A 72,089-nucleotide genomic window follows, 5' to 3' on the forward strand; every position below is an offset into this window, starting at 1 on the left:
ATGTGACAAAATCGACCAGTAACACCTTACTTACACTTATTATATCCAAAAATGAGTTAAATCAATCCGATCTAAGGAAATCCAGAAAGATGGATGATAGGATGAAATTTTTGGTTTGGAAATAATAAAATTCCATCAAGGTTTTCAAAATAAATTATATACGTAAATATGGACCAAATATCACTTAGTTAGAAGTAGAGAGAAAAAGAAAAGGAAAATTGATCACGACGGTGGTGAAGTGGTAGCGTAGCGGTGGTGTGGTTAATTAAGTGTGGTGGAAGGTGGAATAGAAGTAGAGAAAAAGAGGTGCAATGGTGGCTCCAAGAAGAATAAAATGGAATAAAAATGAGGAGCAAGGGAGGAGAAATGGAAGAATCAGTCAAAAGAGGAGGAGGAAGCACCAACATGAGAGAAAATGATAATGGTAGCCTCTTTTGGTTGGATGGACAATTGAATCTTGGTAAAAGGGAGAAAATGGAAGTTTTGGGGAAAAAGGTATGAAAGGTAGATCGCGAGAAACATGTGGAGTGAAAATGGGGCTAAGGGTTGACTAGCTAAAGGAGGAAAGAATCTTTCTTTATATTGAAACTATGAGGTGGACAGCAATGGGGTGTTGACCATGGATTGTATGAGCCAAAAAATAATAAGAAACATGAGAATATGGGGAATTGAACATAAGATCTTTAGGAAACTAAGTAAGCTATTAACCATTAGACTAACTCACTTATTAATACTCCTACATCATTTATTTTAAAAAATATGGTGTGCCCTTTGCTAAGGGTTGAAGCAAATTTGCACCAAATAAAAATTAATGAGAGTGAAGGGATTCAAATTGAGATCATCAAGGACAGCTCCACCACTACTAAATCACTATATTTGATACTTATATATTGAAAAATGTGCCAAGGTCATCTAAAAAAATTCGGGTGTGACCCTCTCGATTCATTAACCCATTTCATCTAACCTGAATTTTGGGACGTGACAACTCTCCCCTCCTTAAAAAGAATTTTGTTATCGAAATTCATATTGTCAAGCGAATTCAGCTATCCAAAAAATTCATAACTCTTCTTTCTAAACCAACCACCACGCTTCCATTGTGCAACTCTGATTCCAATGTAGTTCTAATACTTCACCTTAAATCTCCAATAGATTCCTATTTATTTACACTGGTTATCTTAAGGGACTATCTATAGAAACATCACTAATGATTTCCTCATTCCCAAATTCTCAATTTTAGAGATACACTATTTACAACAAACATTTAGGTAAAATTTGTAGCACCCTATACCCAGCCCGATTGCCAAGCCCGCGTACCAGGATGCTACACCACTGTCACAACATCACACATCACATAGCATCTCATTAGCATGCAAATGTCTTCAAATTTGAATTAATTATAGAGGTTCCAAGTCAAGAATACCCTAGGCGACATTAAGTTATGCCAAACATGCATAAAAATAAACCCATAACAAATTAGAAGCATGCTTTAAGACTACTTAACAAAAATTACCAAAAAAATCACGTAGGTACTGATACTAATTCAATGGTATAGAAATTTCTGATATATGGTATCGATATCAATCAAAAAAATGGTACCAAGTCAGCATTGTATTTTTCTGCAAAAGTTAAAACCCGGCAATTATTGATACAAATTCAAACCTATCGGTATTTTTACCCCGAGTATCAATATTGAGAAATGGTATCGATACCAAAATGAGCTACTATTTTCCTACATACTCAAATCAGATCAGAAGTATCGATACTTATGCCCAATTATCAATACCTTAGATTATACCAAAAAAGGGAAATTAACACAATTAAGCACATGCCATATCATCAAGTTCATAAAACCTCAACATTCATCAATAAAATGTCCATATTTGCAGTTTAATGAATCATCAACAAACTAAACCATGTAAACCAACAAATCGATGGCATACATCCATAATTTCTATGAGTAACGAAATCATGCAAACATCCAAAAATATCATGGAAATAATCAATCGCAAGTCTACCACATTACCTTATTCCCCCAATCAAAATAATAGCAATAATATCACGTATTAGAAGTTTCTTAGGTCATGTGGGTTTTTATAGAAGTTTAGTTAAAGATTTTTTAAAGATATCTAAACCCTTATGCACTTTGTTGGAGCAAAATAGACCTTTCAATTTTGGTGAACAATGTTTGGTAGCTTTTGAAGAGTTAAAGAAAAAACTCATAGTAGCACCAATTGTAGTACCTCTGGAATGGACACTACCTTTTGAGCTCATGTGTGATGCTAGCGATTATGTTCTGTGGGCCATGCTGGGGTAAAGAAAAGACAAAATATTGTGGGCAATATACTATGACAGCAAAACTTTATCAGAAGCGCAGCTTAATTACACCACTAGGGAAAAAGAGTTATTGGATGTGGTGTTTGTGTTTGATAAATTTCGTTCTTACCTAGTTGGTATAAAGGTTATAGTCTACACAGATCACTTTGTTATTAAGTATCTAATGAGCAAAAAAGATACTGAATTGAGGTTAATTAGGTGAATATTGTTGCTTCAGGAGTTTGACTTAGAAATTAGAGATCAAAAAGGGACTGAGAATCAAGTGGCTGATCACTTATCGAGGATAGATTTTGGAAGTGAAGGTAGTCATGATACATTCATTAAAGAAGAATTTCTAGATGAACAGTTGTTAGTAGCCACGGCATTACCTTGGTATGCCGACATAGTGAACTATTTAGTGAGTAGAGTGTTGCTACCTGATCTCAACAGTCAGAAAAGACAAAAATTTCTTCATGATGCCAAGCACTATTATTGGGATGAACCATTCTTGTTTAAACATTGTGCTGATCCTATAATTAGGAAATGTGTTCCTGATGACGAAATACATAGCATTCTACAGCATTTTCGTTCAGCTCTGTACGGAGGACATTTGGGAAGGATGAGGACTGCTGCCAAAGTACTTTAGTCAGGATTTTATTGGCCAAGTCTGTTCAAGGATGCTCATCAATTCTATTAGTCATCTGACCGTTGTTAGAGAATAAGGAATCTATCTAGGAGACATGAAATGTCATTGCTAAGTATACTAGTGATTGAGTTGTTTGATGTATATGGAATAAACTTTATGGGTCCATTTCCATCAGCAGTGGGCTAGGTGTACATATTGTTAGCAGTGGACTATGTCTCTAAGTTGGTCGAGGTTGTTGCCCTTCCTACTGCTGATGCAAGGTCAGTAATGAAGTTTTACACAAGAACATTTTTACAAGATTTGTACACCTAGAGTGATTATTAGAGATGAGGGGTCTCATTTTGACTGTAAGTTGGTAGCTAATGCTTTGAAGCAATATAGGATGAAACATAAGATTACCATAGTATATTACCCCCAAACAAATGGACAAGTTGAAATTTCTAACAGGGAAATTAATTTTTTTTTAAGAAAAAGTGGTGAATCATACTCGTAATGACTGGTCTACCAGATTGGATGAAGCTTTGTGGGCATGCCGTACCGCATACAAAACTCCTTTGGGGATATCACCTTTTAAGCCTGTCTATGGCAAGCCATGTCACTTTCCTATTGAACTTGAGCACAAAACATTTTGGGCTATTAAGAAGCTGAAGATGGATTGGGTCACTGCTGGCCATAAAAGGTTGTTAGAATTGAATGAAATTGAGGAGTTCCAAGCACAAGCATATGAGAATGCTAAGCTATACAAGGAAAAGACAAGCATTGGTCAATTTGAACCTGGACAACAGGTGTTGTTATTTAACTTTAGGCTCAAATTGTTTTTCGGTAAATTAAAGTCTCACTAGTCATATCCTTTTGAAGTAGACCAAGTGTATCCTCATTGAGTTGTTAATATCAAAAATTTGAAAATAGGGGTCACATTTAAAGTTAATGGGCAACACTTAAAACACTACTTAAGGTGCCAATGTGAATCGAGACAAGCACTCCACTGATCTCCGAGATGTTTGAGCTAACAATTTATGTTGTCTTTCTTTACTTTAAATTTTAGTACTTACTTAATACTATTTCCATTTTTTGTTTGTATTTTTGAAGAGTTTTTTTATGATTTTCAAACATAGAATAAAGAATGTGAACTGAGTAGTTGCGATATTGGGTGGATTTTATCGTAGCATTCAAAAAATTGGGTACTAGATAACGTAAGGATGACCAGGCAGATGAGTCCAAAGGGAGAGTTTTTTTTTTCGTTGGGCTGATTATATTATTGAGCGAGCCAATAGAAGGGAAGTTAAACTTTTTGAAATTAGGGCACTTCACATTTTCCCCCAAAAAATCCTCTTAGTTTTCTTCTTTCCTCCTCCACGTCACGCAACATCCCTAGCACGTTTTAATCTTGTTAAATTTTCATCATTATCCCCTTATTTTCCCCTTCTCAACTACTCACGTCTCTTAAGTTCCTCTTAAAGTTTTCATTTTTATCACTTTTTATTTTCAAACTCTCTTACATTTTCTTCCACGACATACTCCAAGATTTCTTCTGGTTTTCTCCAATGGCTCACATCAAAACTGCTACCAAAACAGCTGAATCATCAAGGGCCGGTGCTGCTCAGGCAAAGACAGTATTTAACACTGCCACAGTCACGAGATACAACAGTAACATCGCGAAGCAGCCTTTCTGTTTTGAGAAAGGGTTCTTGTTTAAAGATGCACCATATATAGGATATGATGAATTTGTGTCCTCAATAGTAGAAAAACAAGGGTGGGACATTTTTTGTTTGCACCCCGAGGATGTTTAGGAAAAATTATTCGAGAGTTTTATGCCCATGTCAACTCTCTATATTCCCTTTTTATCTACATAAGAGGTACTTCTGTTCCTTTTGATGAAGACCATATTAATGCACAGTTTGGCCTTGTAGGTATACATCACGAACACACGCCGTTTGTTGAAGGTATTACTGCTTAAGGATTTAAACCAAGTATTATCATGAAATATCGATACTTTAACCTCGAGTATAGATACTCGAGCAAAGGTACAGATATCGATTCTCTTATTTTGATTTCCTACACGTTTCATAGCATAGAGGTATCATTTTTAAAACACAAGTATCGATACCCCTGCCTTTGAGCATAAAAAAATACAGCATACAAGGGTAATAACCATTCCAAAAGTGTTTCTAATCAACATGCACTAACTACTAAAACAAATAAACATTCAAACGGCTTATCCAATAGTTCACAATACCAAAAATGAGTCTAAGAAAGTAATGCCATGCCATCATCAATATTCAAAAACCTAAGCTAATATGTAAACTCATAATGCTCTTGTAAGAAAAACAAAACCGGTAAATAGTTCAAACACATCATGGCATCAACAAATCTACCACATTGCCTTATTCCCCAACATGAAAACAAATGAATGAACACCTACGAGAAATAACGATCCATCCTTGGATCACTCCCTAGGACAACCACACCGCCTACGCCAAATTGCTACTAATCTGCAAATGTTGAAAAAAGTGGGTGAGCTTTAACAAGCTCAATGAATGAGTGGAATAACCACAATGCAAACATACCATCATATGTCCACAAACAACCATATTCTCACAATTACGTTGTTCCTAAGTTTAATAACAAACAATACTATAACATTCATTATCTAACAGTTCATCACAAAGCATTTATAAGAATAGTTCGCATAGCAACCACATATTCCTTTAGGCATACATCACATAACCTACATGTATATATATACAAATATATGATAATTTGGCACTTAAGTTGTAAACTTATAGTAAGCTCTATCATCACACATCGGATACACGGATCTCCAACACACCACATAGACTCATAGAGTCAAATCATGTCTTATAAATGAAGTATAAGGCTAACACTCTCCTTATTTCCTCTCACATGTCCCATTGAATGGAGCTTAGCTCACATTCCCTTATCCCTCCATCATGTTCCAAGGCCTCAATGCCAAAAACAACTGTACATATAAGTGAGCACTCACAATCCTATTGCATGCCAACTATATCTAATGGTTTTAAGAATCATAACGCCAAAATATCCAATTTAACACACATATTACTTACCGGTTATCCATGCACTATCACTACATGTTAGAAACTTGCAAAACACTATCACTTTCACATAACATATATATATCATGTATACTTTTTCACTTTTCGCTTCATTTACCATATCCACATATCACATATTTGAGCTTCTCATCACTACACACCATGTCATAATCATATAAGCACATAAACCACAAAATAATGTAGATACAAGAAAACTTAACACTTGGAATTTAGAGTAGGGGTTTAGGCTACGACTAAATTACCACATAATACATGATTCGTGTATACAAGAAGTAATTCCAAACACTCACCACTATGCTTTCACCAATAAGTTGAAAGCTCAAAATAGATCTTCCTTTAACTTGTAGAAGGCTCCAATGAATCCGAGGCTTTACACACAATAACCATACAAAATTCACAATCAGATAGTAACCAAGGACTTACTTAAACCAACTAAAATATCAACTTATTCTAAGTTCTCATGTAACCCAAATTTTAACATAACAAACTTAAAATGGTCATAACTCGGTCTATGCTTAACCTTTTCACCTAAAATGAATTTCGTTCATCTAATTAACCATCTATGCCTAATTCTCAATCTTTAAACTACAGTAAAATGCTCAATGCATGGTATCAACATTTTTCAACATCTTTCCGGCAATTTTCACAAATTTCATTAAAACATGAGAAATCATTAACGAAACTTCAATGTAAGTTTAAAAACCTCTTAATCACATTCAAACTAATATAAAAACACTTTTTGCATGAAAGTAACATGCAAATTATCAAGTCAAATATGCTATTTCACATAATCATGTACTCAAAACAATCTCATTTATCTTATATCAACTAAAGTCTATTACTTTTTGCAAGTTAATAATCATACAATTCATATAAGATACGTTTCATCTCAAAATCCAATTTCATGTTTTTATGGAACATAACATATTAATGTTCCCAATTCAATCCAAAATCCACATTTCATTTTCCATTTTCATTTCCAATTTCATTTCTTATTCTTTTTACCATACCAAATTCATATAATCCATTTCGTTCTTTATGTCCCTACTAACACGACTCAGTCTTAGACAGATACACGAACCCAGCCAACACACCAGTTTGGCACCCAGTGCCTCATCGAATAAATCCGAAGCAAATAGTTACACCTAACGCTATCAAATAGATTAACACCCAATGTCTCATCGATTAAACCGAAGCAAATTGGCACCCAGTGCCTCATTGACTCATAGTCAAAGAAATCCCTAAACTCTTCCTATCCTATAGCGTGCCAACTATATCCGACTCTACCCGAATAGTTAATAAGGTTTTTATTTCATAATCCAATACCAACCAATGTCTCAATTTCACAATTATTTCAATTAAGTAAACATTTATTCAACATATATAGTAGTCATAATTATCACAATTCATACTCAATTTTCATAATTAATAAAAATACACACATTTATCAAACATATTCATTTTGATCCTCATATTCATTATTCAATTCAAGTCATCCCAAGTGAACAACAATTCTCACATCATATTCTTACCATGAATGAACAAATCAATATGCAGCAATTTATAATTAGTTCGGATTATAGAAACACAAATCGTAAACTCCAAGCTATTCGTCGACGACTTTACCTTTTCCTTTATTTTTCGAGTCTGGGTCGACATTAGCTACAAATTAAAACAAACATGATAAATTATCAAGACATTGCCAATTTCACATTCAATTTCTAATTTATGCAAAATTTTTATTTTATTCAATTTAGTCCTTAAAATTAGTACTAACATAACTTTCACATTTAACCTCAAATTTGTATACCAATTTCACTCTAAGCAAAATTTAACTCCCTGTTTCTCATTTCTATCCCAAAATTTCAAAATTTTTGAAATTTGGTCCCTATTGCACAAAATCAACAATTAACTTTACAATTTAGTCTTTTTTTTTTCACTTCTAACCTAAAAATCTATCAAATTTGTTCCTAAAACTTTAATTATTCAACGATGGTGACATCTTCAATCTTTAACAGTACTGAAAAATAGGACATGGGTCAGCTAGATTATAGTATCGGGATTCCAAAAACATAAAAATTACGAGAAAATGACTAAATTGCACTAAAAATTTTAAACTTGAAAAAGTAAGCCCTAAGGTTGTGCGTGCTTCTCTCATTTCTCCTTGGTTTCGAATTGATGAAGATGAAGAGAGAAAAATGGTTTCTCTTACCATCCACCAACATGTTATCAATTCTTTATTTTATTATGCTTTTTATTTTATAATATCATTAACCAGCCATGCATTAAAATTTTAGGAATATTTAATATTTTAACCCATGTATTTAAGTTATGATTATAAATCATTAGTATGTTGCACTTTTACCAATTATGCGATTTAGTTCAATACTCAAATTAAGCACTAATTCAATGAAATTACCTAACTGAAATTTAATTCACTTCAAATATAACTCCCTAAATATTTAATAAAAATATTTACGAGTCTGGTTTATGGAATTGGGGTTCCAAAACCATATTTTCTAACACCATTGACATTTGGGTCGTTACACTTTTTTCTCGAAAAATAAATATGTTTTGTGTTAGATGGATCCTAAACGTTTGTGGGTTTTAATCGAACAACCTTCTTCATTATTCTCATACTACAAATTGTTTTGAGTATCGGCTTGAAAAATCATGAACCAAAAACAGAACTAGAAATGATTTATTACTTTCAGTAGGAAAGTAATTCCATCTCTATAGGAATCGGTAGAATTGTGATTCCTAGAAAATAGTATTTATACTTAAAAAATAAATTCTCTCTACTTTCTGGAAGAATAACAATATCTTAAATTTATCTGAAACTTATGTAAAACTTATGTTAATAGCTCTACCAGTACCATCTATTTATAAGGAGAGATAAAAGAATCCTAATTGAATTAGTAAAACACAAATAATATTTATTTAATAGAAAATTTAGCCTTCTAGTCTATTTAGAAGAGGAAGTTGCATACCGTAATTAAATACACTAGGGTTGCCACATCTCATATTTAATATGAAGGGAATTGAGCCTCTCTTGTGTAAGGTTCAATTAATTAATTTAATTAGATAAATTAATTTTACAATTAAATAATTTTCTTAATACAATTCTAATTTTGTTAAAGTCATGACAACCTTACCTAAAAGAATCTATGAGGAAATATATTTAATTTCCACATTCAACGAATTCACAATGACCAATTAATTTAATTTTTTTTGAAATTTAATTATTTAATTAAATGATAATTTGAAAATATTAAATTAATTTTCAGGTCATTTCTATACTCAGTGAGAAAATACATTTATTTGTGAAATATTTCTCTAACTTCATCATTTCCATCCATTTCTGTTCATTTGTTCCTACATGTAATTCATTTATGGTTTCAACAAGTTAACGGAGGGAGCGATTGGACATATGTAATTAGGGCTAAATAATTTATAATTAAGTTTCAGCTTTTTACCTATTAATTATAAACTTATTAATCAAGAAGTCATTCCACTATAGTATTATAACTGAGCTCTCTCTTATTACATATCATTACGAAAGCTACTTAATTAGTGCTCATCCAATGACCTTGTCATAAGTATGTTACCCTCATAGGATATATTTAATCTTTTTAGGATAAATTCGTTCTTCCAATATGATTATATTTTATTTCATGGTAATCATTACATCTTCATTCATGAAAAAAGTCAGTTAGTATCAAATAGTAATTAAGTCATTTATAAAAAAGACGACCCATGATCGCTTTTACTTTTCATCTATCATATAATTATGATAAGAGGATGTCATTTGCCTATTAGTTGGGTTATGGAATCAACTATTGTGAATGATCCTACATACTGTAGAAATTGTATATCCAACGCCCTAACTCTCAGTTCCTTAACTATTTGAACTCAGGCTTTTACTTACATCAAAGAATATGAGTCACGTATACATAATCCAACACCCACTCAGGATTAAAGTATGCCACACTATGAACATCACAAACGAATAAATCCATAAATGGTCTAAGATCTATTTACTTAGGTCTTATTTGATGTACTATCAGTCTAGTCAGTCACATTTATATCTTTATTTTCTGGGAGTCATCCTCTCCGATACTTAAGATAAAATATCTCCCCAATTGGACTTGATTGATAGAATATTAGTTTTCGATCGATTTTCTCATTTCTTATTAGAATAATGACATGTTTAGATTCATCTACTAATATAAGATATCTTTACGTATTACAATCAAACCACATAACATTGCTTAGTATTAATTAAATGTTAGATAACCATTGATCCAATATTTGCTTCATATTTTCTTTGAGTGCAAAAACCATTTATAACAATATACAAAAGGTGGTATTAATGTAATTAATGGATATTATTCTTAAACTAATTTGTTCAAAAAAATACAAGTGTTAATAGATGAAAATACTACACTTAGGACTCCAGATCCAACACCCACCATCTCAAATTTAATTTTATGATTTTATAAAAAAAATTAAAGTTTCAAAATTTTAAATAAATCTTAGATTTTGATACGTACATGCTCTTGTGGCACTTTTCATTTGTACTCTACATTGAGATAAGTGAAAAGTGTTACAACTAACCTGTCATTTTCTTATCATTTTCCTAACATATCAATTAAATATATTAAATAAATTTAGTTTAAACTTCACAAATTTTGATACTTAATCCAATTCACTTGATACTTAATCCAGTCAAATGAAGTGGCGTCTTCTAATTGGTGCCAAATATAAATCATATAACTATAGAACCAAAACCTTCCTACACACACTATCACCTAAAGTTCAAGTACAGTCTCAAAGAATCCTCCATATTAAAAATTGCAATGGTATTGAGAAATAACTTGAATATAATTTTGACAATTTAAGTAGTAAAAAGAATTTCTTCAAACCTCTCTCAGAGAAAATTGATATAAAACTAGCGGACTAAAAGGAGAAATACTTAACCCTTGGTGGAAGACTAGCTTTGGTTAAGTCGACTCTAACCAATATTTCGAATTTCTACTTATCCTACTTTAATATCCCTAGTTACATTTCTAAAAAAGTGGATCAAGTTAAAAAGTTCTGGTGGAACCAATGGGACAGCAAGAAGAAAATTCATTTCATAAATGGGACCTTCTATGTAGAGGCCTAAAAATCAAGAACTAGGAATAAGAAATACGAAAAGTATGAATTAAACTATTGTTGCAAAAAGAGCTTGGCACATTATTCAAGACAACTGTTGGCTAATTATAGAAACTTTGGGATGTAAATATTGTGCTTAAGAAAGGCTTTTTGGAAGTAACCCCTAGTGTCACGGGGCTAGATCTTTCATCTCGCAATTTGTGCGGCCTTAGGCGATCCGTTCATCCAAACTCACCTAAGTCAGCCTTTACTCAAGTGTGGATTCCTTAAGAACTCCTCCAAGGTACCAATTTGTAGACCAGAAGAAATTTATGCCAAAAGAAGCTTACAAAGAATAACAAAAATAGCGCACACAATGTGTTTGAGCAAATGCTCTCAATATTCTCTTATTTACAAAGAATAATGAAACAATGAATTGAGTGAGTACAAATGAGGGAATGGCTCTCTATTTATAGTTAAGCTCCCTCAAACCAACGGTCAAGATACATTTACATCAACAGACGAGATTAACTATATTCCTTAAATCATGAGATTTACAAGATATGTCATATCAAATCTAATCTAATCTTTACAAGATATGATTCTACCAATCTTCTAATATTAGTTACCAAAATAGCCTAAGTTGTTATATCTTCATTATCGAGCCAACTAGGCTTCAATTTGACAGGCTTTTCCAACAGGTTACCAAATTAGGTCAATTCTTGCGGGCCAAATGATCCTCATCTACACAATACACCTCTATCGGATGCATTTGGTGTGATGGTCGTGGGCTTTGAACTACGGCCCGTGGCATTCTCCCCTACCCATTCTCGTAACGCTTTCGTTCGACTTCTGAATGGCACTGACTTGACTCGCCTCGATCTCATCTTGACGCCTTAGCTTTTCCCTTTCTTTGGGACTTTTGCCTCGGCTTACGTCGTTGTTTAACTCAAACTGTCCTACTCATTGCATTTACTCTGGTCAACTATCCTACTTGCATCACTTCTTTTTCCTTGAAGTTCGATGCATCACCCTCCTTTCCCATAGGTGGAAGCCTTGTCAATGACTCGGCCAACTCTGACGCTTCACTCAAACTGAGCATCATTGGTCCCAACTTCACTGTTTTCATGGCAACTTTTTCCCCTAAGTTCAATGACAAACTCACCTATTCCTTGGGTGGAAGCCCCTCCGACGACTCACCAAGCTCAGACGTTGTCTTTCCTTTGACTACAACTTGCTTTGGACAGTTCCACAACTCATGCAAACCACGGCACAAGAAGCATTTTACTCACTTCTTTTTGCTCCTCTTTGCCCTCTTGGCTTCGACTTTTCCCTTACTCGAACCAAGCTTCTTGGGCTCCTTGTCTGCTCCATCATCCCCTTTGATGACAAACTTCTTCAGACACTTCCACAACCTATGCGGACTATGACATAAGAAGCACTCCACTGGCTTCTTCTCACTTTCGGCATACTTGACTTCAACACCTCTTGCACTCGAACCAAGTCCCAAGGCCTTACCCGCCGGCTTCTCCTTAAGCGTGGATTTCTTCAGAAATTTCTTCAACATGTGTGGACCGTTGTAGAGAAAGCATTTTAACTTGTCCCTTTTCCTGTTGGGTCTTTTCTTCCCAACTCATAGTTTCCCATTACCACCATTTTTGCCGTTGCCGTTGCCATTGCCACCAACAACATCTTCCTTGTGGTACCCACCATTGCCCCTCCTGTTGGGCTTGGAAGATTCAAACTTGTCTCTTTTCGAAACAAGTTCCAAGGTGAATCAAGTCAGTGCCATTTGAAAGTCACAACGAAGGCATTGCGAGAATGGGTGTGGGATAATGTCACAAGCCAAAGTGCAAAACCCATGACCATCGCACCAAATGCATCTGATGGAGATCTATTATGTAGATGGGGATCATTTGGCCTACAAGAACTAGCCCAATTTAGTAACCTATTGGAGAAACCTCTCAAATTGAAGCCTAGTTGGCCCAATAATAAAGATATGGCAACTTAGGCTATTTTTAGTAAGTAGGGGAATCATATCTTGTAGATTTGATATGATATGATGTAATCTTGTAAATCCCCAAAATTAAGGGATAGGCTAATCTCGTCCGTCGATGTAATTTAATCTTGACCGTTGGTTTTGGGAGAGCTCAACTATAAATAGAGAGCCTCCCCCTCACTTGTAAATCATTCCATTGTATGTGAATTCTTAAGAGTAATAGAATTCTGAGAGTATTTACTCAAACACCTTGTGTGCGTTCTTTTCTGTGGCTTTCTATTGTTCTTTGTGGCTTCTTTTGGCATAAGTTTACTTCCACTATACAAATTGGTGCCTTGGAGGAGTTCTTAAGGAATCCTCACTTGAGTAAAGGCTGACTTAGGCGAGTTTGAACGAACGGATCGCCTAAGGCTGCACGGATGATCTAGCATCATGACACTAGGACTTGTGATTCTTGGATCTGGAAGGGTATACCAACAGGAAGAGACCTATGTTTAGAAGGCCTTGAATGGCAAATATGCGGAGAAAAACAAGCTACCATTATAAATGGTAGGATTCCTATTAGAATTAAACCTTTTAAAACCAAGGATGTCAACCATAATAACTTACATGAGATGGGAGTTTGGATGACTGCAAAGCATGATATTGAAACTGCTGAACTATATTTTATCAAGTCTACTGTTCTAAAGAGAACAAAGAGGCCAGATTTTAATAGCTCCACAATAGTTTTTGATAACAGGGATAGTGAGGTGACTATGACTAGATATCAAATTCATGTCAAATGGAAGAAAATCAATGAAGGAATGGAAGTGGGATTTTGTTGTATATTATCCTGGTGGAAGAATTATCTTCAGTTCGCAAAATACATCCATGTTAAAGATTTTGTTAAAAGGCAAATTATGGATGTTAAGGAAGTCCTTTTTAAGTTTCGATCAGCAGGGATTTACCTTCATGGGAAGAACAAATTCCTGAAGTTATTAGGAACATATCAGGTTAACGTCCATTTTATTCACCAAGCCATCTATTCTAACGTTAGGATTCTAAAGGATAATTTAGATCGGTTGAGGTAAAAGCATGTAATAAGATTGGGAGCGCAATCAGAAATAGTGTTAACAGAAAATCTCATGTTAAGAAGCTCATCCAAGAATTTTCAAAAGGAAGGATGAACCTGTAGGGAGGGTAAGTTTTCTGTCTTGTTTTAATGACTATTTGCAGCTTGGTGTTTTAAGGTTTTGAACCTGAACACTAATGGAAAAGAAAAAAGATATTATCAAATATTGGTATGGTTTTTTTTTTTAACGTAATATTGGTATGGTACCAAGTAAGCACGCACATTCTACGTTAATGCATCGATAGAACTTGAAACATAATGGTTCGATAAAAATAATGTTAAAAAAATATTAAATATATGTGGTACTGGTGCGTATCTATTAATATTTTATCATATATTCCAGCTAACTTAAATGCGCGCTGAAATACCATAAAAGGAGAATGGTTAAAACGTGTAACCATTTCAATAAAACACAACGAAAAGGAAACAATAGAAAAATAAGATCAATAGATCACTTTAAAATGGATATTTAAATAAATAAGTAAACAAATAAATAGATAAGATGCCATGAACTAAATTACCAAAGTTGCAAAGCTGTAATGCGACAAAACACTGCCCGATTCTGGGAAAATCATAGGCCCTCTTCAGTTTCATAACCCAGTGAAATCAGGATGTGTACTCAAAAGGCTGCGGGACCTGACGTTCATCATCAACCGCCATAGCTGATGAGGAACTCTGTTGCCCTACTGCTGGTCGACCAGTGGTTCGAGATGCTGCTGATGCAGGTGCATCTGTTAGAGAGAGCACCTCGGGTTCATTAGGGCGCAGGTCTTTAAGAAGAACAAACCCGGATGGTGCCGATTTCACAGGCACATATCGGCTGTCTTCTAGAAACTTGATGAACTTCTCTTGAGCAGGAACCACTCTGGCTGGATTGGTCAAAATCTCAAATGTCGGCTCCGGCTCTGGCTCCGGCTCTGCTTTCTTCTCCGGAAGGCTATCAACCTGCTTAACACAAAACATCAATGGCAGAAGATAGTAAATATATTTTGGTTGTTCATCACCTGAACATATCTCAAGCAATCAATGAAAACCTATGACGTTCCGACTTAATTTTTCTTGAAATACCTATGTCTAGCACCCATATCTAACACATATCCGAATATGGATAGGAGAATATGTTCCTCCAAAGACCCCCGCAAACTATAAGAAAACTCAAGGAAGAAAAAAAGTGAACAGAACTCTATCCGGTACTCACATCCAAACTTGAGTAACAAAAAACAAAACAACACATTTCAAGAGATATTTCGACGTTAAATTTTTAGAGTTGTATTGGAATTTTAGTCCCAACTCCAGCACAACTCAAAGTATGAGTTATAATTAATTCTAATATTCTGACATATTTAAATTGCCAGTTAATTGATTAGCTCACTGGTCAGTGCACTAAGCCCCCATCAGTCTTAAATTCAAAAACCTAAACCTATTCTTCGACCCTTCATTTTTCTTTAAGTATGTGTTTGATACATATTTAGATATAAACACAACAATATGATTTCCAAAAAGAACCTCCAAATACATTAAAAAAACTTAGAAAATATTGAAAACACCTGTGTTGGACACATACATGTACCTGACACACCTGAATCCATGTAACACAGATCTAGACAATAAAAGACAAGATTTAAACATCGTTCAAACGGATAACTCGATGAATCTTACCTGCATAGCTTCCCCATCCTTCTCACTAGATGGTTTCCCTTTTCCAGTATTCAGAGAAGAGGATGAGGACTCCAGCCCAGATGATTTTTCAGCATTAGCCTTTTGTTCTGCCTCTTTCTTAGCCCTAGCTTTAGCCTTTGCTGAAGTTGACAGGACAGCAGTTGGAAGTTTAACAGCTGATGTAGTGGTAGAAGCAGTAGTTGGTTTAGGATACTCAAAAAGAAAAGGTTTTGCATGGGATAAGAACTCAAATCTTGGAACCTTCAGGTCATAGTTCAGTCCAATAAAAGCTGTGGGTGAGAACGACAAGCTCACAAAATGGATGAGAGGATACCAATACCAAAATTGGCTGAAAACCGCAAGACCAACAATGGCAGTGACTTTGTTGTGCTTTGTCTTGGAAAGCAATCTTATGGTCACATTCCTCCCACCAGCATCAAGGATCCCAGAGGCCAAGATTGCTCCCATCTTGCTCATTGTATCTTCATGCTTATCACGTATTATCTTTTCCAGTTGTCGCCTGGATTAAGGAGATAAAAAAGGGTAAGCTAAATAAATCAATAATATGTAAAACTGTTACTTGAAAACGAAGAAATAACACCTGAATGTTCCAACACGTGAATCACTTGCTTCATTGATCTGGACCATGACCATGGCCATTGCATTGAGGGCACCTTGACGAACAAAATCAACAGCATCCAAAGTTAAGGGTTCTAGCAATGATATGGCTTCACTCAGTCCTGTGCCAGCACATGATATGCCCACTGCAAGTGCCGCACCATATCGAACATGTGGGTTGTAAGACTCAGATAGTAAAGACACAATTCGAGGAGTCTGCAGTGTTGACCAGACAAAAGTGTTGACCAGACAAAAGGTGAGCTTCAGAAATTTATAGCCCAATGACAGATCCAAAGATATAATACAGTTAGAAAATTATGGACAAAAAGGTGCATAAAACATTGATCACATCCCACACATAGATGAGGGAATACGCAACCTACCAGCGCTGGCTCAGAATATAGGACAAACCCCAGCGCTAAAACAGCAGTTCTCCTTACATCATCACTCACATCCGATACAGCAAAGTGCAGCAGCTGACGAATAGCCTTGTTGTTTGCGGTTCCCCTATAGGCCAATGCTAATGCATACATGCCACCATAACGTAGTATAGGATCTTGATCCTGAGTCATCTGCTCAATTAATGCATCTGCTTCTTCTTCCCTTCCATAAACTGTAAGAGCTATCCCTAAAGCTAAACCCCTGAAACCAAATGGAAGACACAAGTAAAGACCACTAGCAGGATAAAGACCAGTTCAATACCAAGATATCGGACTTTACCTAATAATTTTCTCATGTTGTGTCTCGTGTGCATAAGCTAGCATCTCACTTGCTTTCTCACTAGCAGTTCCAACCATAAGCAAACCCATACTGATGCCAGCAGCTTCACCGGCAACAGCACTGTCGGTATAGAGCACAGTTTTGACTTCATCATAGATATATTCATCAGCAGTTCCCAGAGCTGCCAAACCAAGACCTAAGCATGCACCATGTTGGATAACCTGGACCAAAAAAAAAAACCAGTAATTTAGTCCACAAAAACATAATGCTACTTTGTCCAACAATAGAAGACAAATCTGAATCCTCACAAATGGAATAGAGATAAGAAATAACAAACTGATGACCATGTTTTCTTGTGAGTAGATGGAACTTTGGCTCTTCAGCATGTCTCTTTATTTTCAGGCCTATTTGTTGGTTGGGGGGGGGGATGAGGCTAATGTCGGCCAAGAAAGTTAGTATACCTCAACATTAGTGTTTTGAAGGCTATCACGAAGGAATTGCTTAATGCCTTCACCATGGTTGGCATGAATGAGACCCAAAGCATACAGTGCACCACCTTCAGAGTATGGACTCCCACCACCACCAGCCCCACCTTGGGGTAGGTATGGAGCCATCAGAGACCGCCCCTGCTGCAGATGTCCTCTGTGAATAACACCAAGCCCAGCTGTTGCACTGAATTTGGCCCAATTTGTAGCCCTACTCAGCCAGTCCTAATGATCAGAATACGAATAGTAAGTATAAAGTCTAAAAGAGCAAAAAGAAACAGCAAGATGAATGTTTTACCAGATTGTCCCTCAGGAATGTATCCACAGTTGTTCCAGCATGCATTATAGCATTTGCATAGATTGTAGCACTGTGACAAACGCTATTCCTCATTTCAACAGATTGTTTTATGGTCTTCAAAATTAATAGATCCGATCTAAGATGAAGAGTAACCAGTTAATATCTTGTATGCATCACAAAGAAACATGATATGAATTTATTTCCACCAAAAGATGGTACAAAAGAAATCAATGCCTCACTTGTTATGACTGTACAAGAACTGTAAAGTCAACTGTATTGAGGTCTCTCCAGACAAAATTCCTTTGATTTTTGTCAGCCTCTCAGCGTACATAACTTCTTTAGGATCAGCCTCACGCACATCAGTCATAGAAGCAGAAGAACCATCTGTCATCTGAACATCCTCTGCAGCAGTAGAATTTTCATTTTGAATAGGACCAGGGTCACTGGATTCTGGCTGTAATGATTCTGAAGGCAGAGATTTGGGAGCTGGAAGTCGATCTCTTACATTTAAGAGAAAAGCCTGGTGCTCATTCTCCACAAGATCGAATGCAACTTGGAAAGCCAAAAGAGCATCCTCCTTATTTTCAGAGCGGAGAAGTTTCTCCAATATATTGGCAACACCTTCAGGTTCATCCAAGAACATGAGACACTGAGAAGTACTCAAATAATCAGGATAAGGCAATTTTTGGTACAATTTAACAAGAAGCTGAAGCACCTGCATGAACCAAAGAATAACCGTCTGGCATTATGGATCTTGCAGAATTTGCAAGGGTGTAATAGAGAAATACAGTTTGTACTAATAAAAGAATATCAAAGAACTAGTAGCAATGGCATTAATACAAAGTACAGATCTTTTATGAATTACTGAAATATCAAACTTACCTCTCGGCGGTATTCTCGGCGATATATAAATGAATGAGAGACATGAGTGGAATATGCTAAAGTGGCATGAACATTATCACTCCTTATTATTGCTTCCTCAAGTTTATCCAGTCTCCGGCACTCAATTGCAATTCCCATCCCTTGTTGGAATTTTCCATCAATAATACACCTAGATTAAAGAACAGTAAGATAGCCAGACTAACTCCAAATATTTACATCAACTATGAAAGAAAGCTCTATTACTTGTCAAGCATTCTCTCTACAATTGCCTCCAACCTACAGTCAATCTCTGCTGCTCCATCACTAGACTCAGCTGCCTTTGACCGAAGGCTAGCGTACTCATCTATTGCCTTGGCTGAAATTAAGAGCATAATGAGTCAACTGCATGGAACATCGAATTTAAAACATGAAATACAACAACAACAAAGTGAATGATTAGGGTCAGTTAAAATCCTTATTAGCAGCAAAATACAACCAGAGCCAACATACTAATGGATTTGAATTATTGAAACAGTTATTAATGATCACAAAATATAGCAAATGACTCAAAGTTGTTACCAAGGAGAGTGTGAACATAATCAGAATCCTCAGAAATATCGAAAAGGGGGCCAGCTCCAAGAGCACAAGACAACGAATCATTGAGTTCCCCCAAGTAATAAAAGACCTGAGGGTAAAAACATTGTGGCCCAGATAAGCATAAGCCAACAAAGTCAAAATTAAATAAAAGAGCAAGTAGAGAGAGGCCATCTACTTCTGTTACTTCTCAGTTACAAATTGTAAATGCAATCAAACTAAAGTTAAACATATCAAACAGCAGCAGCATTTTTACATGAAAAATGAATCCAACAAAAATTATAACATTAACATAAGTTTATATATATTTACACACACACACATGTTGCTTGTAATAGAAAGGCAAAAGTCACATAGATGAAGATCATGGAGTTTAGATTTTTCTTCTTCCATTTTTTGAAAAGAACCCATCTTTTCAATTTCAAAAAATATGCTAGTTATACACATTTGATCATTAAGAGGCACATTGATACACATGCAAACAGTAAGGGGAAAGAGAGGAGAACCTTTGAGACAAGCAGAGCAGCAAGTTGTCTCTGATGCTGGCCAAATTCTTCATCTTCAGATAAGCTTTCTCTAAAAAATACAAGCATAACATTGTTATTCACATAACTCATTTAGTACTTCTTTTGAACTAAAATTACTACCATTTTAGGCAGATAACTTATACAAACTCTCTAAATAGTGCCAGATAAATTTAAAATAAGCTGAAAGCAGATGAATTAAAGTCATGTTCCCCGTCTTCCCCCAGCCCAAAACAGTTACATGAAATTTTCCAATTAAAGTGAAAATGGAACTTAGTTTAGCAGATGTCAGATTTTCATAAAATAACCATCACCATAGTTTTTATTCACTAAAAACTTATAACTTGGTAAGCGAAAAACCATTACCTACATTGCACAATAGTTTCTTCTTCTTTTTTTTTTTTTTTTGTCTGTGTGTGACTAACAAAATAATTGCTTCTAATTCTTCCTAATCTAAAACTTATAAAATAAGTGCAAAACTGCAAAGCATATAGCTCGTCTAAAGCAATCGTTAGTCACATACAAAAGTACAATTTAGTTAAATCACAAAAAATTTCACCATTTGCCTACTATAACCTAAGAAACCAAAAATTAAAACCTTTCCAAATCTCCAAAATTCCAAAATTTACGCTCTTAATGAATTCAAACTACATTCTCAGTCTTTCCTACAGTAGCTAAGCCAAAACACACACACACACAAGGGGAAAAAAAAAAAAAGCTTTCTTCACTTTGTTTCCTTCAATTTCCCACACTTCAATCAGTTCAAAACAACCAAAACCTAAACCTTAACTAAACAGAAGGAAAGAAAATATCACAAAAACGACCACCATAATAAAGAACAAGGCTTACATAATAGGAATGCTGGTGGAGATCTCTGGCCAAAATTGATCAACGGAACTGATTAGATTATTGACAGCATGGAACTTCAATTGTGGATGGCTCTCATTAAGCATTGCTAATAACCCTCCAGCGGAGCTGACCATCGTCGCCGCTGCCGTTGCCATTCCCCAAAATAAAAATAAAATAAAAAAACACCAACGTTCTATGATTTTGGGAGATTCGTCACTAGAAAGAAAATGGAGGGAAATTGGGTATTTTCGTCGGAGAAAAAAGAACCTTCGACGATACTTAGACGAACCCAAACGATAAAGGGACGACGGAGAAAGAAAAATATTTCCGATGCAATATACTGGGAAAAAATTTGTGGAAATATTAATTTAAGTGCTTGAAATTTTTATTACTAACTTTTTTTAATTACTTAATTTATATTATAAAATTGTTTTGTAAATTCGTAAATATAAATTAAAATATATATAATTATTTTATTTAATAGAAGTATATAATTAATTTTTTTAAAATTATTTTTTTATTTTTAAATTTATTAATATAATATTTTATATTATTTTAAATAATTTAATTAAAAATAAATATGATATTTTAAATTTCTCATTTAAAAATATTAATAATTTATTTTAACTTTTAATAAAATAACTTAATATTTTCTATAATAGCAACTTACATTAAGATTGAAACACATCCTAATATCGAAATATATTCAACGAATTTAGTACAACTTTTATTTAAAAATTCAAATTTGATTACCATTTTTTTTTCTCATTTATTTTGTTATATAGACCAACTAAAATTTTGAAAACAGCAATAAAAGAATTAAATTTAAATGTAAAAAAATACAATATATTTAAACTTAAATATAAAATATTCAAAATTTTATTTTATTAGATTTTTCTAAATATTTTAATTTAATTAATAGTACATGTATTTGGTTATTTGTTGTTTTATTTATTTTAGGGGTGATATCATATTTAGTACTATACTTTCATAAAATGTCTAATGCAACACTTATATTTTGAATATATCAAATTGGTATTTGAATTATCCAAATGGTTTTATTGCACAATAGAATTTCAAAAATTTCCACAAAACTTGAACCTTGTGTTTTTTTTTTACGAAAATAAATTTTACCAAACTTAGTAGTTGTGTTTCTATACTAGCGAGATTTTTTAGTTCCTAACTTTCAACCAAATAATCTTTTCGCTATCCCAAACCCTCAATTGCTGGGCTCTTATCACGAACCAAATAGAAAACGAAAATTATAACTTTCCAGTGGAGAAAGTTCACTTTCTTTATAGTAACCAAAATCAAAATTACTATCACGAATACTCATGAAAAAATAGAATTTACTTTGTAACTAGATAAATTTTCTTGAATTTCGGTAAAGTATCCATGTATAATTAATGTGTCTATTTGGATATTTTTACAAGGAAATATCACAAGAGTTCTACTTGAACAAAAATAGGAAAAAAAATAATATTTTAGTAGGAAACTCAGAGTACAATAGAACTCATTAGGTCAGGTGGCACAAATTAGGTTTCCTAGACCTAATGTGCCACCCAACTCATGCTATAATGGATTTTTAAACTTTTGTCATGTTTTGAGTACAATTATATATGTAATCAATTATGATTTTAATTAAAATAAGCTCATATAATTATTCAACCCAATAACTAGTTTTATGTTCCCAAAATATTATTTTATTTAATTAAATTATTTTCTCAATCCAATTCTAATTACATCAAAATCATGACGATTTTATGGTATTAGAATCTACGAGTAAATACATTTAATCTTACATGTTCAGTAAAACTACAATGACTAATTAATTTAATTTTTTACTCTTGACTCAATTATTTAATTACAATAAATTAAATAATAATTCAAAGAAATTAAATTAATTTCTAAGTCATCTTTTGTTCTAAAACCCTACACCTGACCTAGATGACGAATCAAAATGAGAGTGACACATTGTGTTTCCAAAGCAACTCATACTATCGTCATATGATAAGTTCATTAAATAATTTGAATTTAGACATATTTATAAAACCGTTAAATAATAATATTTAATTTGAGGACTTTAAAATCAAGTTGAAAACATTCTAAAATGATTTCTAGATGTTCAGAGGTGAATGGGATTGAGTACGAATCTTTGGGAGTCAAAAAAACTCAAATTATGGGAGGGTCTCATGTCTGCCATAGTTGTATCAGTATAAGTCCCTACTACTGTAACTTTTTGCTCACTATCATACTTGTATCGACACAATTGATCCTAAGTTTTGATACGACTATGCTTGGACCCAAAAATCACCTCAAAACTCACCTAATTTGACCCTCAACATTACCATACCAAACCAATGACTTATAATACTTAAAAGCCAAGCTCAAAACATCTTTCATACTCTCAACAACACCTCCAAGTGCTAATATAATGATTATGCTTAACAATCAAGTAACCTTACTTAAAAATCAAGCAACCAAACATTCAAATGCATATTCTTCATATATTTAATTCATACTTCAACTAGGACATTGGACATAACATAATATATGCATACATGCTTTGTCCTTAACTTATAAACAAATTATACAATCACTCAAAATACCAAAGTGACTAACATCGGCATAGTAGACTCTAATTATTTCCTGTTCACTTAGGTATATGCCAATACAGGACTAAACTCAAGAGACTCAAAACAAACATTTTTTGAGCTGAGATGGAGGATTTGGATTGACCAAAAAGTCTCTAGCTATCTGGACCTATTCGCCACTTACTGACCGTTGCCAAACGTGTGAACGTATGACCTAAAAATACTACAATAGAAAGATATGAAATTGAAGCAGTGGTGCTTGCAAGTATATGGGTCAAATTGTAATATAGTATAGTACAACGGGGTACTGGAAATATTCCGTGGATCGTACCCAAGGAAGGATGGACTAAACTTGATTTTTTTCTACAGTAATGGGTCTAAATAATAATAATTGAAAATTATATTACAACAAGTAATAGTAAATTTTAAGATCATAAAATAAACTAAAATTACTGAAAATAAATAAACAATTAACGAAATCTCAAATAACAGGTATAAGAATAACTCACTTCAGTATTTGTAATGAACTTCAAAACTTGAGTTTTAGTGAATTAGCTAATAACTAACCAATTATTACCTCTCAGCCTCTAACTGATTAATCAATAAAAAAACCACTTATCTCTTGACCTCGTAGTTTAAATCGAGATAAATTATGAGATGCTCCATAGACTTACCCCCTTGGCCTATCTCCCTAGATTACTTTCTAGGGTTGTCAATTCTAATTTCTACAGGTTTGTTAGTAATGTATAAGAAGAGGCATTCCTGCTAATAATGAGTATCCTTTTGACCTAGAGATCGAAAGAACTTTGCGAAGAAGGTGAAAAGAATTGAGAAAAATGGCCAAAAATGGGAATGATTCCGGTCTCAACGACAATCTAAATGGTCATGATGTTAATCTCCTATTCGTCAAGTGATAGATGACTGAGATAGACCAATCCCAGAGCATGTTGTGCCAATTTTGGATGACCTAAATCTAGGGATTGTTAGACCACAAATACAGGCTCAATAGTTTGAACTGAAACTGGTAATGTTTTAGATGTTGCAAACAGTAGGATAGTTTGGTGGACCGCCCACTGAAGATCCAAGATTGCATTTATGACTTTTTCTAGAAGTTTGTGACTTGTTCAGGTAATAGGGTGTTCTTGAAGACGCCCTGCGACTTAAACCATTTCCATATTCTTTAAGAGATCATGTAAGAGCATGGCTGAATGCTTTACCTTCGGGGATAGTGACATCATGGAATGATTGTAACACCTCTAACCCGTATCTGTCACCAGAATAAGGTTACGAGGCATTACTGTAACACCCCTCGCCCGTATCCCTCGCCGGAACAGGGTTCGAGGTGTTACCCGACTTTTACTAATGCTTCTATACTAAACAGGGCCAAGAAATCTCAAACAATTTAAAACTTTTCTTTTCACATGCGATCTGTCCCATATATGGGCTTACGAGGCCCAAAATATCACTAGCCAACATAGGCCAATTTACATGGCCAAAACACTTTATCAATACAAGCCACCACCTTTGGCTAACTTATAGTATCACATACTCAACATTAAAACCCTATACATGACATAGACTCGAAATACTAGGATTTACTTACACCAATAGCGTGAGCTCGACAGTGTGATAATATCTCCGGCGAACTCCAACCCGAGCAAGTAACTGGAGCCAACAATCTATAAAACAGAGGAATGTAACAACGGAGTAAGCTTTCATAAGCTCAGTAAGTTTTAAGCAATGCAAACAATTAAACACAATTATACTTCGATTATTTAATTTCTCAAGAGGCCATATTCTAGGTATATTGCCATCTGGCCGAATACACACAAACACATAATGCACGTTCAGCATTCTTATTACACTTAATCTGAATTCATATAACATAATTAAATCAAATACTTCCACATACTTTCACACCCTGACCCGGTGTATCATGATCATAGATATAGTTATAACATTTATTCACGTATGTATCACATTACACACTTATGATTCACTTCAAATCAAACTCACATATGAGTACATAATGTATACCTAGCCCACTTAACATATTGAATGTATTCATTTGTCAATCTAACACGAGGTACCTTAGTCTTAGACTTTTCTCAAATCACCGGCATTTTGCCTGCTAGGCTCGAGGCCCAATTATCATTTCACCGACATTATAGCCTGCTAGGCTCGAAAGCCCAAATAGTATCTCACCGGCATTATAGCCTGCTAGGCTCAAAGGCCTGAATAGTATTTCACCGACATCATAGCCTGCTAGGCTTAAAGGCCTGAATAATGTCTCACCGGCATAACAGCCTACTAGGCTCAAAGGCCCGAATAGTGTCTCACCGGCATAATAGCCTGCTAGGCTCAAAGGCCCGAATAGTGTCTCACCGGCATAATAGCCTGCTAGGCTCAAAGGCCCGAATATAATACCAGCACTAGGCCTGCGGGATTTAACCCGGATATAATACCAGCACGAAGCCTGTGGGATTTAACCCGGATATACATCAAATATCATGCATATTTAATCATATATTAACACATCTCATTCAACATATCACATTAGTAGTCATTTGCTACATTCGGATATAAGCTCCATATGAACACCATCATTTACATTTCGGTTCAAAAGTCATACATAAATATCACATATCCATTTCACCATTCAAACTTAACCCATAGTGACCATTCGACTAAAAGTCATATACATAAATTATTTATCGCACAACTTAATTCAAGTAGAACCAAAAGGTCACAATTCATCTAATATATACATATTGCTCACTGATTCGCACACAACCTTTCAAATTAGCAATTACAAGATGGTTCCGTACATAGCCCATCCTTATCAATAATTTACGATGGTTTTACCCTTACTCACATATATGAGATAGGCATTTTTACCTATGCTTCTCAATTCACATTCATGATTCAATTCCAATCGGTTTAACATGTATAAGTACATATCGCATACTTGGCCAACTTAATGTATTGAATGAATTCGATTGTCGATTTAACACAAGGTCTCATAGTTGTAAACATGAAACCATTTCTTATAGGTTCGATTCACATCAATCATCATTTTCATTTAATTCACATGTACATAATTAGGTTGTTCGTACCTGAATAATTTACTTTACGGAACGAATCCACATATCGTATTAGCCCATAGTCTTATAACACCACACTTTTAATAGTTCACCTCATCGAAGTTCACAATTAATCACTTTAGTGCCAAGCCATATTCGGCTACCACAAAGGACTAATAATAATAATTTTATACACATCATGGTTTCCTTTAGATATTTAATAATCACAAATCATGATATCTCTACCAACACATATACGGCATAGTTTATTCATTGTAACACTCATTTAGTGCATCAAATTTCCAAGTCCAATTCAACTTAAGCATAATAGCCATAATCGGCTTATAGCCTTAAATCATTACATATTCGGCACATTAACTAAATAAAATTTACGTTCTCTTTGCCATATTAATTTAACTCTTAGGCATATAAAAAGGAATCAAGCTTAAACACTTAAGAACTTACCTCGAATGTTACCGAACGATTACAACGGCTATTCGATTACTTTCTCTTTTCCCTTATCCAAATTTGCCCCTCTATGCTCTTGAGCTTAAATTCAACAATTTTAAACTTAGTCATTATTCGACGATTCAAGCATCACTTTCAGAATATATAATATATATATTCGAATTTCACACATACAGATCATAGTAAGCTTATAAGAAATCAATAAGCAACTCATTAACAAATTTTTGTCAATGTTTACCACATAATCATAATTTCACTGCAAGCTGTCTTCCTCAGCAACAGTCACTAAATCATTTATAACTGGAGCTACAAAACTCCAAATGAATTGCCGTTAATTTTCCCTGAAAATAGACTCATATATCTTCTATCCATAAAATTTTCAGAATTTTTAGTTTGGTCAATCAATACCAGATATTTCTTAAAGTTTCCCCTGTTTCACTAATTGACTAATCTGACCACTCTTCACTACAAATCAAATTTCTCATTGTACAGAATTCAAAATATGTTCTCGTTGATTTCATTTGAAACTAGACTCATTAAGGAGTCTAATAATATAAACTTTATCTTATAACAATTTTTGTACAAATTATAATGATTTTCTAAATAAAAGGAATAAGGGACCCCGAAGTCATTTGACTCTATCCCACGCCACTTCAAATATCTCATTATCAGAAATTCATTTGCTTTCACGGTTTGTTTTATAAAAAACTAGGCTCATTAAGCTTTAATTACATAATTTATTCAGCTTCTAACTCATCTCCCACAATTTATGGTGATTTTCCAAAATCACGTTACTGCTGCTGTCCCAAGCAGATTTATTACCAATTCACTCTTTCACACATACCTTGCATTCACATTATTTAAACATTTATATCACCAATCAATTTCATCACATATCTATACTTTCACTTATGCATAATCTCAATACAATACATCATGCTCAATTATACCTTAACTTATCCATTCCTTTCATTTAAACAACTCACATAACTTATTTATTCATGAACACATTCGGCACTGTACATCTTTACAAATATTTCTTGGCACCTTTATCACATTTTCACAATCGGCATAACCGTGTTACCAATCTAATACATCAAAATTTACTTATCCAAGACTACATTCAGCATATATATATTCACATAAACACAATAGCCGAACACTTCATGAAGTTACCGAGACTCATCATTTGCTATTTCACACACACTCACATCCAATCCTTTTTATTAAACACTCAAAATCAACCATCTTCATGCCTTATCACAAAAAAAAAAATCAAAACACCAACCAAGACACTCTACAACCCATAGCCGAATGCATCACTTCAAACCAATAACAAAAATTGAGTCATGGGCTATGAAAGGATCTTAGCAATTAACTCAATTTCACATAAATGATCAAGAAATAAAATTAAACATACCTTCAATTAGAATCACCAAGGCCAAATATCAAAGAGCCCTTTTTTTTCTACCTTAGATTTTGAGTTTTCTCCTTGGCCGAAATCCTCAAAGTATCTTTCCTCCTTCTTTCTCCCACATTCGGCAAGAACAAGGCAAGGATGTATGGTCCCTTTTTTTTTTTATTCATTCCTAACCCATTAACTATTATAATATTAATATGTAAGGCATATATGGCTATTCCACCATTAACATGGCCGGCCACTTACTTAAAAATGGGGAATTTGACATGCAAATCCCCATATTTTAAGCCATGCAATATTTGACCACTACACTTCAACCTATCACAATTTCAATATTTTTCACATAAGTCCTTTTTAATTAATTTCACATTTAAATAACAAAATAAAAGCATGAAATTTTCACACATACACTTTCACTTATAATAGGCATAGAATACAACATTTAATTATTTTTGGGACTCGGTTTTGTGGTCCCGAAACCACTTTCCGACTAGGGCCATATTAGGGCTGTCACAATTACTAACCATTTCACATCATTTACAACAAATTTCACATACTATTTACATATATCATCATATCGCATTCATTCATAAACAAATTGTCCCTTATATAGGTCCACGAGACCTTAAAACATGCCTAAAAGAGGTTCGGGACTAAACCAATAACATTAGCAAACTTTAAGAAACTTAGAAAAATTTCAAACTTTAAAGGGTCACACGCCCGTGTGAATAGGCCGTGTGCCTTACACAGCATTAGACACGCTCTTGTGTCTAGGCTATGGCAAAACAGGGCATACATACTGACTTGGGTCACACGGCTGACCACATGCCCGTGTAAGTCTCTGACTTATATAACTAAGATACAACAGACATACGGTCAAGACACATGCCCGTGTACCCAATCGTGTGGGGCAAATTAGGCTTGGTTTAAGCTACATTTCCCACCTGTCTCAAGCACACCAAAACCACAACATTTTTGCATCATTTGCATACATTTATAGACAACCAAATCATGCAATTTTATACATATTCCATGCCATTTAAATACTATCCAATCCACTACTCAATTCCACAACCAAAGCATAGCAAATCAATATGCCAAAAATTACTACAACTTACATAAGTTCCAATTGTATAAACTCATCATCTTATCACTTATTACATACCACAAATCTTACCATTTCAACATTCTATAATCAAACCATCACATAAGCAATATATACATCATATAACATACTTTTCAAACACACCATTTAAATCAACTTAAAAGGCCATACATACCAACATTTACAAGCCAAATCTCATAGCCATAATTACAATTCAAAAACATATCAAGATGACACTAGCCTATACTTGCCATATACCACATATACAAATCTCAAAATGGTACCAAAATAGATGTCTGATAGTTCGATTGAGTCATTGACGAATCCCAGATCTGAGCTAGCTTTATCACATTGTAAAATAGAGAACATTGCACACAGTAAGCTTTAAAGCTTAGTAAGTTCATGATATAACACATTTAACTCATCACTTAAATATGATTCAATCAATTAACTAACACTTGATACAACTCATCACATTACTCATTCTTATACAATACTATATACTACTTTCATACCACATCGTTAAGCTTATAATAAGTATTCATAATGCTATTCAATCCAAATCATTTCATTATTCATTTACCAAATATTTCTTCAATTTTATACTCAATATCATCAACCAAATAGGTTCCGTACATACCTATACCATCACGTTCTTATCTATCACATTTATCACTTCAATGCTTGATGCACTAATTCCTTCGATCATCCTTAAACGTTCAATGAACTCGCACACTTAGTGCCAATTAATTAGCCGAAGCTATAATAATAACGTACACTTAGTGCCATTACATTAAACTGAATTTCTATAGGCATTGCACACATAGTGCCATTTACTCAACAAACGCTGTTATAATCTCGTACACTTAGTGCCATTTTAATAGCCATAGGTATTTCATTATTTGCACACTTAGCGCCTCATATATTTAATCCCCAATTCACATAATCAAACTTCACAATCACATTTCTATTCATTTCAACACATATAAACATTATTTAAACCATATGTATTATACACGAACTTACCTCGGACGTAAGAACGAAGATGTTAGTCGATCAATCGAGCACTTTGTTTTTGCCTCGATCTAGGTCTGAATTTCTCCTTTCTTGATCTATAGAAATTCAAATTCACTTATTCAATCTCACATTCATTCAATTAAATTCAATATCACATAATTTGGCCTTTTTGCACATTAGCTCCTAATTTCTACATTTTTGACATTTTAGTCCTTATTTCACAAATACACAAAATTCCTATAATCCCATTAAACACAAGCTTGATAGAATATATATTAAGTCCCTAGAAGTCTTTTTTATTTCACATTTCAACCCCTCAATTTCTCATTTTCACAAATTAGTCCATAAATAGCAATTTCATCAAAAATCACAATATAAAACATGTTTATCTATCACTAAGCTTCCATATTTCACCATTTAACATCATAAAATTCATGAATTCATCAATGGAGAATGGATGAACTAAATGAAAATTTGGATTTGTTTTTACTTAATTTACATGTAATTTGCTAATTACCATTATAACTTTTATAAACACATTTAAATTTCCACTAATATAAGCCCATGTTTGTCCATCCATTAATCATGTGGTCTAATAACAATATAAGGACCCCACATTTAAAAACACACATCAATTTGGCACTTAATCAAATAGAATGCTACTTTTGCATTTTCTGCGATTTAGTTCTTTTCACAAATTAAGCTCACAAACGGTAAAATTAAATCACGAAAATTTCACACATATCAATTCACATACTATACGCACAGAAAATGATATTAAAATATTTTTGACTAGATTTATGGCCCCGAAACCACTATTCCGACTAGAGTCTAAACCAGACTATTACAACTCTCTCTTTAGGGATTTTCGTCCCCGAAAATCTTTAGAGGATGAAACATTATTCGAAGCTTGGGAACAATTTAAAGATTTAATTCGAAAATGTCTGATGCATGGATTTCACACTGGACTCAAATGGAAATATTCTATAATGGGTTAAATGCACATACGCGAATGGTAATTGATGCATCTACCAATGGTACATTATTGGATAAATCTTACAACGAATCATATGAGATTTTGGAAAAGATTGCCAACAATGACTATTAGTACCCTACCACAAGAGTTAGGACGTATAAGAGAGTTGTTGGTACTATAGAGCTCGATGTAATTACTTCGTTGATAGCCCAGGTATCTTCTTTAGTTAATATGATCAAAACAATGAAGAAGCCCACTGCAACTTAGGAGATGAACTCAGCAGAACTATCATGCAATTGTTGTGAGGAAGATCATGTGTTTGATGAATACCCATCAAATCCAACATTGATATACATGTGTAATTTTAACCGAAATAATAATCCCTATTCCAATACTTATAATCCGGGGTGGAAGCAGCATCCGAGTTTTAGTTGGAATAGTCAAGGTGCAAGGAGTCCACATAATGTTGCAAGACAAAATATCCATAATGCACTACCCGGTTATAATCATCCTATGTTGAGGGAAAATGCTCAACAAGGCCAGGTATCATCTTCTAATTCTATTGAATCTTTATTGAAGGAGTATATGGCAAAAAATGATGTTGTGATTTAGAGTTAGGCTGCGCCTCTTCGATCTCTTGAAAATTAAGTGGGGCAATTAGTGAACACTTTAAATTTAAGACCACAGGGAGCATTGCTAAGTGATACTGTAAATTCGAGAACCCAAGGAAGGAGTAGTATAAGGCCATCACTCTTAGAAGTGGGACTCAGTTGGATGAAATTGTTCAAAATGCCACGACAGAGGAAGAAAAATCCAACCGCAATCAGGAAAATATCTCAGAACCTACTGAACAACAGATAGCACCTAAAAAGGGTACACAGAGAAATGTTGTGACAAAATCGGTTCATGTTGCCAACAAAAATGGCACAACAAAACAATATCAACAACTTGAAGGATGACCACCTTTACATTTTCCTTAGTGATTATAGAATTCTAAATAGGATATTTAGTTTAAAAGGTTTTTAGATATTTTGAAGCAACTCCACATCAACATACCATTAGTGGAAGCTTTGGAAAAGATGTCCAATTATGTGAAATTCATGAAAGACATACTGTTAAAAAAGTACAGATTGGAAGAGTTTGAGACTTTTGATCTCACTGAATGGTGCATAGCAATGTTGATGAATAAACTACCTCCGAAGCTGAAAGATCTAGGGAGTTTCAATATCCCCTATTCAATTGAAAATTATTATGTTGGTAAGGCATTATGTGATTTAGGAGCGAGTATAAATCTAATGCCGATGTATATTTTGAAGAAGCTAGGACTTGGGAATGCAAGACCTACTACGGTGACTTTGCAATTAGTTGATCAATCCTACGCCCATCCAAAAGGTAAAATTGAGGACATGCTGGTGAGAGTAGATGTAATAGCCCAAAATTGGGTCTAGTTGGAACAGAGGTTTTGGGACTGCAAAATACGAGATAGAAATGATTATTTTATGATTATTTTGAGGTCTATGATATGATTACATGATTGTGTGGAAATTTCGTGAAGAAATTCTATGCATAAAGTGCTCAATTTGAAGTTAGGGACTAAATTGAATAAGTTCCAAAACTTGCATTCTAGAAGTTTCTAGTATGAAATTGCTTTGAAACATTAATTAGGAGGTCTTAAATAGCAATTTGACCAATTTCTAATTGATGGACAAAAATTGGACATGGATGGAATTTTTGAAAGTTTAGTAAGGAAGGGCATTTTGATCATTTGGTAATAAAAAGAAATAAAAAGGGAAAATAAAGCCAAAATTGACTCATCTTTTTCATGGAGGCCGAAATTAGCATGGGGGAAGCCATGGCTAGGGTTTTCAAGCTTTCCAATCTCAATAGTAAGTCCGTTCTAACCCCATTTTCCAAGTTCTTTACGTTTTTGGAATCCTGGTAATTTGATTAAGCTTATTCTAGCAATAATTTAAGTTAGGGTTCATATTTGGAAAAATACCCATAGGTGAAATGTGTTTATTTTGCTGTTTTATGATAGAATATGAGGTTTTAAATTACGTTAGACAACTTGTGCTACTCGGTTTTGAGTGAAAACGAGTAAAATGGTTTAATCCGTAAAAATACCTAATAGTCATAAGTATATGTTAGAGTGAGAATTTGATGTTTCCATAGAAGGGAAAAGTGATCAGCATGTCATAAAACATAAGAATAAGGGATGAAGTTTAATTCCCAAGCCTAGGGGCAAAAGTGTAAATATGCAAAAGTTTAAGGACAAAATTGTAATTTTGTAAAAGTTTCAGTTAAGGACTGTTTTGAATAGTACATTAATTAAATAAATAAAATATGATGTTTTAGATCCCGAAAAACAAGATTTGAACTTAGAATGAGAGAAAAATCGAAAATTGGGAAAGTTGGTAAAATAGTCGTTTTAGTATCGAGGTAAGTTCATATGTATAATAAGCATTAATTTATGCATGTTTCAATGTAAAATTGATATATTTATTATGATTTTCGAGGTGTTGAAAGTATGTAAGTTGGTATGATAATAATACAACAATAATGCTGTAATTTATATTTGAAAGTTAAATTTAGTGAATTAATTGAATTATGTTAAATTAAATGATTATGGTGCCAAGTTTATGAATTGATTTAAAAATATGTCTATGGTACATGAAGTGCATTGAATTATCATACATAAATGTGATTTCTATGATTATGGATATTATGGGAAATTGTAAGTTCATATGATTTTTAATAAGGTAATGTGTAATTTAATGTTATTGCCTTGATATTAAATGAGACGTAAGTTTATATGCAAGTAATACATCAATATTACTTGTATTATGATATTTTATAATAATATTGGAAATATGTTTGTGGATAATTACTTGATTGGTGAAATTGTTGGAAAAGAGAGAGAAATCCCGGTTGAACCTTTGGAAAGATTGGATGATACAGATAGTATGTAGCTAGGTCACATGTATGGTGCTGAGTGCACATCATGTGTACAAGAGAGCTACAAGACATTATGATGTAGCTAGGTCACATGGGTGATACTATGTGTACACCATATAGACAAGAGAGCTACAGGATATATGTAGCTAGGTCGCATGCGTGGTTCCAGGTGAAGGACACCATGTAGACAAGAGAGCTACGAGATAAATTGGCTAGGTCACATGGGTGGTACTGAGTGTTCACCATGTGTACAAGAGAGCCGAGCTATATGATGGGTGGAGCTATGTGCTGAAACCACCAAGTATCGAGGATTGATCCGAAGTGTTCAACGGGAGACTCTCTATGTATTGCTTTGTGAGTTTTGTGATGAATAAGTGCAGGAACTTGGTTATGTGAATGATGTGTTCATTAAGTGACCAGGAGGTGGTAATGTTATAAACAAGTAAGTTATACATGAGGATGATTTTATGGTGACCTTGTGATCATGGGCCTATACTTGGGATGTATGAAATGTGGTGAAAATGATTTGTGATATGTATGTTAAAATGAGGTTAATACAAAGAAAGTGTGAAAGAGTGAATTAGCAATAAAACTGTTTTAGACAGTAGTAGTGATGTGATTTTGAAAAATCACCAAAAATAGTAGAAATTGAATCAGAGACTTAATAAGATATCAAATTAAAGCTTAATGAGTCTATTTTCAGATAAAAGAAACAGAGAAAGAAAAAAATTCTATATTTTGAGATATTTATGTTTTTGTGAGACTGGTTCAGAATGATTACGTGATCCCCTGTTCTGACTTTGGAAAATCAAAACAATTTGGATAAAAATAATTAGAGGATTAAACTTATATTTTTAAAATCCTTAATGAGTCTATTTTCAAGATAAATCAACAAGAACATTATCTGAGTTCTGTACTGTGAGATAATTAATTTTTAGTGAAGAGAGGTCAAAACTGCCAGAAAGTGAAACAGGGGAAATTTTAATGAATAAAATGTACTAATTGGCTAAACCAAAAATTATGAAAATTTTATGGTGGAAAGATATACGAGTCTAGTTTCAGGGGAAATTTATGAATCTTAATTTGGAGCTCTGTAGTTCAAATTATAAATAAGTAAGTGACTATGACTCATGTGGACAGTTTGATGTGAGAATTTATTAGTAAATTGTGAAATCGTACTTACAAGGATGCTATATACATTAAGGATGTGGAATGGAGAGGAGGAGGAGGAAAATAAATATATGTGGAATACATGGAAACTATGGTATATGAAATATTGATATAATGAAATGAATGATATGTGTTTATAAGAAAACAGAAAGAGAATGATATGATCATGACATGTATATATATATATGACTAGTCTCAATGTAATGCTTGTTGGGTATGGAGTTGAATTGAAATGTTTTAGGTAAACATGTTATTTTGCGCATCTGAATTGTGATATTTTATAAAGATATGATCTAGTTTTAAATATGAATGCTTGATGATTAAGCTAAAGATATTTGGTAAGATGGTAATCTTGGTATAAATGTATAAGTGGTACTATAATAAACAAGGTAAAATGAGTATGAGAGACACATGTATGATGACATACAAATGCTATGTTTGTGGTTTAATTGAGAATATTTAATCATTAAATGAATGCCATGTTATATGCTTTTGATTTTGTATAAGTGTGTAAGAGATTAAGGTTGACCAAAGCTTGGAAAATAGCCTAGGTATATTCCACACAGGCAGAAACACAACCATGTGTCTCAGCCGTGTATGGAACACGAATTTGGGACACGGGCATGTGGAGCCTTAAAGCATGAAATTTTCAAGATTTTTGTAGGTTCTCGGTTTAGTCTCGAACCCTTTCTAAAGTATGTTTTGGGCTTCGTAGACTCAAATAAGGGACTATGTGTAAGTGAATGAACGTTTTGAAATATGAATGAAATTTTATGGCCTGTATTTTAGTTTAATGTTTGTATGTTTGTCCGGTAACGCCTCGTACCTTATCCCGGCCTCGGGTACGGGTAAGGGGTGTTACAGTAGATAAATTTATCTTTCTTGCTGATTTTCTTATTTTAGAATTTGAAGCTAATCAAAATGTGTCAATTATTCTTGGAAGACCTTTTCTTGCTACAAGCAGAACTCTAATTGACGTACAGAAAGGTGAACTGACCATAAGGGTAAATGACCAACAGGTTACTTTTAATGTTTTTGATGCTTTGAAATGTGCAGACAAAAATGAAGAATGCCACCCCATTGGTTTGATAGAAGAAGTAGTAGTAGAGGAATTCACTAAACTTTGCCACAACAATTTTGATAGTAATGAAGACTCATTAGAAAGGATTGATGAAGTAAGTTTAGAAGAACTTGGTGAATTCATGGAAGCCAAACAAATAGTAGAGAGATCAAGGAAAAAGTTTGACTCTTTGGATCTATCAAATCATTCGTTCAAGCCTTCTAAACCTTCTACAGAGAAGCCTTCTACATTGGAGTTGAAACCTTTGCTGCAACATTTAAAATATGAATACTTGAGAGATAACAGCATCTTGTCGTTTGTGATTCCTCTGGAATTGACATCTGAACAAGAGGTCAAGTTGTTGGAAGTCCTATGATGATTTAAGAAGGCGTTAGAATAGACCCTTGCTGATATAAAGGGAGTTAGTCCTACGTTTTGCATGCATAAAATCTTGTTAGAGGATTGCCACAGCAAGTCTATTAAGCAACAGAGAAGATTGAATCCAATAATGAAAGAAGTTGTCAAGAAAGAGATTATCAAGTGGCTTGATGTTGGCATTATTTACCCAATCTCAAACAACCTGTGGGTAAGCCCTATATAATGTGTTCCCAAGAAAGGAGGCTTCACAATGGTTAGCAATGACAATAATGAGCTCATACCAACTCGTACAATCACGAGATGAAGAGTGTGCATGGATTATCAGAGCTTAACAAGGTAACTAGGAAGAACCATTCCCTTTGTCGTTTATTGATTAGATGTTGGACAGGTTAGCAAGGAAAGTTTTCTACTATTTTTTGGACGGTTATTCAAGGTATAATCATATTACCATAACTCCTAATGACCAAGAGAAAACAACTTTCACATGTCTATATAGTACTTTTGCATTTAGATAGATGCCGTTCAGATTATGTAATGCCCCGACAACATTTCAACATTGTATGACGGCTATGTTCTCGGATATGATAGAGAATTTCCTTGAAGTTTTCATGGATGATTTCTCTGTATTTAGCAATGATTTTGAAGATTGTTTGAAAAATCTAGAATCGGTTTTGTGCCATTGTGAAGAGACAAATATTGTCTTGAACTGAGAAAAATCTCACTTGATGGTTCGTAAAGGAATTGTCTTAGGGCATAGGATATCACAGCGAGGAATTGAAGTAGACAAAGCAAAAATTGAAGTAATAGAAAAATTACCAATTCCCACCAGTGTCAACGGTGTTAGAAGTTTTCCAGGTCATGTAGGATTTTATAGAAGATTCATTAAGGATTTTTTGAAGATATCTAAACCTTTGTGCACACTGCTAGAGCAAAATATATCATTCGATTTTGATGAACATTGTTTGGTTACTTTTAAGGAATTAAAGAAAAGACCGGTAGCAACACCAATTGTAGTAGCTCCAGAATGGACCTTGCTATTTGAACTCATGTGGAATGCCAATGACTATGCCATGGGAGTAGTGTTGGGTTAGAGGAGAGACAAAATATTGCGTGCAATATATTATGCTAGCAAAACTCTAACGGATGCACAACTTAATTATACCACCACAGAAAAACCGTTGTTAGTTGTGGTGTTCATGTTCAATAAATTATGTCCTTATCTAGTGGGTACCAATGTCACAATTTACATAGATCACTCTGCTATTAAGTACTTGGTGCGTAAGAAAGATGCCAGGCTGAGATTGATTATGTTGATACTTTTACTATAAGAGTTTGAGTTGGAGATTCGGGATCGAAAGGGGACTAAAAAAGTGACTGATCATCTTTCAAGATTAAAATCGAGTAATAAATATGGTAGAGATAACTTTATTAAAGAAGATTTTCCAAACAAACAATTGTTAGTTGCCAAGGCATTACCTTGGTATGCCAACATAGTGGTTTTCTTGGTAAGTGGTGTGATGCCGTCCAATTTAAACACCCACAGAAAGCAAAAATTTCTTCATGATGCTAAGCAATATTATTAGGATGAACCCTTCTTATTTAAACATTATCCTGATCAAGTCATTCGAAAGTGTGTCTTTGACGAAGAAATACACAGTATTTCGCATCATTATCATTTAGCTTCTTATGGAGGACATTTTGGAGGAACAAGAACTACCGCTAAAGTACTTTAGTCGGGATCCTATTGGCCAAATCTGTTTAAAGATGCTCATGAATTTTGTCAATCGTGTGACTGTTTTCAGAGAATGGGGAACCTATCTAAGGGACATAAAATGTCACTACAAAGTATACTAGAGGTGGAGTTATTTGATGTATGGGGAATAGAATTTATGGGTCCATTTCCACCGTTAGTAGGCAAATTATACATACTTTTGGTGGTAGATTAAGTTTCTAAATGGGTAGAAGCGATAGCCCTAGCTACTAAAAATGCTAAGTTAATATTGAAGTTCCTACATAAGAACATTTTTACAAGATTTGGTACACGTAGAGTCATTATTAGCGATGAAGGAACCCATTTTGATCATAAACTGGTGGCCAATACCTTGCGCAGGTATGGGTGAATCATAAGATTGCTATGGCATATCATCCCCAGACAACTAGACAAGTTGAGATTTATAATAGAGAAATTAATCAAATTTTGGAAAAAGTGGTGAATCCATTTCATAAGGATTGGTCCACTAGACTGGATAAAGCTTTGTGGGCCTATCGAACTGAGTTTAAAACACCATTAGTGTAACACCCCTTAATCTATATCTATCACCGGAACAGGGTTATGAGGCATTACCAAATAGTTCAAAACAAAAATGAACAATAACATATATGTTTAACATATACATCATAATTTAATCACAATGTTCCTTTAATGAGCTCTAAAGGCCCAAAACACGTGTTCGGAACTAATCGGGACTTAACTAAAAGCTTAGAGAATTTTTCACAAAATTTCAAAATTTTTCCTAGATGCAGGGCTCAAACACCTGTGTGGTTTAGGGACATGCTCGTGTGACCCTATACACGCCCGTGCTTCAGACCATGCCCAACTCCATCTAATTCTCTAACTTAGGCCACACGGCTAACCACACGCCCATGTGATACGACCCTAGCTCAAGAAGCTACCACTGAACCCATTCAGCTGACTTAAGGACCTATGACTCGGTCTCATGCCAAGAAGTTCCAAGATTCTTTAGCAAGTTACGTTGATTGAGCTTGGGGAGAGGGATTAGCCAGACTCACTGACCATACAAGGACCAGCTCAATGGCCGTCCCATGCAGCTTATTACAAGCTGAATTTTAGCTCACTTTAGCTCACTTAGTTGATGGAATAAATTATAGTTAATTTAGTTTAAGTTATTTAATTAATTTAGTTAAGTGTTAAATGTATCTTAAGCTATTTAATTTGTCCAAATACATTCGGCATTAATAGGTCATAAGTAATTAAATTTTTCCTGATTACTACAGCCATTCAAGTTGTCCTTAATTTATTTAATTTGTCTTAGCTCTTATAGCTCTTTAAAATGTCCTAAGCTAAAACAATTTAATTGAACACATTAGTATTGCCTTGACTGAATTTTATTTGTTGTTTTCAGGTGACCATTCAGCTGAATTTAGCTAGGTACATGGATGGCATTAAAAGGAGCTTTTAAGCTGAATTAAAGTGAGCAGCTGATTTCTTTTCTCCAATGGGCTGCTCGTGAATAGCAATGGACAAAGGGGTGTTGACACCAGTCCATTTAGCTCACAAATTCATTTCACACCTAGTGGCTATTCAAAATCAACCATTCACTCCTTGTGACCGATTGCATCCAAATGTTCACACCATGGTTTGTTTGTGTGCCCCAATATGCCATTAAATTGTTGTTGCTTATACAGCTGCCCAAGAGAGGAATTTAAAGTTGATTTTAAATACTTTTGGCTGCTCAACAATGAACCCTTTTAGCCTAAGTATTCAGCTCATTAAATCAGCTGAATTGGGATATTAATCAAATTGATGGTTGGTGTCACCTAGGCTTAGAATTCTTCAAAGTCTTTGTACTTAATGATTAAGCTTAATTTAGCTCATTAACAACTCATTTAGGCTAAATTCATGTGATTATTCAGGTAGGGCATACTTAGGTCTATAAATACTTTGTAATTAGCTAGTTGTTTAGACTTTTTGCCAATTTTATGATTCAATTGAAACTTGTGAGATTTCCAGTTCTCTTTGTTCTTTTCAGGACTGAATTGACTTATCAAGTTGTCTTGTGGCATCATTCTTTCCTTTGTTAAACCAAACTTATCACCTCATGTGTGGCGTTCATTATACCTATGGTTTCTATCACATTTGATAGCGAGTCAAGGTTCTTTGTTGATTTCTTAAACCAAAATTCACCTAAGAGCTACACTGAGACTCGGGTCAACAATCACACTATTGTTGGCTTATTCTTTGCCCTTAGCCGTATTACCATTCCTTGTTTAACCAACTTTTGTTTAACTAACTTTCTTTTAGACATCTGTTTGAAGACTATCCTCTATCTTTTTCCATCCCTTTTAAAATGAACCTAGTCTTACCCAAATTCATGATTGGGCAAACTAATACAACTTGACACAACAATAACTGAGCTCGTATCATTTGGTATCAAAGCTAGTGGAATTGGAGTAAGAATAGACCTTCTCAGCACTACGGTTCGATCAAAAAAATTCTTAAAAAAAATTCAGTATCCATAAAAATTTAAGTGTGAATAGCAAGTTTGAAATTGTAAAAAAAAATCATGGATATAAAATATATATATATAAAGAAGAAAAGAGAAGAAGTTAGCTTTGAAGTTCTGTTTGCCGCCCGAATTAAACCTATCATTTTCTTCTACCATTCAGCCACATTTTAATCAACCGATTTTGTTTCTAGCCTACCTATTGGTCCTAACATCATTTCTACCCAAAACTAACAACACTTTTGCAAACTAACCCACATCGACTGCTTCTAAGTCTAAATAGTCCCCTTGAGAACTTAGAGAGGCAGATTGAGTGGAAAAAGGCACGAAGGTTGTGAGCACAATCGAGTGAAGAAAAAGCAAAGTGTGTGTGATTTCTTTGTAAGAGAACTTGTGAGGTTTTGTGGTGAGTATTCAATATGTCAAGAAGTCTGGAAAGAAATCGGAACAAAGGTGTTGGTATTCGACCAATTCAAATTGTTGCTCAAGGTGGTGGAGTTCCTGATTTGGCTCAACAAGCCATGATGCGTGAAGTCTAAAGGATGCTCTGAGAAGAAATAGAACTAATACACGAGCATTTGGAGCAACTAGATGAGCAAGTCCAATGTGAGAGGACTCCTCAAAATCAAAGGCAAAGGCTCAGACGTCCTAGACAAAATCAAGAAGATCTATACGAGCCTAGTGACAACGAGAGTGACCATTCGTTTGTTCAAAGTGCCCAACAACAAGGCCAAAGAAACTGGGGCTATCGAGAAAGAACTCATATTGATGATAGCCTCAAAAATATTAAAATGGCTATAGCCCTGTTCCAAGGGAAGAATGACCCCGAGCCTTACTTGGAGTGGGAGAAAAAGTTCGAGCTAGTCTTTGAATGCCACAACTATTCAGAGAGCAAGAAGGTGAAACTCGCAGCCATCGAATTCTTGGATTATACCATTGTGTGGTGGGACCAACTCATGATGAGTCGAAGAAGAAATGGCGAAAGGCCTATCTCCAATTGGGCTGAAATGAAGTCGGTAATGCAAAAATGGTTCACCCCTTCTTACTACCATCTAGATCTTTACAAGCGATCGCAAAGCCTTACCCAAGGCAATAGAAGCATTGAAGACCACTACAAGGAAATGGAAATAGCAATGATCCAAGTCGATATCGAGGAGCATCGAGAGGCGACTATGGCCAGATTTTTTACAGGCCTAAACCATAACATCGCCAACATAATCGAATTGCAACACTATGTTGAAGTGATAGACATGGTCCACATCGCTATTAATGTTGAAAAACAAATCAAGCGAAAAGGAGTTAGCTAATCTAACTACAATCCCTCAAACATTAAATGGAGCCAAGGAGCCAACAAACCCCCTGTTTGAACCAAGGAGCCTGTTGTAGCAGCCAAATCTAACCAAACCATTGGTGAGCCAAGTATGAATAAAAATGAGACTATGCCAAATCGCACGAGAGACATAAAGTGTTTCAAGTGCCAGGGCCGGGGGCACATAGCCAGTCAATGCCCCAATTGACGAGTTATGGTGTTAAGGGCCGAATGCGAGATCGAATCTGAGGAAGAATTCAAAAATGAGCCCAAATTACCAACCAATGAAGAAGAAAATTCAGAGTACCCAGTTGAAGGAGAAATCCTTGTGGTAAAGAAAAGTCTCAGCATCCAAACTGCTAAAACTGAACAAAAAAGGGAGAACATTTTTCACACCCGATGCCATCCAAGGCAAGGTGTGTAGTATGATCATCGATGGCGAGAGTTACACTAACGTTGCAAGTAGCATGCTGGTGGAAAAGCTTGGTTTAGCCATGACCAAGCATCCAACTCCGTACAAGTTGCAATGGTTGAATGACGGAGGCGAGCTTAAAGTGGCAAAACAAGCCATTGTAGCCTTTTCTATTGGGAGGTACCAAGACGAGGTGGTGTGTGATGTAGTGCCAATGCACATAGGGCATCTCCTTTTGTGGTGTCCATGGCTGTTCCATAGGTGCGTGATCCATGATGGTTATACAAATCGTTATACATTTAAAAACTTAGGTAAAAATGTAACCCAATCCCCACTTATCCCAAAACAAGTGTACCAAGATCAAATAAAATTGAAAGAATCTGTTGAAAAAGCAAAAGAAAAATAACAAGAAAAAAAGATTGAAAAAGAGAAAGAAAAGAAAAACGAGAAAAAGAAAGGAAAAAGTAAGAGAGTGGAGGTAAAAGCACGAGTGGAAAAAGAAAGTCAAAAAGAAAACGAGAGTGGTAAAATGAGCATGTTTGTGAGGAAAAGAGAAGTGAGGAAGTCCTTGTTGATGCGCCAGCCCGTGTTTGTTCTAATGTACAAGGAACATTTGTTTGATACTAACGGACTTGATAATACGTTGCCTTCTTCTGTTGTTTCTTTGCTTCAGGAATTCGAGGATGTATTTTCAGAAGAAGTGCCTAACAGGTTGCCTCCTCTTCGAGGCATAGAGCACTAAATAGATTTCATGCCCGGAGCTACCATTCCGAATCGACTGGCCTACCGAAGCAACCCTGAGGAGACTAAGGAGTTGTAACGACAAGTGACAGATTTAATGGAGAAAGGTTATATACGGGAAAACTTAAGTCCATGCACGGTGCCCGTTCTATTGGTGCCCAAAAAGGATGGTTCGTGGAGGATGTGCGTGGATTGCTGAGCCATCAACAAAATTACTATCAAGTATCATCATCCTATTCCTAGGCACAACGATATGTTATATGAACTCAGCGATGCTAAATTTTTCTCTAAGATCGATTTGAAAAGCGGTTATCATCAAATACGAATGCAAGAGGAAGACGAGTGGAAGACGACATTCAAAGCCAAATACGATTTCTATGAGTAGCTAGTGATGCCATTCGGCCTCACCAATGCCCCAACTACCTTCATGAGATTGATGAACCATGTTTTGAGATCTTTTATTGGTTGTTTTGCGTAGTTTACTTTGATGACATTCTAATTTATAGCAAATCCTTATCTGATCACATTAAAAATTTGCGTGCTATTTTGGAGGTTTTACGAAAAGAAGTATTGAATGCGAACCTTAAGAAATGTAGTTTCTATACTGATAATGTTGTTTTCCTAGGTTTCATTGTGAGTGCAGATGGCTTTGAGGTGGATCAAGACAAGATTAAGGCAATCCAAGAATGCCGTCCCACCAACATCAGCCAAGTTTGAAGCTTTTACGGCCTTGCAAGCTTCTAAATGAGGTTTGTGCCAAACTTCAGCATCCTTGCTGCCCCATTAATGAGTATTATGAAAAAGAATTCTCCTTTTATTTGGACTAATGAACAAGAAGTTGCCTTTAGTAAAATTAAAGATTGCTTGACTAATGCTCCACTTTTGTGTTTACCTAATTTTAACAGAACCTTTGAAGTGGAATGTGATGCTTCAGGCATAGGTTGTAACACCCCTTACCCGTATCCCATGCCGGGATAGGGTAAGAGGCATTACTGGACTTAAACACATGCATACAAACATTTCGGGTCATAAAATTTTGCTCAAATTTAAAACTCTCAAACTTCCTCTTAATGTCCCTAATATGAGCCTACGAGGCCCAAAACATGCATCTGAAAAGATTTGGGACTAAACCGGGAACTCCTGGAACTTTTACCACACTTAGAAAAATTTTCATGATTTAAAAAGTCACACACCCCTGTGGCTTGGGACACGCCCGTGTCCTCAGCCCGTGTAACTCTCTGACTATGATGTCATCAACCAAATAAGGTCACACGGCCAAGGCACACGCCTGTGTCCTTAGGCCATGTGGCGAATTAATTTCCAAAATCAAATGTAGGCTTCACACGGCTTGGGCACAAGCCCTTGTTCTGAGGCCGTGTCTCCCACACGATCGAGACACACGGTCGTGTCTCAGCCTGTGTGTTTACTATTGGGCATTCTGTTTGCATTAATTAGGGTGCAGGGGACAAACGGTCTGACTGCACACCCATGGGGTAGACCGTGTGTCACACGTGGCCTAGACACACGCCCGTGTGGACAAAAATAAGGCTATCCACCAAGCCTTTTTGCCACCCTTACTTGTACCAACCTACACAACATTAAATATTTCCAATCCAAGCATAAACACATCGATCCTTAGCTATTTTTTATCACATACAACATCTCCTACTTATCAATACAAACCATGCAATAACTATATCCATGAAAATCCTCATTAAATGCATTTAGAAATAAAAAAATATTATCTATCATCCATGGCCTTATACAAAATGAATCAACCTTCATGAGAAGCCAACATATTTGGCTAAAACAATATGACACTTAGCAAAAAGACCGAATCCCTATACATGCCATACTCAAGTTAGCTTGGCGATGCTATAAGAAAAAGGAAAGCAAAGGGAATAAGCATAAAGCTTAGTAAGTTGCATGTAATTAATTAACAACATCAACCATACATCTTCATACACATAGCATATTATAAACTAGCATAACATTCTTGATTTAACAATGGTAGATTTACTATATATTTACACATCACAAGTATAAGCCAAAGATTACAAGATCGTCCTAAAATCATTCTCATAGATAGAACTTAATTTCATCATTACCATTAAGGCATCACAACTAAGCTTATATCTCATGAGTTTCGAGTAAGAACCTGTACTACTAACAACAGGATTATATTCTTTCATAACTTTATCATAAGCTTTAAATAACCCTTGGAACCATTTGGAATACTAAAGGATATCTAATAAGCCTTACACAATAGGGTAAAGTGTCGATGCCATGTCCCAAACATGGTCTTACATTGGCTTACATGTCGAGGCCGATGCCATGTCCTCGACATGGTCTTACACTAGCACACATATGAACACCTATGCAATGTCCCAGACATGGTCTTACACTAGCACACATATCAATGCCGATGTCGTGGCGTGATACCCAATCTATTCCAAAAAGTTTCAACCGAGAGTTTACCACATTAAATTTCACCATGCATTACTCATAAGAGTATTCAACCATATTATACAAAATCAATCTTTCAATACATAATAACGATAAAGTTGCAGTATTTACGTACAACTTACCTCTGTATACAAAAAGTAGGCAACTAGATTGAATTAGTCTACTAGCTTGGTCTTCCTTTGGTCTAGGTCCGGATTTCCTATTTCTTGATCTATAATGATAAAATTCACTAATTTAATCATCATATTAGTCAAGGTATTTCATAATTCATATTTTGGAAAAATGACCATTTTGCCCTTAGACTTTCACAAAATTACGATTTTTCCCTAAGGCTCGTAAATCGATTTTATCAAATTTCCTCATTAACCAAGCCTAGCTGAACCTATTTTAAGCTTATTGCAACTCACAAATCCAATTATTTCACACCTTTACTACTTAATTTGTAACTTTTACCAAATGGCCTCTTTTAGGGGTTTTCATGAAAACCACTTCACAAAAGTTGTTTATTTAACAACCTTAATTCATTTTCTTCCACAAAATTTTAGAAATCAACTTGATTACTATCATGGAAAAACCCTAGACTCTCAACTATTTTGCAAAATAGTCCCCCCATTAGTTAGCTTAAGCTACATGACCCCAAAAGTACAAAAATCATCAAAATCACTTACTTGCAAGGGTGAAGAGTTTCTGTTTTGATGGAGAGGAGGAAGATGAAAAGGTGATATCTTTTTCTCTTTATTTTATTTTATTTATAGTTAAATTAGTCACCAAAATCTCACCTAACCTTTGGAAATATCATTTTCTTGTCTCTATGGCCGACCATCACTCTCTAAAAGGCTTATTTGCACATTAAGGACCTCTAATTTAAGGTTCTCAAGCTATATGACACTTCTAATTAGTAGAACACAAATTTTGCCTTTTATGCGATTTAATCCCTTTTCAAAATTAAGCATAAAATCGTTAAAATTATTTTATCAAAATTTTCACGCACTCATATAATCACGCTATAACACATAAAATAATATTAAAAATAATTTCTCCAGCCTCAGATCAGTGGTTCTAAAACCACTCTAACTAGCCTCAAAATTGGGTTGTTACATAGGTATAGGTGCGGTTTTGACACAAGATAGGCGTCCGATGGCCTACTTCAGCGAAAAGCTCAATGGGGCTATGCTCAACAACCCCACCTATGATATGGAAATGTAGCTTTGATACGTGCGTTGGAGACATGACAGCACTACCTTTGGCCGAAAGAGATCGTTATACATACGGACCATGAGGCCTTGAAGCACTTGAGAAGGCAAACCAAGTTAAACAAACACCACGCCAAATGGGTCGAGTTCTTAGAATTCTTTCCATATGTGATTAAGTATAGACAAGGTAAGGAAAACATTGTTGTGGATGCACTATCACATAGGTATGCTCTTATTAACTGTTTAGATGTTTTGTTGCTTGGGTTTGCTTGTTTGAAGGATTTATATGCTATTGACTCTGATTTTAGAGAAATTTACAAGTTATGTGCGTAAGGTGCTTATAATAGGTATTTTCAGCAAGACAGATTCCTTTTCCGAGAAAATAAGCTGTGTATACCCCAAGGGTCAACTAGAGATGTGTTAGTACATGAAGCGCATAGCAAGGGTTTAATGGGTCATTTCGGCATAGCCAAAACTTTGGCTGAACTTCAAGAACACTTCTATTGGTCGAAGATTAAACGAGACGTGTCTAAAGTGTGCGAGCATTGTATTGCTTGCAAGAAGGCTAAATTCAGGATCAAGCCACATAGACTATACACTCCGTTGCCGATTTCGAAAGCACAATGAGTTGATATTTCCATGGATTTCATTCTAGGGCTTCCTAGAAAAAAGAACGGCAAAGATTTTGTGTGTGTTGTAGTAGATAGATTTTCAAAGATGGCTCATTTTATTGCATGTAATAAAACTGATGACGCATTAAATGTTGCTAACCTGTTTTTTAGGGAAATCGTACGGCTGCATGGAATTCCTAGGACCATCGTTTCGGACTGTGACACTAAGTTCCTCAGCCATTTTTGGAGGACCTTGTGGGGTAAGCTTGGCACTAGGCCATTGTTCTCAACAATGTGCCATGCCCAAACCGATGGCCAAACGGAGGTCGTTAATCGGGTTTTTTCAACACTATTATGGGAAATTATTCGAAAAAATTTAAAGACTTGGGAGGAGTGTCTACCACACATCGAATTCGCGTACAACCGATCGGTGCATTCAGCTACCAAGCATTCGCCATTTGAGGTATTATATGGCTTCAATCCCTTAACTCCTTTAGATTTGTTGCCTTTACCTTCTGATCAGTTGGAACTTGTAGATAGAAAGAAAAAGGCAAAATTTGTGAAATAATTACATCAATAAGTTAGGGACAATATTGAAAGAAGAATCGAGCAATATGCTCGTAAGGTCAACAAGGGACGTAAATGAGTGACATTCGTACCTGGTGACTGGGTTTGGATTCATATGCGCAAGGAAAGATTCCCAACTTAAAAATAGTCCAAACTCTTACCAAGGGGAGACGGTCCTTTTCAGGTTTTGGAAAGGGTTAACGAAAATGCTTATAAGTTGGATTTTCTAGGTGAGTATGGAGTTAGTGCTACTTTTAAGGTTACTGATTTATCCCTTTTTGATGTAGGTGACGATTTGGGGACAAATCACCTCGAAAGGAGGGGATGATGCAACCCTAGCTCGGGAAGCTACCACCGAACCCATTCAGTTGCCTCAAGGACCTATAACTCGGTCTCGTGCCAAGAAGTTCCAAGATGCTTTAGTAAGTTACGTCGATCGAGCTTGGGGAGAAGGAGTAGCCGAACTCACTGACCATACAAGGACCAGCTCAATTGTAACGCCCCAATTTTCGAGAATTCTGTGTATGTTGGAAAAATTTAAAATTTCTGTGTTCTGTCTATTTGGCGTAGGTTTAATTATGTTAGTGGGCCTCTAGAAGGCCCAAGCTTAAGTTAAAACTCGATAATTTTAGTTAATTTTAGTTCCGTAAGAAAAAGGGGTTCTGGTTAACTGGGCTTTTAAGTATTAATTGGGTAAAATAAAACACAAAGAAGCAGGTGGCAGAGTGGTATGTGACGCCACTGGGAAGGCTATAAAAGTGGCATGTGGATGCTAGGGAGAACCAAGGTTCAAGTCACAATGGGAGCATATTAAGGGAATTATTTTTTATGTTTAGAAAGCGTAAGTAATGGAACTCAAGTAAAAGACTGTCAGGAGGAGTTTGAGTTGCTCAGGTGATTGAGTAAGGAGGGGATAAGGGAGAGGATTTAGGAGCTGATTAGGGAGAGAAGTGTTGGCCGAATGGTGGACTCTTGAGGAGCAAGAGTTGGCTGGCCAAGGGTTTTTCTTTAGGGGGCAAGTTTCGGCTAGGTCAAATGCCAAGGATAAGTTCGGCATTAGGGGTAAGTTGTGTTGTTTTCTGACCATCCTTCCTCCTCTTCTCTTCTTTTCTTTTTCTCTCCATCTATTTCTCCTCTTCTTTTCTCCATAGCCGAATCCTTCTATCACTCTACTCTACACCACTTTCTTACTAGTATTTTAAGCCTTACAGCCGAATATCACAAAAGTCGAAATCCCGAAAGTTCATATTGTCTGTGCCGAATTCTCCTAGCAAAAACCTATTGATTTTTCTTCATCCTTTTTGACCAATTCTTTTTTTTCATGAACCCTAAACCTCTGTCGACAAAGCCACTACAAAACCCTCATCTTTTCTTCACTGTTACAAAAAGCTGAAAACGCATAGCCATAGGGACATAGCCGAATTCTAAGATCACTAAAGGCTCGAATTTTGTTATCATTTGAGGGGTTAGATCTGTATCAGAATCGAGTAAGAGTTAATTGGAATCATTGACTGAAGGAACCGGTGGTAAGTTTTTGAACTTAATCTTTATTTTGGGTTTTTAGAAAAGCCGAAACCCCTAAAGGTTAGGGAGGCTGTCGATTTGGGTTGGTAGTTCTAAGGGTTGTTATAACTATTTTATTTTGATAATAGTAGGATCTAAAGGCTGCTGATCGAAGGCTTGGACAAGTGGAACGACTGGATCGAGGCATAATCACTAATTTCGGCAAAGGTAGGATCGCTAGTGCCTAAGGTGCTTTTGGCCGAATGTGGTAAGGGGTTAATACGTAGTTCATTTTTGATAGTTAGATTAACGTGTTAGTAATCCAATTGTAGGCAGTTCATGTGTGGATCTCGTCAGTATATCGTCGCAAACAGGTGTGTAACTGACACCCTCTTATGGACTAGATCGGCAAAAGTCGAAAAGCTGAAATGCCGAAAAGCCAGTATTTTGAGAACTTGTGAGTGTGCGAATGCTCGTGAGATTAATTGTTTGATGTATATGGTAAACTAAAGCGATAAGATTGCAAAGTGCATGGTTCCGTGCATTTCGATGTTTTTGGGCTTAATGGGCCAAAATTGGGATAATGGGCCAACGAGCCTAATTCGGTAAGGAAACGCGGTAAGTATTTCTGGTCGTACGTAAATGGATATGTTATGCATGAAAACCTTAAGTATAGTTAAATTACTTGAATACCCCTATGTATGGAAAATTACTGTTATACCCCTAGGGTTACTTTTGACTGAAAAGCATGATGATCTGATTCTGTAGGATGTATGCCATGATTGTATAACTGTTGCATGGGGACATGGGCTATATTATGGAGGAAGCGTCCTGGTGGCTATGCCACAATTATCTGATCTGGTGGCTCTGCCACATATATCTGTTCTGGTGGCTCTGCCACGATCAACTGTATCTGATGACTCTATCACATTATCTGTTCTGGCAGCCATGCTGCATATTTCTATGGCGTGTAGTGGTTGGGTGGGTCGAGTAGTCTCCCCACATGGTGAAAGGTTGGTATGGGGGTGCATATGGTTGGATATGGGTTGGGTTTTGCATAAACATGTAATATCCGTTCTGATCTGTTATGGGCTTATGGGATATATTCTGACTTCTATTCTGGGCTAAGGCCAACTTATTCTGTTTCTGTGGTTTGAGCCGATATAGGCTATGGTTGGGTTAATTTACACACTGAGTTTCCCTAAACTCACCCTTTTATTTTCATCCACGCAGGTAATCCCCAACCATAGTGGGCTTGGAGCTGTGAGGGATTCGGAGTGGCCACACGTTCTGCAAGTTGATTTTATTCTGGTGAACTGGACATCCTTTTTATTTTACGTTTAAGGTTTTTGGTTTTTTTTTAAATTGTAATAAGGCCGCTTAATTATCTTTTTGATGGTTTTAATATGTTTTATTAAGGTAGGTATTACTTACATTTAACTGTTGGAATTGGATAGCTTTAGGGCGTGTTTTCAAGAACAATAATTGATTTCAAAATAACACGACAACAAGCAAAGCTTCCGCAATGAAAATATTTTCCAAAATTAATCACTTTCCTAAAAAGGACTTAATCAAATTGGTTTCCTGGAAATATACATGACGTTAAGGTGTGGCAATGGCGGTGTGCATGTCTAGGATTGGATCCGAAGGGAGCTTGGTACTTAAGCAGTCCGATGGACTCACCTCCTCTTTCCCGGTTTCCTACCTGGTGCACAGCTTCCATTCACTTTAACCTGAAATGAAATTATCTTTTAAAACACTAAGTAAGTTTTTCTAGATCAACAATATAAAATGTTTTGAACGCTTCGATGTGGCACATCGGATCCGGCCATAACGTCTAGGCTGGGTTTGGGGTGTTACATCAATGGCCGTGCCATGCAGCTTATTACAAGCTGAATTTTAACTCACTTTAGTTCACTTAGTTGCTAGAATAAATTATAGTTAAATTATTTTAAGTCATTTAATTAATTTAGTTAAGTGTGAAATGTGTCTTAAGCTATTTAATTTGTCCAAATACATTCGACATTAATAGGTCATAAGTAATTAAATTTGTCCTGATTACTATAGCCATTTAAGTTGTCCTTAGCTTATTTAACTTGTCTTAGCTCCTACAGCTCTTTAAAATGTCTTAAGCTAAAACAATTTAATTGAACATATTAATGGTGCCTTGACCAAATTTTATTTGTTGTTTTTAGGTGACCATTCAGCTAGGTACATGGACAGCATTAAAAGGAGCTTTTAAGCTGAATTAAAGTCAGCAGCTGATTTCTCTTCTCCAAGGGGTCGCTCATGAATAGCAATGGACAAAGGGGTTTTCACACCAGTCCATTCAGCTCACAAATTCCTTTCACACCTAGTGGCTGTTAAAAATCAACCATTCATAACTTGTGACCAATTGCATCCAAAGGTTCACACCATGGTCTATTTGTGTGCCCAAAAATGCTATTAATTTGCTGCTGCTTATTTGGCTGCCCAAGGGAGGAATTTAAAGCTGACTTTAAATACTTTTGGCTGCTCAACAATGAACCTTTTCAGCCTAAGTATTCAGCTCATTAAATTAGCTGAATTTGGATATTAATTAAGCTGATGGCTGGCATCACCTAGGCCTAGAATTCTTCAAAGTCTTTGTACTTAATGATTAAGCTTAATTTAGCTTATTAACAGCTCATTTAAGCTGAATTCATGTGACTATTCGGCTAGGCCATACTTAGGTCTATAAATACGTTGTAATTAGCTAGTTGTTTAGACTTTTTGCCAATTTTATGATTCAATTGAAACTTGTGAGATTTCCAATTCTCCTTGTTCTTTTCGGGACTGAATTGACTTATCAAGTTGTCTTGTGGCGTCATTCTTTCCTTTGTTAAAATGTACTTATCACCTCTAGTGTGGCGTTCATTATACCTTTGGTTCCTATAACATTTGATAGTGGGTCAAGGTTCTTTGTTGATTTCCTAAACTAAAATTCACCTAAGAGCTACTATGAGACTCAGGTCAACAATCACACTATTGTTGTTTCATTCTTTTCCCTTAGCCGAATTACCATTCCTTGTTTAACAAACTTTCTTTTAGACCTATGTTTGGAGCCTATCCCCTCTATCTTTTTCCATCCCTTTTGAAACGAACCTAGTCTTACCCAAATTCACGATCGGGCAAACTAATACGACTCGACACAACAATATGTATACAGGTAATAAGCACTCATAATCATAAAAAAGAAAACTTTACATACATACACGGTATGCGAAAAACAAAAATAACATAACAAGTCTAATTATCACGTACGCATGTCTTAACCTAATTCATAAATAAACTTCAAAATTTGTAATAATTCAATGTCTTTAATAATGGAATATATGACCGAATGTGTATACTATTAAAACAAGTCAAATGTATATTATGATTACTCCCTTGATATAGACTTAATATAAAACAAAACATTTATATTTAACTTATTCATCATAAATGCATGCAATATGCGCATTTACCCAAAAGCCAAGCTTATACCAAACATTTAAACATCAATTTTATATAACAATTAATCAACTAGGTAAATCATGAATTACATACATTGTTAGCCGCCTATTAATCAAACTAACCAAGCTAGAATATACCACCCATCATTGAAACAATGCCGTATTTAATGTTCTCCATCACACATTAATAAACACACTAAACGCACGTCGAGCTAATGCACTTCCATGGTCGAATCCTACTGTTTAAATAGTCACTTACACATCCAAATTTCCAACATCAATTACTAATAGACAAGGTCATTAAGCATTTGACTAAGAATTTACACAACCTAGTTTAAAATAATACGCAAGCCATTATCAAAACATATGGTGCTCATCACATATATTATGCATTGAAGGCACACAACTAAGTAATCAAGATTAATATAAGTTTTACCTATCATAACCGAACACTAATATATTAATTTAGCCATTTTCGCATGGCTTGTATACACAACCAAAATAAATCCAACCTTTCAAAAAACATAAACAACTTATACATGCCATAATTCAAGTTTGACTTATAACGGTAGGAAAATAGCTAATAGTGTGATGAACTTGGTTGACGGCCCCTGAGCTTGTAGCTTGACTCCAAATCTATAAAAAAAAGACAAATATACACACAGTAAGCTACTAAAGCTTAGTAAATCATAAATAATTAAACAAGCTGATAATATAATTAATTTAATTTAATCAAATTTCAATATCATTAACAAGCTTACTCTCCACTTATATCTTCAATAACAATATACCAACCACACATACATTTATTACCTTAGCCGAATATTCACAAGTTAAGTAATAAAACCACTGCTCAATTTTCAAAAGCCAAAATGCCATAATTAATCAACCACTGCACAATTATATAAGTCCAAGAACCGTAATTCAATATTATGTACATATAACTCTTATAAGACCAATTATTTATGATCACTTATATGTGCATAACCAAAAATTAATTCCATAATATACTTACCATTTGTACTAAGCCGAATACAGCATTTAATTTATGTATATATTTAACCTTACATCACATATAATTTATCAACTATCAAGTCACATACATACCTTATTATCGATAGCTAACAAGCTAAATCATACATTGCCTTTTAGCCCATTTTACACATTCGATCATGATTTATCTTTGCCCGATGAACCATTCCGAATTGGATAGGACACTTCGATAATCACATAAATCGTACAACGCCAACATCCCAGACGTGGTTTTACATGTAGCCACAAATCGATGCCACTGTCCCAGACAGGGTCTTACTCGTAAACACATATCGGAACCACATATTGATGCCATGGTCTTACTCGCACACATATATCAGAATCCTATGTCATGACATATGTATCCTAACTATTCCTAAGGTTCATACGAGGCTTTCGGACGTCGTAACTCGGTCGAATCGAACTCGGAAGTGTAGTAGCCAAATTTAATCATGTTCGGCCATAGCATATTTAAATTCTAATATTTCATAACAGCATATAAATATAAGATTAAATTTGCAAATAAACACATCTATTTGCTTATAAACTTACCTCGGACAACAAAAAATCGGTATGGATCGACTAGTCGACAACTTTTGACTTTCCTCGGTCCAAATCCGATTTCTTTAGTTTTTAATCTAAACATATTCAAATTAAGCTCATTCAAACATATTTTCATTCAATTTAGTCCAAAAACACATAAATAGGCAAATTACCATTTTACCCCTGACATTTACAATTTTTTTTCAATTTAATCCCTATTGCACAAAACACAAAATGCACCAAATTTCTCTATACTTACGTTGGGCCGAATTTTACCCAATCTCAAACAAGTCCATATATTCAATTTATTTCATATTTTAGTCCCTCAAATTATTATTTTTGCAATTCAGTCCTAATTACTCAAAATCATCAAAAACTCCAATTCAAAATATGTTAATCTAAAACATATCTTTCATTTTTCATCATCAAACAACAAAAATCACAAGCAATGAACAATGGCACAACTAAAAATATTCATCAAAATAAAGAATTCAAGCATGGGTTTTGTAGTACTCGAAGCAATGATCTCAAAAACATAAAAATTATCAAAAACTGAGTTAAACTCTTAGCTTGATTGAGCTTGAAAAGCAACCGAACCTAGGTTTTATTTTCTTTTTCTCTCTTGTTTTAGTTTCGGCAATGATAGAAATAAAATGGACATGGCTTTCTTTTATTATTATTATTTATGTTTTATGTTATAATATATTTTATTAACTTAACATTTAATTTACTTATTTTTCCATGCTAAAGTTATAACAAAACAATATAATATATGTCCACTACAGCCCATTTAATAAGTCAATGGGCTATTTACCACTTAAGGGCTTCCTTTTATAAAGCCAATAACAATTCAACCCTTTATACATTAAACTACAAATTTTTAATTTACGCGATTAACTCCTTTTATTAAATCGGATAACTAAACGACAAAATTAAATCACGAAAATTTCACAGAATAAATTCACACAAAATAAACACAGAAAATAATTTTAAAATATATTTTTGACTCGGATTCATGGTCCCGAAACCACCATTCCGATTAGGGTCTAAATCGGGCTGTTACAACTCTTCCCCCTTAGGGATTTTCGTCCCCGAAAATCTTACCGGTGAATAGGTTCGGATAATGTTCTCTCATTGTACCCTCTGGCTCCCTTGTTGCTCCCTTGTTGCTTCCTAAACTCCTTGCTTATGCCACAATACTTTAACTAACGGAATCTTCTTATTCCGCAACTCTTTAACCTCACGAGTCAAAATGCGAATCGGTTCTTCTTCGTAGGTCATATTAGGCTGAATTTCAATCTCAGATGGAATAATCACATGTGAAGGATCAGATCGATACCTCTGAAGCATCGAAACGTGGAATACATTGTGTATCTTTTCCAACTCAGGTGGCAACAACAATCTGTAAGCAACTGGCCCAATACGTTCTATAATTTCATACGACCCAATGAATCTCGGACTCAATTTGCCTTTACGACCAAATCTGAGTATTTTCTTCCATGGTGAGAATTTCAAGAAAACTTTGTCTCCAATCTGAAACTCTATATCTTTACGTTTCAAGTCCGCATAAGATTTCTGACGATCCGATGCTGTTTTCAAACTTTCATAGATCACTTTCACTTTCTGTTCAGTTTCTCTGATCAAGTCAACCCCGTGTATCTTATTTTCACTGAGCTCAGTCCAGTACAACGACGTACGACATTTATGACCATAAAAAGCTTCATAAGGTGCCATTTTGATACTCGATTGATAGCTATTATTATACGCAAATTCAATCAGAGGTAGGTATCATTCCCACGTACCTTTAAACTCGAGAATGCAACATCTCAACATATCCTCAAGTATCTGAATGATTCGCTCAGACTGGCTATCTGTTTGCAGATGGAAAACCGTACTGAAATGTAATTTCGTACCTAATGTATCTTGCAGTTTCTTCCAAAACCGCAATGTAAACCTCAGATCTCTATCCGAAACAATGGATATAGGCACACCATGTATTCTTACAATCTGAGAAACGTACAATTCAGCCAGCTTATCAAGTGAGTAATCTGTACGTATCGGAATAAAATGAGCCGATTTAGTCAATCTATCAACAACAACCCAGATTGCATCTTTCTTGCTCAGTGTCAACGATAAACCAGATACAAAATCCATCGTGACTCTATCCCACTTCCACTCAGGTATCATGATAGGCTGGAGTAATCCTAAAGGCACCTGATGTTCCGCTTTCACTTGTTGACAGGCTAAACATTTTGTAACAAAGTCAGAAATGTCTCGCTTCATACTATGCCACCAGTAAAGCTGTTTCAGATCATTATACATCTTTGTACTCCCTGGGTGGACAGATAATCGACTACTATGTGCTTCATTCAAAATCATTTGGATCAACTCTGTATTCCTCGAAACACATATCTGGTCCCTGAATCTCAAACAGTCATTAGCATCAACCCTGAACTCTGAATCAACATCCGTCTCACATTGAGCTCGTTTTGCGATCAATTCATTATCAACCTTCTGGGCATCACATATTTGTTGAACAAATAATGGTCTAGCTTTCAATTCAGCTACTATCGAACCATCATCTAACATAGCCATATGCGTATTCATTGCTCACAAGGCAAACAGTGACTTTTGGCTTAAAGCATCAGCAACAACGTTAGCCTTTCCTAGGTGATAGTTAATCACAAGCTCGTAGTCTTTTAGCAATTCTAACCATCGATGTTGTCTCAAATTTAGATCTTTCTGAGTCACCAAATATTTCAGGCTTTTATGATCAGAATAAATATGACATTTCTCACCGAACAGATAGTGACACCAAATTTTCAATGCGAACACAATGGCTGCCAGTTCCAAGTCATGTGTGGGATAGTTCTTTTCATGTGGCTTTAACTGTCTCGAGGCATAAGCTATCACTCTGCCTTCCTGCATCAGAACATAGCCTAAACCATTTAATGATGCATCACTATAAATAACAAATTCTTTACCCGATTCTGGCTGAACTAGCACTGGAGCTTCAGTCAAAAGGGCTTTCAACTTCTCAAAACTTTTCTGACACTTCTCTAACCACTCAAACTTAACATCTTTCCGCAGTAGCTTTGTCATCAGAGCTGCAATCATAGAGAAACCTTTCACGAAGCGTCTGTAATAACCAGCAAGTCCCAAAAAGCTCCGGACTATAGAAACATTCTTCGGAGGTTTCCAATCCAGTATAGCTGATATTTTGCTCGGATCAACCCAAATACCTGGTGCTGATACCATGTGACCCAGAAAACTGACTTCACTTAACCAGAACTCACATTTACTAAATTTCGCATACAACCGCTTATCTCGCAATGTCTCCAACACAAGTGTCAAATGTTCGACATGTTCAGCTTCATCACGGAAGTAGATCAAAATGTCATCAATAAACACAACCACAAACCGATCTGGATACGGTCTAAAAATCTGATTCATCAAATCCATAAAAATAGCAGGTGCATTAGTGAGTCCAAATGGCATAACCAAAAACTCATAGTGTCCGTACCTCATTCTAAAAGCAGTCTTTGGCACATCTGAATTTTTAGCTCGCAACTGATAGTAGCCTGATCTCAAATATATCTTCTAAAATACTGTAGCCCCTTTCAGTTGGTCAAACAGATCATTAATCCGTGGCAATGGATACTTATTCTTTATAGTCACCTTATTAAGCTGTCTGTAATCGATGCACATTTTCATAGTTCCATATTTCTTTTTCACAAACAACACAGGTGCACCCCACGGAGAGAAACTCGGTTGCGCGAAACCTCTATCTGTCAATTCTTGTAACTGAGCTTTCAATTCTTTTAATTCTGTAGGTGCCATTCTGTATGAAGCTATAGATATCAGAGTCGTCCCAAGCATTAACTCAATACCAAACTCTACTTCCTGAATAGGTGGAAAACCTGATAATTCTTCTGGAAACACATCCGGATACTCACATACAACGGGTATTGATTCAATGTTTCTTTCAGCCACTTTACTGTTGAGCACGTAGGCAAAATAAGCTTCACACCCTTTTCTCACATATTTTTGATCTAGCATCGAAGATATCACTGCTGGTAAACCATACAAATCACTAGATTCAACCCGAATGACTTCATCATTCTGACTCTGTAGATCAATGGTCTTTCTTTTACAGTTCACAAAAGCATCATGTAAAGCCAGCCAACCCATACCCAGAATTATATCAAACTCATCAAATGCCAGCAACATCAAATTGGCCAGAAAGCACAGATCTCGAACCATCAAGGGACAATTCTTGCACACTTTATCAACCATAACACACCGGCCCAAGTGATTTGACACTCTAATCACAAAATCAGTAGACTCAACAGGTAGAGTCTTGCTGAATACTAATGTCTCATATACATAAGAATGAGTAGAACCAAGATCAATCAATGCAATTACATTAGTATCATAAAGAGTAAATATACCAGTAATAACATCCAGGGATAAAGCCTCCTCTCGTGCATGTATAGCATAGGCTCTGGCAGGTGCGTGAGCCTCAGATTTGTTTGGTGTATTTTTATTTTCTCTCTGACTGCCACTCACATTACTCGCATTTCTTGGTGGTCTACCCCGAGCTGCAGTATTACCCGATCTCGAGTTCTGCACTGGATTCTCTTCAGCTAACCTTTCCGTTGAGCCATATTTAGAACAAGTCCGATCATGTAATCTTCAACTACCAGGATGTTGTTTACCACAATGCTCATACTCTGGTTGATTAGATCTGATATTACCTACACTGGCTACCAAGGTAGCTCTCGAATTCACAGGTGGTTTGTTCTGATCTCGTTGAGAATAACTTGAAGTGGCTTTTGAACGACTGAAATCATCTCAGGACTTCTTTGATGCTGACTGGAATGACTTACCGGGTGCTCTTTTTCATACATCTCTTGCTTCAAAGTCATCTTTTCTTTTATCTTTCCCAAGCTCTTCAGCTTTGCAAGCTCGCTCAATAAGTAACACAAACTCTTTTATCTCAAGTATGCCAACTAATAGTTTGATATCTTTATTCAACCCATCTTCAAATCTTTTACACATTATGGCTTCAATAGAAACACACTCTCGGGCATACCGGTTAAGTCTCACAAATTTTCGCTCATACTCCGTCACTGTCATCCGACCCTATTTCAGCTCCAAAAATTCTTTACGCTTCTGATCTATAAATCTCTGACTGATATATTTCTTACAGAACTCAGTCTGAAAGAATTCGCAGGTTACTTGCTCTCTCGAAACTATTGATACTAGGGTATTCCACCAGTGGTATGCTGTGTCTCGAAGCAAGGATATAGCACATTTCAAACATTCATCTGGAGTACAGGACAGCTCATCAAACACATAGATGGTATTATCAATTCAAAACTTGGCCCGCTCAACATCATCATCATCAGTGGCTTTAAACTCTTCAGCTCCATGTTTTCTGATTTTATCGACAGGTGATCTATTCAATCGCAATGGATCATTTACTTGAGGTACAATAGGCATGAAAGATAGATTAATTGGGGGTAAAGGTTGTTGTGTAGCTGGGTTAGTCTGGATATATTGAGTGAACCAGTCATTCATCATTTAATAGAAGGCTTGTTTAGCATCATTTTCTTGATTACTCAAAGTCGGTCGAGAATCAGCTTACATTGTCCCTTGCGTGGGAGTAGGCGCAACACATTTCAAAATCTCAGAAGTCATCACACTATCACAGTATATAATTATGGCATGTATAGCTAAACTCACACACGCTATGTTAGTCCTAGAACTGACTAAACTGTAACTCTGATACCAGTAAAATATAACACCCCTAACCCGTATCCATCACCGGAACAAGGTGGTAAGGCATTACTGAATTAAAACACAATCTCAAATGAACACATGCATATATATGTATAATTAATCACAAACGTAAGTCTCAAAGGTTAATTAAAACTTATTTCATAAATTAATACTACTTTTAAATTAGAACATTTCACCTCATGTATATGTGAATAATCATATTACTCACATGAAACAACAATATTAAATATAATCTATATATTGCATTATACCCATTCACTACTTACACTTATTTACCAAGTTCCTATAACCATATGTATAGAGGTAATACGCAATCATAATCATAAAAAAAAACTTTACATACATATACGGTATGCGAAAACCAAAAATAACATAACAAGTCTAATTATCACGTACGCATGTCTCAACCTAATTCATAAATAAACTTCAAAATTTGTAATAAATGTCTTTAATAATGGAATATATGACCGAATGTGTATACTATTAAAACAAGTCAAATGTATATTATGATTACTCCCTTGATATAGACTTAATATAAAACAAAACATTTATATTTAACTTATTCATCATAAATGCATGCAAGATGCGCATTTACCCAAAAGCCAAGTCTGTACCAAACATTTAAACATCAATTTTATATAACAATTAATCAACTAGGTTAATCATGAATTACATACATTGTTAGCTGCCTATTAATCAAACTAACCAAGCTAGAACATAACCACCCATCATTGAAACAATGTCGTATTTAATGTTCTCCATCACACATTAATAAACATACTAAACGCACGTCGAGCTAATGCACTTCCATGGCCGAATCCTACTGTTTAAATAGTCACTTACACATCCAAATTTCCAACATCAATTACTAATAGACAAGGTCATTAAACATTTGACTAAGAATTTACACAACCTATTTTAAAATAATACGCAAGCCATTATCAAAACATATGGTGCTCATCACATATATTATGCATTTAAGGCACACAACTAAGTAATCGAGATTAATATAAGTTTTACCTATCATAACTGAACACTAATATATTAATTTAGCCATTTTTGTCTGGCTTATATACACAACCAAAATAAATCCAACCTTTCAAAAACATAAACCAACTTATACATACCATAATTCAAGTTTGACTTATAAAGGTACCAAAATAGCCGATAGTGTGATGAACTTGGCTGACGGCCCCTGAGCTTGTAGCTTGACTCCAAATCTATAAAATAAAGACAAATATACATACAGTAAGCTACTAAAGCTTAGTAAGTCATAAGCAATTAAACAAGTTGATAATATAATTAATTTAATTTAATCAAATTTCAATATCATTAACAAGCTTACTCTCCACTTATATCTTCAATAACAATATACCAACCACACATATATTTATTACCTTAGCCGAATATTCACAAGTAATAAAACCACTACTCAATTTTCAAAAGCCAAAATGCCATAATTAATCAACCACTGCACAATTATATAAGTCTAAGAACCGTAATTCAATATTATGTACATATAACTCTTATAAGACCAATTATTTATGATCACTTATATATGCATAACCAAAAATTAATTCCATAATATACTTATCATTTGTACAAAGCTGAATACACCTATTTAATTCATGTATATATTTAACCTTACATCACATATAATTTATCAACTATCAAGTCACATACATACCTTATTATCGATAGCTAACAAGCTAAATCATACCTTGCCTTTTAGCCCATTTTACACATTCGATCATGATTTACCTTTGCCCGATGAACCATTCCGAATTGGATAGGACACTTCGATAATCACATAAATCGTACAACGCCAACATCCCAGACGTGGTCTTACATGTAGCCACAAATCGATGCCACTGTCCCAGACAGGGTCTTACTCGTAAACACCTATCGGAACCACATATCGATGTCATGGTCTTACTCGCACACATATATTGGAATCCTATGTCATGACATATGTATCCTAACTATTCCTAAGGTTCATACGAGGCTTTCGGACGTCGTAACTAGGTCGAATCGAACTCGGAAGTGTAGTAGCCAAATTTAATCATGTTCGGCCATAGCATATTTAAATTCTAATATTTCATAACAGCATATAAATATAACATTAAATTTCCAAATAAACACGTCTATTTGCTTATCAACTTACCTCGAACAACGAAAAACTGGTACGGATCTACTAGTCGACAACTTTTGACTTTCCTCGGTCCAAATCTGATTTCTTTAGTTCTTGATCTAAACATATTCAAATTAAGCTCATTCAAACATATTTTCATTCAATTTAGACAAAAAACACATAAATAGGAAAATTACCATTTTACACCTGACATTTACAATTTTTTCAATTTAATTCCTATTGCACAAAACACAAAACACACCAAATTTCTCTATACTTATGTTGGGCCGAATTTTACCCACTCTCAAACAAGTCCATATATTCAATTTATTGCATAATTTAGTCCCTCAAATTATTTTTTTTGCAATTTAGTCCTAATTACTCAAAATCATCAAAAACTCCAATACAAAATATGTTAATCTAAAACATATCTTTCATTTTTCATCATCAAACAACAAATATCACAAGCAATGAACAATGGCACAACTAAAAATATTCATCAAAATAAAGAATTCAAGCATGGGTTTTGTAGTACTCGAAGCAATGATCTCAAAAACATAAAAATTATCAAAAACTGAGTTAAACTCTTAGCTTGATTGAGCTTGAAAAGCAACCGAACCTAGGTTTTATTTTCTTTTTCTCTCTTGTTTTAGTTTCGGCAATGATAGAAATAAAATGGACATGGCTTTCTTTTATTATTATTATTTATGTTTTATGTTATAATATATTTTATTAACTTAACATTTAATTTACTTATTTTTCCATGCTAAAGTTATAACAAAACAATATAATATATGTCCACTACAGCCCATTTAATAAGTCAATGGGCTATTTACCACTTAAGGGCTTCCTTTTATAAAGCCAATAACAATTCAACCCTTTATACATTAAACTACAAATTTTTAATTTACGCGATTAACTCCTTTTATTAAATCGGATACCTAAACGACAAAATTAAATCACGAAAATTTCACAGAATAAATTCACACAAAATAAACACAGAAAATAATTTTAAAATATATTTTTGACTCGGATTCATGGTCCCGAAACCACCATTCCGATTAGGGTCTAAATCGTGCTGTTACACACACACCCATGTGTAAGCCGTGTGTCTCACATTGTTTGCCTACACGCCCGTGTGCCATTCCGTATATCTCACACGATTTGCCTACATGCCCTGTGCCAGGCTGTGTATCTCGCACAGTCTGCCCACATGCCCGTGTGCTAGGCCGTGTGGACTCAAAATGAGCATTTTATGTCAAGTATACCAACCTTGCAAATTTTACATGACAAGCAATTCAGTACCCAATTTTCCAACCAATTCACAATACATTCAAATACCTCTATGACATGTCTAAAATGATAGAGCTAATGACTTAAACAATGTATTCATATAGTTATTTCTCAAATTTAAATCAAAACAATCCAATATAACATCATTTAAGCCATTTCAATCTATATACCAAAATATACCATTTTTAATTTCAACAAAACTCATAAACTTATACATATAGCCAACTAGTATCATTTGTATCATTATTTACAACTATTGCTCAATATGACTTACATATGACAACCTAGGTACATGCCATTACCAAAAAGAAAATATACTTTACCACTTGAGTTCGGGATCGGTTCTGGATGCTGATTTAATGTTTGAACTTTAACCTAACCTGCACACGTAAACAAACCATATGCTGAGTATAACACTCAATGGTATTTCTATAATTCGAATAAAATTTGTAATATTTAAATATATAATTACACATAACAAAAACTATTCAACAACAATCAAATTTCTTAATTATATTGTTCGATACACTTCCAATTATCATATTTTTTATATCTCAATCATTTAATTGCTATTTAATAGCAATTCACAATAAGATATTCAATGCAATTTCAATATCAATATCCATTTCATGAACCCATGGTTCATACAATTCCATGTATTTCAATTACATATTCCATTTCAGTGCTCATTCCAATTCATAATCAATATCTTTCAAAATCAATCAATTGATCAATTCATTCATAAACCCCTATTAACACAACTTAGACTTGGACGGATACATGGATCGAACCAGAACACACCAGTACGACACTCAGTGCCTCATCAGCTATGCTGAAGTATAAATAATACGGTACTCAGTACCTCATCGGAATTATCCAAAGTAACAATATGACACATACAGCGCCTCATCGACTCGAGGTCGAAGAATCCCTTACTCAATCAATCCTATGGCATGCCAATTATATCTGACTTAGCCCGACATTGTTAATAGGGTTTTCAATTCACATTTCAATTTCCAAATAATATCAATTTCAATCAATTCCAATTCAATACACATTTCAATCATTCTCATGTTTCACAAGACAATTCAATTCAATATCAATATAATAGCAAATAATAACAATAAATAATTGTTAAATTTGGATTATAGAAATACAAATCGTATTTTTTCGAGTCACTCCTCGTTAACTTTCTCTTTCCCCTTCTTAGTCGACGTCTCCGGCTCAACGTTAACTACGAAAATTAAAACAATTAAATTTTATGAATATATTACAATTTCATAATGAATATTTCAATTTATACAAACTTTTATCTAAATTCCAATTTAGTCTTAAATTCTAATTTAGTCCTAAATTTTAGCTGACTTCTTTTCTTACTAAACCAATTCCATATCTCTATTTAATTTCCACTTTAATCAAATTTCAACACCCTAATTTCACCATAAAATCCTAATTTTGAATTTCTTTCAATTTAGTCCCTACTATTTAAAACTTATGATTTTTTTTACAATTCAATCATTTTCTCAATTCTAACTTAAAATTCTATCAATTCAAACCCTAATTCTTCAATTAATTCAACATAACCCACATCTAAAGATCATCTAACTTTCAAAATTTCCACTTATATCAAGTACTATTTTTTTCTAGAATTCCAAAAATATCAAAATTACAAGAAAAATGGACTAAATTGACTTACCAAATTAAGCTTGAAACCTTAAACCCTAATTTCTCTTTCTTTTTCTTTCCCTTTTTCTTTCTTTCTTTCCCTTCTCTGTTTCATTTCTCTTATTTCTTTCTTTTCATTATTTTGTTTCTTTTATTTATTTATTTTATGTTAATAATAATATAATATAATATAATATAATATAATATAATATAATATAATATAATATAATATATTTTACTTATATTATAAGTAAAATAATTATTACTAATATATGTATTTAACTAATCCATATGTCACCTCCATCACCATACTCTTGGAAAATTTTGGTTTATTTGCTTATTCAGTCCCTCGAATTTTCTCTATACTATAATTAAACTTTTACACTCTATTCAATTTAGTCCTTATACCTAATTAACCATCATTCAAGCTAATTCACCTAGCCAAAACCTAATTAACCACACAACTAACTTTGTAAATATTTTTAATAAATATTTACGAATTTGTTTTAGGAAAACAGACCCAAAAATACACTTTCTCGATAACCGTAAATTTTGAGTCATTACAATTAGGGATGTCACCTTTTAAACTTGTTTATGGGAAGCCATGTCACTTACCTATTGAGCTTGAGAACAAAGCATTTTAGGCTATCAAGAAACTAAACATGGACTGAATTGCTGCCGGCAATAAAAGGTTGTTAGAGTTGAATAAAATGGAAGAGTTTCAGGCACAAGCATATGAAAATGCTAAACTATACAGAATTATGCCAAGACAATTTGAGCTAGGACAACATGTATTATTTTTTAATTCTAGACTCAAATTGTTCCCTAGTAAATTGAAATCTCGCTGCTCAAGACCTTTTAAAGTAGTTCAAGTATTCTCACATAGCGTTGTTGTTATCAAAGACATGAAAATGGGTGTTACATTCAAAGTTAATGGTCAATGCTTGAAGCACTACTGGGGTGCTCAAGTGGAGCATGAAAAGCAAAGCATCAACCTTTAAAATGCTTGAGTTAGTAATTTTTTATTTTATTTTATTTATTTACTTTACTTTAAATTCGTATTTTTAGTTAGTTATGTTAGTTAGTTGTGTCCAAAATTTTTATTTCGTGTTGTTTCATTTCTGAATTTTTTATGTATTAGTGTAGTTTTTGAAAGGCATGATAAAAGAATCAAACTCATTAGTGTGTACTGGGATGGCGTAGCATTATAAAGGAGCATTATGTCGTGACAAACTAGGTGATAAGGTGTTAAATTACCAAGGGTTGACTGGGTAAGAAAGTCCAAATGAGAGATTTCTTGAGTAGATTAACCTAATAATATTTTTGGGAAACCTTAGGAAAACAACCTATATTGTAGGGCAAGGTCATTTTATCTTTTCTCCCCTAAAAAAAATATTTCTTTTCTTCTCTCCAAGTCACAAACTTCACTAGCACGTTTCATCTTCCCTAAAATTGTCATCATTAACCCACTTATTTCCCTCTCCCTAATTATTCACATTTTATATTTCTCATAAAGCTCCCACCTTTATGATTTCTTTATCTTAAACCTATAACAACCCATTTTTAGTCAAATCGGAACAGTGGTTTCGGGACCACAAATCTGAAGTTGAAATAATAATTTTATTATATATTAATGTTTACAGCATGATAGTATGTTTATGTGAAAGTTTCATTAAGAAATTTTATCGTTTGAATGCTTAATTTGATAAAAAGAATTAAATCGGGTAAAATGTAAAACTTATATTCTATTAGCTAAAAGTGTCTAATAGCTACGGAATATTAAAGTGGAGGTCCTTATGTGGTAATTAGACCATTGTTAAGGTTAGTGGACATTTATGTACATGGTTTATGTGATTTATTGATGTTTTATTAAAGGTTATAATGGTAATTAATTAATAAAGATTTAATAAGTTTAATAAACCAAATATTTTAGTCCATATTCTTCCTTCTAGCCGAAATTAAGGAAAGAAAAGCATCCATGGATGCTATTTAGGGTTCGAAAACTTCATGGTTAAATTGATCAAGAAAGGTAAAATACGAATTTAGATCGGGGAAAGAATAAAGTTTTAGATTAATCGACTTAATTCGCCATTTTTGCATCTGAGTAAGTTCGTATGTTATAAGCATTATTATAATTGTGTTTTAAATGCTTTGATATTGCATAAATGTAAAAACGACCTTACAGACACATTCGATGATAATTCGGCAAGTGTGAAGTCTCTATTGAACCTTAGGAATAGTTTAGGATACAAATTACATGTCATTAAGGGTTATGTGATTTGGGTGTTGGTCCGTACGTCCTACCAGTGGCTGAGTTATCCGACATGTGTTGCGGATACTCGTAAGCTTTTGTGAGCAGCATCGTGTAGCTTCGTCATGACCGTCAGCTTGTGTGAGTAGACCCATGGATAGCTCTAGTGTGAGCACTATATGTGATATGAGATTGAGATAGCTTTGGCTATATATGTGGCACTTAGGGTATGAGATTCCCGAGTATCTGATAGTATTCTGAATGGTTCAATAGGTATGTCAAAGATTTGGATAATTATGAGTTTGATATGGGCTGGTACAGGTATGTACATGAACCGAGCAATACAATGAAATAAGGAAAAATTATGAAAGTTACATCTAACTTTGTGAATGCAAATGTAGTAGGTTGGTGATTCATTATAAGCTATGTCATGTTATGTTTTATTTGCTTAATTTGAGCATATATGATGAGTTGATTTAAATGTTATACGAACTTACTAAGCTTTATAGTTTACTCTATGTATTTCCTATGTTTTATAGTAAAATCAAAGGTAGCTCAGATTCTGGGATTGTCGGAGACTTCATCACACTATCCTACATCACTTTGGTACTATTGAACTTAAGTATTTTGAGTATATGGCATGTATAGGATTATGGTCATTTTGGTTATGGATTGATAATGAATTTTAGCCGTTTGAATTGGCTTGTAAATGTCTAAAGTTTGGTTTTGTATATAGGCATGAGAGTTGGCTTATTGTGGTATAGATGATCATGCATATATATATGTGTATATGGCTTGTGTGATGTATTGATTAATGGTTAAGTGATGCTTGTTGAAAAGAGATATTATGGATAGAAAATGGTTGAGTTATAAATATTGGTATGCTAGTGAATCTAGGCAAATAATACATATTTGGAATTGGTTATTTTGGTGTAAAGTAAAAGTGAGTTTTGGTATGAATTGAATAGCACATTGTAGTATTGTTATGCTTGGTATTAGTTGATATTGAAATGGTATAAATGATGGTTAGATGAGGTTGATTGAATGCCTATTTATGTCTTGTTTTGGTGCCATTTGAGTTGGTGTAGGTACATGCAAATTAGGTGGCAAAATGGCTTGGTAGATAGCCTATTTTTGTCCGCACGGGCAGAGACACGGGCGTGTGTCTCAGTAGTGTGTGACACACGGTTATGTTGCACGGCTATGTGTCCCCTGGTGTTGAATTATAAATCAATTCAGTATGCTCCACACGGCCCAGCACATGGGCGTGTGATTGGTCGTGTGGCCTAAGTAAGTATACCCTACAAGTTTGGCACGGTCTAGCACAAGGCCTGGCACACGAGCATGTGGCCATTTTTAGGGCACACGGGCTAGCCATATGGGAATATGTGTTGGTCGTGTGACCCAAGTTAGAGATTTACACGGGGTCAAACACGGGCTGGGACATGGCTATGTGATCCCATTTCGAATGTCCATATAGCCTGTGACACGGGCATGTCTTTGGCCATGTGAGACACACAGCCGGGCCACATTGGCGTGTGTCCCCTATAGTTTGAAAAATATTCAAAGTTTCATAAAAATTTATTGAGTTATCGATTTAGCCTCGAACCACCCCGAATGTATGTTTTAGGCCTTGTAGGCTTGTTTTAGGGACAATGTGAATGATACTAAATGATGATTGTATGAAATTTAAAAGTGTATGTGAAATGAATGTTTAATTGTTTTCTAGTCTAGTAATACTTCATAACTCTATTTCAGCGTTGAATACGGGTGAGGGGTGTTACAAAACCTCTACTCTATTTTCTTTACACTACATCTCTCAAAGATTTCTCTTTATTCTTTCTTAATGGCTCATGTTAAGAGTGCTCCTAAAACTACTGAATCATCGCACACTAGCGCTTACCAACCAAATACATTCTTCAACTTTGCTACAGCCACAAGGTACTCAAATAATATTCTAAAGCATTCCTTTTATTTTGAGCAGGGATTCTTGTTTAAGGATGAACCCCATATAGGATATAACGAGTTTGTATCATCGATAGTTGAGCAACATGGGTGGGGCATTTTCTATGTGCTTAAAGGAAATTTTGGGCAGAGTAGTTAGGGAGTTTTATTCCCATGTGAACTCCTCTGATTCTCCTTTATTCTATGTGCGAGGCACTTTTGTACCATTTGATTAGGATCATATAAATGCCCAATTTGGCCTTAGAAAGGTACAAATTAAACATACCAAGTTTGCAGATAACATCACAACCGAAGGTTTGACACAATTTTTGAATGATTTATGTGTCGAGGGCACACAATGGATTGTCTCTAGTCAAGAATGCTACACCGTTGAAAAGGCTTCACTGAAACTAATTGGGAAGGTGTGGTATCATTTCTTAAAAAAGTCGACTTATGTCATCCATGCACAATACCACTTTTTCCAAGTAAAGTATGCTTTTGTTGCATTCTATTATAAAAGGAAGAATGGTTAATGTAGGAAGGATCATCTTTTAAGAAGTCAATCGTTGTGTTGAGAATAATACTGGAAGTTTAAATTTTCCTTCTCTCATTACTGCATTATGTAAGACCACTAATGTCCCTCTTACTGATGCTGAAGATATTACCCCTAATCAGGGTGGACTAACAATGGCAATTTTCCCCAAGCTTCGAGGCAGTGACACTGCCTTGGCAACTCAACAGAGTCAGGCTTCTATTACCATGTGCATTCCCACAATAGCACCTTCAGCCACTTAAGGCTCATTTGACCAAAAAATATTGAATTCCCTAAAATAGCTAGAGTAAAGGATGTCCCTGTTTGAAAGTCAACAATACCAACCAGCTGAAGAGTTGGTCTAGACTAAAGAGCAGTAGGCTCAGTACTGGTTATATGTTAAGGATAAGGATTTGGTAGTTAAGCGATCTTTATAAAAGAATTTTTTGAAGCCAATGCCAAAATTTCTTGTCTTCCCCATGACTTTGCTCTCATCTGCTGAGACTAAAGCAGAACTAGCTCCAACTACTGCCAGAGCTGACTTAGTAAATGAAGAGACCAATGCTGATGTTGGACAAGCTGCTGAGGAAATTGATAAGTCAACATCCATTGAGCTTGGGAAGGATAAAGAAGGAAAGGAATGACATAATGACCCCACTACTACAACTCCTGCCACCACAAAAGGAAAAACTGCTGTACCACCATCTCCACCAGCTCTATGACTACACAGATCGTACAATTGATCAGTTGATCGATGATTTCACGAAGACTGATAAGGAATGCAAAAATATAAACCTTATGAAAAAGAAGATAAGGTACAGGGTCAGTTCTTGCAAGTCCACACGAAGAACTGAACAAAGTACCTACAGTACAGTCCAAACCAGATAAGTTTTTTTTCTTTTGATGATCATGCATTTCATTTCATTTGTCTATCCATAGCTATATTTTTGTAATATGCACATGCATTGAGGACAATGCATTCTTTAGATTTGGGGGTGTATTGTGCATTTAGGTTACATTTTATATAATATAGATGTTTTACCATTGCATTGTAACCATCAAAGTACTATTTTGTCTATAAGAAGTACAATTTATACTTATGATGTTCGATGATGAGTTTATATTTTTCGATATACCTAGAACATGTGATAGTGCATTGGGTGAATTTAACTTAGGTTAAGATGCTTGAAAATTAATTCCTAAAAATATGATGTCTTATTCTCAGTGTGTTTGTTTTTTT

At 34.8% G+C, this 72,089-nt stretch overlaps 2 protein-coding genes across 3 annotated transcripts; one reads left to right on the forward strand and one right to left on the reverse strand.

The window, feature by feature from the left end:
* Positions 1-14,738: 14,738 nt before the first annotated feature.
* On the reverse strand, positions 14,739-21,254 carry LOC107960338 (26S proteasome non-ATPase regulatory subunit 1 homolog A). Of its 2 annotated transcripts, none has more exons than XM_016896672.2 (13): positions 20,909-21,254; positions 20,042-20,111; positions 19,521-19,626; positions 19,206-19,317; positions 18,963-19,131; positions 18,320-18,795; positions 18,081-18,216; positions 17,759-18,007; positions 17,298-17,518; positions 16,961-17,219; positions 16,561-16,793; positions 15,960-16,479; positions 14,739-15,245 (listed from the first exon to the last, which is right to left on the reverse strand). In XM_016896672.2, exons 1-13 carry the CDS (start codon positions 21,061-21,063, stop codon positions 14,907-14,909), a joined length of 3,045 nt encoding a protein of 1,014 aa, XP_016752161.1. In that variant the 5' UTR covers positions 21,064-21,254; the 3' UTR covers positions 14,739-14,906. The 2 variants fall into 2 exon arrangements, with proteins under 2 accessions (XP_016752161.1, XP_016752160.1); XM_016896671.2 differs by having other exon boundaries at positions 16,561-16,838.
* Positions 21,255-32,650: 11,396 nt separating this feature from the next.
* Positions 32,651-37,132, forward strand: LOC107961096 (uncharacterized). Its single transcript, XM_016897333.1, has 2 exons — positions 32,651-32,963; positions 36,600-37,132. The coding sequence occupies exons 1-2, from the start codon at positions 32,651-32,653 to the stop codon at positions 37,130-37,132; spliced, it is 846 nt and encodes a 281-aa protein (XP_016752822.1).
* The last annotated feature ends 34,957 nt before the right edge of the window (positions 37,133-72,089 follow it).

This window comes from Gossypium hirsutum, chromosome A05 (genome assembly GCF_007990345.1).
Source record: "Gossypium hirsutum isolate 1008001.06 chromosome A05, Gossypium_hirsutum_v2.1, whole genome shotgun sequence".
NCBI lineage: Eukaryota > Viridiplantae > Streptophyta > Magnoliopsida > Malvales > Malvaceae > Gossypium > Gossypium hirsutum.

Bases quoted from the DNA above. Each gene is read 5' to 3' on its own strand.
- LOC107961096 (XM_016897333.1), top strand. From the start codon at position 32,651: ATGTCCAATTATGTGAAATTCATGAAAGACATACTGTTAAAAAAGTAC. The intron at 32,964-36,599 runs GTAAAATTGAGG...TTCTTATTTTAG, and splicing joins ATCCTACGCCCATCCAAAAG to AATTTGAAGCTAATCAAAAT.
- LOC107960338 (XM_016896671.2), bottom strand. From the start codon at position 21,063: ATGGCAACGGCAGCGGCGACGATGGTCAGCTCCGCTGGAGGGTTATTA. The intron at 17,220-17,297 runs GTAAAGTCCGAT...ATTTGGTTTCAG, and splicing joins CAACATGAGAAAATTATTAG to GGGTTTAGCTTTAGGGATAG. The intron at 16,839-16,960 runs GTAGGTTGCGTA...AAATTTCTGAAG, and splicing joins TATATTCTGAGCCAGCGCTG to CTCACCTTTTGTCTGGTCAA.